The sequence below is a fragment of the Camellia sinensis genome, chromosome 4 (assembly GCF_055761805.1).
Source record: "Camellia sinensis isolate YWXY chromosome 4, ASM5576180v1, whole genome shotgun sequence".
NCBI lineage: Eukaryota > Viridiplantae > Streptophyta > Magnoliopsida > Ericales > Theaceae > Camellia > Camellia sinensis.
In genome coordinates this window covers 197,024,259-197,096,347 of record NC_138964.1, presented here as the reverse complement: position 1 = coordinate 197,096,347, position 72,089 = coordinate 197,024,259, and the positions used below count along the sequence as shown (strand labels likewise).

At 34.3% G+C, this 72,089-nt stretch overlaps 2 protein-coding genes and 2 pseudogenes across 2 annotated transcripts; 1 reads left to right on the top strand and 3 right to left on the bottom strand.

The window, feature by feature from the left end:
* Positions 1 to 12,529: 12,529 nt before the first annotated feature.
* On the top strand, positions 12,530 to 27,677 carry LOC114266006 (cytochrome P450 81Q32). The gene is given in 3 exon segments (XM_082923995.1): positions 12,530 to 13,580; positions 21,932 to 22,228; positions 27,385 to 27,677. Coding segments are annotated over 3 exon segments (1,479 nt in total). The 5' UTR covers positions 12,530 to 12,611; the 3' UTR covers positions 27,598 to 27,677.
* A 1,567-nt stretch (positions 27,678 to 29,244) lies between these two features.
* Positions 29,245 to 30,523, bottom strand: MEE59 (maternal effect embryo arrest 59). Its single transcript, XM_028206911.2, has 4 exons — positions 30,003 to 30,523; positions 29,817 to 29,909; positions 29,561 to 29,722; positions 29,245 to 29,478 (listed from the first exon to the last, which is right to left on the bottom strand). Exons 1-4 carry the CDS (start codon positions 30,243 to 30,245, stop codon positions 29,431 to 29,433), a joined length of 546 nt encoding a protein of 181 aa, XP_028062712.2. The 5' UTR covers positions 30,246 to 30,523; the 3' UTR covers positions 29,245 to 29,430.
* A 6,288-nt stretch (positions 30,524 to 36,811) lies between these two features.
* LOC145788852 (protein CHROMATIN REMODELING 35 pseudogene) lies at positions 36,812 to 37,438 on the bottom strand (annotated as a pseudogene).
* Positions 37,439 to 38,167, bottom strand: LOC114266024 (protein CHROMATIN REMODELING 35 pseudogene; annotated as a pseudogene).
* Between the last annotated feature and the right edge of the window lie 33,922 nt (positions 38,168 to 72,089).

Below are 72,089 nucleotides of genomic sequence, written 5' to 3'. Positions count from 1 at the left end.
GGGATGACTTTTTGGCTAATTACGAAAAGATGTGCAAAAAGTAGAGAGAAAAGAGAATCTTTAACTTTTTGGTATGGGTTGTTGGCTTTTTGGCTAATTTAGTAACTTTTTGGCTAATTGGCTAAAATAGCCTCTTGCCAAACGAAAATGTCAAATTTGATGAAAAGTTTGATTTGATATTGTTCACTTCAATGCTAAAACTAGAAATTTCATCAAATTTTTTCACATCTCCAGGTGTCCTGAAAGACATTGGGAGTTCGTTTGAACATAATCAAAAAAAAGTGGTCAAAGTTGTTTTTGGGTAGACATCCAGGAGGATGTCTGGTCTAACAATAACAATTTAAAATTGATGAAAAATGAAAAATTCCCTTCATTTGATGAATTTTTTTATTCATCTCTCATTTGATTTGAGTTTGATGAAAAAGTTGGAGTCAAACCTTGGCCATTTTATCAAATTTAAATTTAATGAAATATTAGATACAGTGTTAGAGGTAATAGATGGTCTTATACATCATAAACTAGGGGTGATGGATCTTTGGGAGACCATAATCTTATTTATTGGATATTTTTTTGACTACATTAGAAAGCATCAATATCATAATCTACATATAAGGGAGGGGGTATGAAGACGATAAATAGTGCAAAATTCATGATCCTAACCACTTGAGAGACCTGCCTTGCTCATCTTATCTATGGGTTACTTGGGTGACTAGTTTGGAAATCCAATAGGGTTTCCTGTGTTAAGTTGATATGATTCCAATGGAAGGCCTAAGTGGGTTGCGTGGGTTGAGTAAGTAAAATTAACTTGATTGATATTCGTAATTTTTTTTAATATTTTTTTATATTTTTATCTTTAAAAACATAAATGAGAGGAAGATTTCTTAATTTGGGATTGGGTCGAGCTCATTTGGTTGAGCTAAGTTGGGCCAAGTTGAGTTGGGCCGAGCTAAGTTCATGTATGCACTCCGACGAGTCCTTTCTAGTTGGAGTGACTTCCTTGCTCAGTCAATTAAACATTGTCCGGTCTAGCCGAAGTGACCTTAGACTGATAGCCCGGTTAAACGTATGCACTCCTACGAGTTAGACGGGTTTAGTCTTCCGCAGATCAAACCGACCGGGTAGGAGAACGGTCAGAACTAAGGAGCTCGGCTAGAGCCACGGTGAAGTTATCAAGGAAACCGGTCAAGTATAATGGTTGTATCAGTGAGTCGTGACGCCGCGCTAAAAATAGTTCGGTTGGATGTACTACGTGGCATCACGGTACTGCAGGAAGGAGGTTCTGCGGTCCATATGCATTAAATCGGTTTGACAGTTTCGTTAGGTGGTGTTTAGCTGTTTTAGTACTGACACATGGGGAAATGTGAGAGGGGAGCAGGTCTACGCCTCCCTAGAGGAATGGGAGCAAAAGCGTGCGCAAAAACTATATAGACAAGGCTGCGCCTCCATACAAGAGCATGGACTAGTGAGAGCTCAACTATCACTTTGTCTTCTCTTATCCCTCTCTAGAAGTGTGCTAACTTGATCGTCGGAGGGGTTTTCCGGCAATACATCGCTGAGTAGCTCACCGTCTTTATGATCGCAGGTTAATCGGGGCGAAGTAAAGCTTTGACACGAGGATTACGGACAGCATCGGATATTTGCTCCTCGTACAATAAATAATTTATTTTAAAAATATATTTATTATTTATTTTTTAAAAACAAATATAATAAAATAAAGATTATAATAGATGATCAAATCATCGAAATAAGTTTTATGATAATTTCATAAACTCTTCAAATTCTCTCAAATTAAAATTTGAATTGAAAAAAAGGAAAAACCTAATCTTTTTTAATAAAAAAAAACCAATCCAATTAAATAATATTATCAAATGAGAAAAGGAAGCAAAACAATGATTTGGATAACAACTATCCCTATTAAATTTTTGGAAAATGATTGAGGCCTCGGCAAATTGAGGCTCGAATGTCTTGAATTATTATTATTTTTTATTTTTATTTGTTTGGCTGTGTTGATTTGGTTGTTATTTTTTTTTTTATTTGGGTACTTCCAAAAAAGTCAAAAAGTCAAAAAGTTACTCAAAAAGTTAAAAAGTTAACATTATTCACCAAAAGTCAACAATTACGGCTGCACAACTCCCAATTCAAATTTTTCCCTACAAATCAATTTTTATAATTTTTTATTACACATTTTTCAATAAAAAGTCAAAAAGTTAACCCAAACATTCATATTTTCAACCTCAATTTTTTAGTCCAAAAAGACAAAAAGTGCACTTTTTTAGTCTTCTCAAACTTGGCCCAAGTGTGCAGTGTTGATTTGATTTTTTTTTTTTTTGTTTTGTTTTTGTTTTTGAAAGGGTGGTTATGCGTAGGGGTGTGCCAAAAAATTAGCCATCCCGTACCAACTCAGCCTGTGTGGTTTGATAAAGTGAGTGAGTTGGGTTGGACTGGTTGGGTGATAAAATTGACTGATCAGTTAGGCTATTGGTTAAAATTTGTTAATTCCATTGAAATAAAAATATAGTAGGGACTCATACAAAACTATATGGAATTAACAAATTTTAACTAGCAGCCTAACTGATTAGTCAATTTTATCATCTAACCAGTCTTGCTTTGGCAAGTTAGTAAAAAGCCAGCTTTTGGCTTTTTTAGCTAAAAAAGTTAGCTTTTTTACCCAAGTCACTACCCAAAAAGCTAGCTTTTTTGGCTAAAAAAGTCAAAAGTCAGCTTTTTACCAACTTTCTAAAATACGACACTCATCTTATCAAACTACACATGCTGAATTGATCTGGAATGGCTAGTTTTTTGGAACACTGCTACACATAACCACCTTTCTAAAAAAAAAAATTAAAAAAAAAAAAACAAACAAACAATTTGAGGCATTCGAGCCTTGATTTGTCGAGGCCGTAGCACTGCCGTAAATTTTTAAGCCCCTAAACTTTGTTATTTTAGTTGACTTTTAAATTTTTTTGCTATTTATGAGATGAAAAAAAGCTATGTTTTGGATGATTTGTGAATTATTTTTATAGTTAAATAAATTGATATGAAAAAAAAAAAATAGATTGATTGATATATAAGATGTGATATTTTGTCTTATTAACTATTTTAGTATTTTTTTTTTTTTTTATCCTTATTTTAGTCCAAACTTCCCATCCCAAACACCCCCTTTACTAATGTTGGAAAAATATTATTTATTAATGTATTTCACGGTTTATCTCACCTATTGTTTATGTTCACTTATTATATTTCATACATATGAGATTAATAATATTTTTAAAATAATGAGACATACGATTTCATATAATAAGTTACCTAAGAGAAAAAAAAGTTAGGTGAAATATTTTTGTGATAAAAAACAATTTTTGATACATAAATAGAGTGCATATTTAATTTTTTTTTCTTTGTTTCTTAAAAAAAATTCTTTACATTTAGATGTCTCCCAAATAAAATTTTAGATATGGTCTATATTTTAAATTCAAAAAATTCAAAATTCAAAATGACATAGCATCTTGTTTTGAATTTGAATGGCATGCCAAAAGGTTAATTTTCACTATTCTTTTCCGGATCTTTTTCAGTTATATACACATACTTACTGAATACATATATTCATGTCATTTTATTATATAGTTAGATTTATTAACCTAAACACAAATTCATTTTACATTAAACTATATCATCAATATTATATGATTATACCAATTGAACTGTACTTCATGTTTATTTCTTGATGGATAGTTTGTCTTTAGCCCAATATCTATCTATGTATTATTTAAGGAAAATGGAGTTTTAACTCATAAGGCCTCTAAGAGCTCCAAAATTCTCAATCCAAATCTCATTATTTTTTAAATTTTTAAAAATTTAAAAAAATATTGGTTAGCTTTTATTCAAGCAAAAAATAAAAATAAAAATTAATATCCCTTAATTTATAACTTTCAAATGGGAAGTACATCAAATCTATAAAAAAATAAAAAAATATCCTAATCTATTTCAAGTTCAAATTTGACAGTCATTAAATATGGAAAGTAATCTATTAATTTAAATTTAAAATTGGCACAATATAAATTTAAAATTATAATGATCTATCTCATGATTTATAAGTTTTAAATAAAATTTAAAATTATCATAATTCCCTCATAACATTTGCATTAAGGAGCAACTAGTGTGACGTTAAGATTATGTATATATTTTACAAAAGAATGCTTTTAAGAAGAGATATTATGAGAGTTTTAAAACCTCATACAAAATTTATATACTATTATAATTGCAAAACGTTGTCATCTTATTAAAATGAAAATTGCAATTCTTTTTATTTTTTTGTTTAATTTTTGTTAATATGAGTCACAATATGATTGGTCTATAAATTAATTTTATATTTTTAAAATTAAATTTTATAGTTAGATTATTCCTTAAATTATGTTACCAAAATAAGATCAATATGCATTTATTAATTTATGCATCTTTTATTAAATTATAAAATAAAAATTTAAATTCTTTTTTAAATTATGTTATTATAATTAGAATGAGATCAATATTCACATATGTCATAATGATGTGCCATAATATTATTGGTCTAAACATAATATGTTAATAAATACACGTATTCAAATTATTAATCACTATTAAAAGTTTATATTTTTATTTTTTGTCATTTTTGGTTTTAAATTTTATAATTTTTTTTATATCCTTCTAAACTACAAGGATTTAAACAATAATTTTTTTTAATACAAATATTTTTTTTTTACAAAAGACAAAAATATTAAGAAAATAAATGAACTTTTTAACAATTGTCAAACATAATGGATTCTATTAATTCTTTTTTTAATCTCATTTGTCAATTAAAAAAATTAAAATAAAAAAAAAAGTTTTTTTGGGCTTAAATAGTTAAGAAGGGACTTTTGCTAAAATCAAATACAAATAGACATTTTTTTTCTATTAAAATTGATAGTTAGTAAAACTTATTTTTTTATATAATAAAAAAAGAAAATGGGAGTTGTACGTGATAATTTATTATTCTAGTTAAAGATTCACACTCATAATGATGTGGCAAGGGAGTTGGGCCCCATTTCATTGAGTATATAACAATTCAAGAGTTGATACATATGATACCACATCATTGCGGATAAATTATGAATTTTTTTGGTAGGTCTCAAACATTTTTCTTATTGTTCATATAGGCTTTTTTAGTACTTGCGAAATATGGTGGATTCTGTTAATTTTTTTTTTAATCTCAATTGTCAATTAAACAAACTAAAATGAAAAAATGAAATTTTTTTGACTCAAATTGCTAAAAAGTGACTTTTGCTAAAACAAATAGAAATAAATGTTATTTTTTTTAATAAAAGTGATGGTTCGTGAAATATCTTTTTTATTTTTTTTTAAAAATGAGGGTTATAGGTAATAATTTATTGGTCGTCTAGAATTATTTTTAGATCAAATAAGAATATCATTCTAAATTTTCTTCTTACCTTTTTTTTATCCAGATACTTTTATTTTTTAAGAAATTTAATTTTATTATATTTAAATATTTTATTGTAATTTTTAAATTAAAAATAATTTTTGAAAAATAATATTTAAATTATTTTATGCCATTATAAAACGTAATTTTTTTTAATATCAACTTATTCGATGATCCCTTTCCAAAAAGTATATTTGTTTTTGTTCATTAATATTAAAGTTTTAATTAATCTTATTTATTATTAAAAAATAAATTAGCAAATAATTTTATATATTTATAAATACAATTTTGTTTTGATTGCTCAGGTTATTTGATGTCTCTGCCCGAGTCCATTCAAATTTATTCGAATTTTTGAATTTTGTATAGGTTCTTATCGAATTAAAAATTATGCTGCCCAATCTTTAAAAATTTGTAGACTCGACTCGACTCGAGTTGTTTGGGTTCAACTCACTCAAATTTACAACTTTAGCGAGGGGGTTGAAAGTTACATAATTAAAGTGGTGACAAATTAAAAATTGATATATAAATTATAATAAAATTATAGAATTTAATATGTTTTTATTTTCATAAACATATTTTATTAATTTTTTGACATCCCATGCATAGCACGGTTTTCACTAGTTATATAATTATACCAATTGAACTATATTTTTGGGATGGGAAGGAGAGCCTGTCCAGGGGTTGGATTGGCCCAACATGTTGTGGGTTTGGGCTTGGGGTCATTGATTCAGTGCCATGAGTGGGAGAGGGTGAGTAAATTGATCTCACGGAAGGGAAAGGGCTAACCATGCCCAAACTCGAGCCACTGGAACCTATGTGTAAACCACGCAACATCATGAATAAGGTTCTCTCTGCAGTTGCACATGATATTTAACCAATTTTGTAAAATATTTTCAGCAAGTTATTAAGTGCTTTAGCACCATATTAGATAGTATATTGTACTTTTCTTTTTGATTTCGTTTAATTTACTTCTGCTTTAAACTTTATGATATTGTAGTAGTCGTATGCGAAATTGAATTTTCAAATAAGTTAACAATAGGAATGCTATCCTTCTACAATTTTTCTTTTTCATAGTCCAATATTTTTCTTTATGATATTGTAGCAGCCTTATGCGAAATTGAATTTTCAAATAAGTTGACAATAGGAATGCTATACTTCTACATTTTTTCTTTTTCATAGTCCGATTTTCTTCTTTATGCCATGGTATTGTAATAGTCTTGTGCATATATACGAAATTGACTTTTCAAATAAGTTAACAACAGGAATGATATCCTTCTACATTTTCCTTTTTCGCAATCCAATTTTATTCTTTGTTCAATGAATATAAAGCACTCATGTTTTGGAGCCTAGTGCAATGGCTTTGTGTTGTACCATGCTCTATAAGAGCTTGAAATCGTGTAATGGAATGGTATAGAATATTTGAAAATATATAAATTGATTGTCGGATACAATTCTCATACATGAGTATAGGAGATCACACATGCATGTGATAAGATTAGGGGCTCATTCCCTTTAGTTTATGATCGGACTGGAAAGTACTGTTGAATTCATAAGGTCTCACTATGGGTCCCGTTTCGATAATCTCAATTATTCAATGTGTAGAACTCGTCGACTACTATACGCTTATAAAAAATCACGTTAATCGGATATCGATAGTTACATGATCAAATTAGTTTTGTATAAAAAAAATAAACGGTTGATAAAAATCTGATCCGATGAAATAACTATCGATATCCGATCAACCTAATGTTTTACAGGCATATAGTAATCGATAAGTTCTACACATTTAATGGTTTGAATTATCAAAACAAGACATATAGTGGGCCCTCCAGGCCCAACTGTACCCTCTAGTCCGATCACAAGCTAGAGAGAAGCCCAGCCCCACTATTTTTAATTTTATGATTAATTCTTCCAACTCACATGAAAGAATTATTGTCACGATCCAAACCCGCCCCTATAAGTTTAGCATCATGATCGGCCAGTAATTTAATATTACCAAATGTTTACTTAACAGTAATACAATAATAGGGGCTGTGGAAGCCAATAATTAATAAATATAACGTCAAATGAGTTGTACAGACTTAAATTGAATAAAACAAATCAATATATAAACATATATATATAAGTCCATGTCAAGCTTGGTGTACAAAACATAAACATGACTTAGGGCTTAAATCCCATTAACAAAATAAAACCAGTCATAACAAAAGTCTTAAGACTAAACTTTACACATGATCACAATTTCAAAAGGGTGAATTCTGAACTACCCAAAAAAACCTTGGCGCCTGATAGTTTGAAACCTCACGGTGAGGAGCGGTATTTGGCTTGACAAAACAGAGTTTAGGTTGACGCCACTACGTCCGCTCTTACACTTGATCACCTACATACATATATAAAACAATGAGTTAGAACCCTATGAATAACGTTAGTGTAAAGATGTTGAATGAATGAGGTCCATAACTTATAAAATCAAAACATTGTTCTTAACATGATCAAAGTATTTTTCGAATACTTGTAATCAGAAATAAAGTTCCTCAAACATTTAACTCTTTCATAGTTTAAGACCTAGCGCAATACATTTCCAAAAATTGTATTAAAACTTAGACAAAATTCCATACAGAACGCTTGCGTCAAAACGAAGCATTTATCATATATACACATTTAGAATTCATAAAGTTCATCAACCGTTTAGAGTTTCTTGCATTCCGGAATACAACAATACTAACCAGAATCTTACCAAAACGACCACAAAGGATTAGGGACATAGGCATAATGACCATTACGGATCGACATATACATAACGATCGTAATGGATCGACAAAGAAAATTATCTCCTGTAATCAATTTTTGTATAATTAAAAAAAAAAACATTTTGACCAACATAAAAGAAGTTTCAATGGGTGTAGAATAAGGTTCTAGAAGCAAAGTTAGAAGAGCCCAATCCTTGACATGCAAGAATTCAGTTTCCCATCGTACAATATAAACATTAAAGTTTGAGCATGAGATCATTATAAACTCAAGAAGCACTAAGAAGAGTTTTTTTATTATTATTATTATTTTTTTATTTTTAAATCACACTAATCGTCTTTGTAATTTAGGATTTATATAATTTTATTTTCTAACCTTTCAATTGTAATACATTTAATTTTAAATTTTGAATCTTGTTTTAAATAAGGACAATTAAAGACATTATTACTTCATTTCAAGGGTAAAATCGTTAATTTGATAAAATATAAATAGTTTGACAAAAATAAATAGGGAAAATCGGTTTAAGGTCCCTATCCAACTTTTAGTAATGGATTAGGTCCACAATGTGTTCTTTTGTAGCCTAAAGTCCCTCAATGTTATTTTAGAGTGTAAAATACCTGTCTTACCCTTATTTATAATATACGTTGTTTTGAATTTGGCAGCTAAAGATCATATTGATATTTTGTGGGAGATTACGTGAGGATGAACTTGACGATTCAGATTTTTGTGGAGATTTTCTAGGGTTTTTGTAGGTGTTGAAATCCTGTTCGTTGTTTGTAGGTGTTGAAATCCTATACGAGTTGAAATCATGTTCGTTATTTGTAGATGTTGATCGATCGTGTAGGAGTTGAAATCTGGTTCATTGTGTTTGATTTGATTTCATGTGGAGTTGAATTAGATAAGTTTTCAATTTTTGATTTGATTTGATCGTGTAGGTGTTGAATTAGGTTTTTGTTTTTAGTTTTGATCAATGTGAGAGAGACGAACTCAGTGTTATCGTTTTTTATTTTTGAAGTTAATTTTTCATTATCTGTTATTGATGAATTTTCGATGGAGTTGATTTTGATTTTTGGAGTTGCTTTTTCATTCTCTGTCAACATGGTTATGAGTTGTTTTTTGGTGCTCTGTTTTTCTACGTTTTTGTGCTCTGTTTTTTGTTCACTTTGCATTTTTTGTGTAGTGCAGAGAAAATTGCAGGTTTGTTACTATAATTGAACTCAAATCACAGAGAAAATTGTAAACTTGTAGTGCAGTGAAAATCACAGAGAAAATTGTAAGTAGGCAAAGAAATTTACAGATGTAGCAATAGAGTAGTAAGTGTTTTGTTTTGTTTTTTTTTTTAATTTTTTGAATTGAATGTTTTGTGAACATAACAGATCTTCTCTGTGATTTTTTTATGTGCTTGTGTTTGATATATTTTTGTCTCTTGATGTTAATGTGTTTTTGTTTTTGTTATATTGAAAGTGAATATGAGTTCACAAGTCCAGAGAAATTCATAAATGCCAGAGAAAATTAGAGAAGTAATTTGGCCAGAGAAAATTAGACACAAGACATAAACATATTGCAGAAACATAATAAATATGCCAGAGAAAATTAGACACAAGACATAAACATATTGTGGCCAGAGAAAATTATAAATGCTGCCAGAGAAAATTAGACACACAAGTAAGAAAAGTAATTTGGCCAGAGAAAATTATAAATGCCAGAGAAAATTAGCCACACCAATAGAGTAGTAAGCCACAGATAATTTGCTTGAGAAAATAATGCAGAAACATAAGCATGCCAGATAAAATTACACAATAGAGAAACACAAATGTAACAAGCCAGAGAAATTTACAAAAACAAGAACACAAGAAGCTTCAATAAGAAGCCCCAAATGCACAGAAAGCAGTTCAATTTTGACAGTTGGAAGGAAAGCAACCCATCATCAGTTGGAAGCAAAGAAATTCTGGACTTCCAAAGAATTTCTCTGGATTCAACCCAGAGAAAAATTTCTCTGGTCCAGAATTTCTCTGGAATGATAAAACTATGATTTGATCAATTTGTCATTGGTTTTGCTGCTGCTGATTCAATCACAATTTCCTGCACAAACAAATTAATAGTTCTTCTATGAGTTTGTGATAGATTTTCTTTAAACTTAATGGTATGAATTTCTCTGGGTTGAATCCAGAGAAAATTCAAATTTCTCTGGATCACTTTCTCTGGGTTGAATTTCTCTGGGTTGAATCCAGAGAAAATTCAAATTTCTCTGGATCACTTTCTCTGGGTTGAATCCAGAGAAAATTCAAATTTCTCTGAACCTGAAGATATTATATTCAACACTGGATATATATATATATGTGCTGACATTGTATATATATATGTGTGTATCATATATATATATATATATATATATATATATATATGTTTGCAACCATAGATAAGATAACTAAGAGTGACTGTTTGATTATGGTTGCAAATGGTCTTAATTGATTAATTATCATATATATACTAGTTAAGACAGTAAGCAACAGATTGTATATATATATATATATATGTATGTATCATATATATATATATATATATACATCTATCAACTCCACTCCACTCTGTTTGTTTACCCAGAAAATCAAATTTGCCAAACTTAGTACTTTTGTTTTGCTGAATTTGTTTTCGTACTCGCCGGAAAATACCCAACACCAGTACCAGCATGACAAAGGAGAATATCCAACAGACGTAGGGTATTTTGGTCCAAGAAATTGATAAAATGAGCTGGTATTTTGGTTAGGGACCTGAGGCAGTATTACATTTTGTAATGTCCTTTATGCAGAAAATTGTTATTATTAGGGAGCTTAAAAAAAAAAAACCCCAAATAAATATCAAAAACTTATTGTTAATTTTAAAAAATTATTTATATCCACCGAAGATAAAATTATATAAAAATGATAAATCTTTTACATTTTTATTTTTTTTATTAAATTTATTTTTATTATATGTTTGGATAATGATCATGTAATGAGTGATTGTTTTGGTTGATATTTTTAGATGATTATCATATAATAGATGATTGTATTTGTTATTAATAGATATTTTTAGATAATTATCATGTAATAAATATAAAATATTTTTATTTTTGAATTTTTTGATATGGATTAGTTTAATAATGATATCAAAATTATCGCCATATTTGACTTTTGAAAAAATATAAACCAATTTAACGAAAATAAATATAAAAACATATATATTTTAAAAAATTATTTCTACTCTTCCAAAAGGTAAAATTATATAAAAATAAAGTGTCTAATTTTTTTTACCAATCTAATTTTTAATTTCTTAAAAAAAAATTCCAAATAGATTCTAAAAACCAAACCAAACATTACTTTATAACTATGAAAGTTCCAACATTATTTATTAAAAAAAAACTATTACATTTCAAACAACATAAAAATTAACTAATACAAAATAAGTTATATGATGACTTGTACATAAAAAAAACTATTTACAAAGGAAATATTTTTTATTATTCTTATTTAAAATAAGATTCAAAATTTAAAATCAAAATTATTACATTTAAAAAATCAAAAATTAAAATAACACAAGTCTTAAATTACAGCCCTGCTAGTGCAATTCGTTATTTTTAGTGTGGATAATAACTAATAAGGTTTCTTGAATAATGGCTCGTCAACGTCACAGCATAACTCAGCATTCCTCCTAAATGTGAACAAAGCAAAGCTTTCGTCAATGAAATACAATAAATTGAAAAAGCTTTGGCCAATGAAATACAATAACGTGATCACTTTTGTAACAGTAGTGATAGAGATTTCACAAAACATAATCTCACAATCTTTCAAATGATTTGAACTATTCATGTTATTATCAGATACAATTTAAAAAAAATTCAAACACATCAATAATTAATACATTAGTGGAGGTTGTGAAAATCCTCCTTTGTGGAGATTCCAAACATTTTTCCTTTTGTAATTCGTTTATGGGCTTTTTTTAAACAAATTTGGTCGATTTAAGTTAGATTTAGAGTTTGTTTAGGAATTAAATCCAATTATTAAGATCTATTAATAATTTACCTATATATGTTTTTGTAAATAATATTTTTTATCCCCAACGATGTGTCATTTCCCCATTTTATAATTTTAACTAATAAAAAAATGTGATTCAAAGAAAAAAAAAAACTAATAAAATGCAAGGTCTGTGTATTACATACCTATCGATAATGCTGTGATGAGATTAATTATTATAAATGTTATGACTAATTATGTAAGAGTCATAATTAAAAGAAAAAAAATTAAATATTTTAAAAAAAGTATAATAAATTTTTTTTGACCATAATTAAAACAAAAAATTATAACTAATATCTCAATTAGTCACCACTAAAACTCAAATAGGTACTAATCAAATAATACAAAAATCATAACTAGGGATGCATTCGGTGGAATTTCCCTGTAGATATACCCAAACACCCAAGTTGAGAAGTACCCACCAAAATTTATACAACCAAACATGGAAGCTACCTTGCTTAACATACGCATCTCTCTCCGTTCTCACTCTCATTATTGCTTTTAAGTTCTTCTCACAATTAAGATCTCAGCGCCGCCGTAACCTCCTGCCTAGTCCACCAGCTCTTCCGGTCATAGGTCATCTCCACCTCCTCAAACCACCTCTCCACCGAACTTTCCACCGAATCTCTCAAAACCTCGGCTCCGTCTTCTCCCTCAGCTTCGGCTCTCGCCTCGTCGTGGTGGTCTCGTCGCCTTCCACCGTGGAGGAATGTTTCACAAAGAACGACGTCGTGTTAGCCAATCGTCCCCCGCTCATCGGCGACAAGTACATCGGCTACAACTACACCAGCGTCGTCGACTCCCCCTACGGCGACCACTGGCGCAACCTCCGCCGCCTCATGTCGCTCGAAATCTTCTCCACGACTCGACTCAACGCCTTCTTATCGGTCCGAAAAGACGAAATCAAGCTCCTCCTTCGAAATCTATATCGAAATTCGTCGGCTGATTTCGCAAAAGTCGAATTGAAATCGAAGTTTTCGGAGCTGAGCTTTAACATCATCATGAGAATGATCGCCGAAAAGAGATACTACGGCGAGGATTTGGAGAACCACGAGGAGGCGAAGCAGTTTCGGGATCTGGTGAGCGAGACATTCGAACACGGCGGTGCGTCGAATCCTAACGATTTCTTACTGGTTTTGAGGTGGATTGATTATGGGAATTTTGAGAAGAATTTGGGGAGAATTCATAAGAGGATGGACGTGTTGTTGCAAGGTCTGATCGATGAACACAGAAGCGATAAGAGTAGGAATTCGATGATCGATCATTTGCTCTCGTTGTAAGAATCGCAGCCTGAATATTATACGGATGCAATTATCAAAGGGCTTATCTTGGTATGTGGCCACTCCAGTATCTCCTAGAGTAATTTTTCTTTGATTGTTTTTTTAAGTGATTCAAATTTGATTTTATAAAAATTGAAGTTTAGTTAGGGGTGCAACTCGGGCGGGTTCGGTCGGGTTGGAGGTTTGTCCAAGTCCAGTCCGAATTGTATTGAGCAGTGCTCAAGCCCGCCCAAGCCCAGCCATCAACCCGAGCATAGCTGCCTAAGCTTGGACCAACCTTTATAATTTGAACTCAGGTTAGCCCGAATTGCCCGAAATTCACAAACAGCTTCTGAATGCTTCATTATATATATATATACACAAGTCCATTCACATTTGGTCTATGAAGCACGGGTACTCTAAAAATGGTGTCGTACGAGTACCGGGTACATACCAGGTACGAGTACGCGTACCGGTATGACTGCACGCGTATTGGGTACGGCCAAAGAGGGTTCGATACGTTTGGTACATTTGGGTACGGCATGGGTACGTCGTGGGTACGGAGGGGTACACCGGGCAAAAAATCAAATTGCAAAGAGATTCAAGGTACCGAAGCAATTTTTTTACGTTCTTTATTAAAAAAACAAAAAATAGATGGTTATTTTATAATATTAAAAATATATACAAACCTGGTTTATCGGGGCATCATAATCTTCAATCTCAATTCTTCCTTCGAATCCTTATCCCTGCCAGAGAGTTCCTTGAGAGCAAGACGGAGAGAGCCGACTAAGGACTTAGGGGTCTCAGAGGGTTTGGAGTGAAAGATTTCGAGGGTGAGGAGGGAGTCGTGGAAAGGGAGGGAAAGGGGGAGAACGAAGTGCTCGTTCTAGAAGGAGCAGGTGGAGCCAAAGTCGTCGGACTTGGTGGCCAGACAACGATCTGAATCCACCTAGAAGATCGCGTAGGGCTTTAGGTCGTCGGACTTGTTGCCATTTCTGCTGGTGGGTTGGGTTGATTTGGTGTAAGAGAGAGAGCGAGAGATAGAGAGATAGAGAATGAGAGAGTGAGAATGGTCCGGTGCTACAATTGTCTTCATTGGAATGGGAAACTGGTATGGGAATTGGTAAATGTCTCTTTCTTTTATTTACACCCTCCCCCCTCTCTCTTTCTGTGTAGCTATACAATATAATATAATTATACACTGACTTATCCTTTTGAATACACTAAAAAATTATAAAAAAATAATAATAATTTAGAATTTCATTTTAATGATAAATCAAAATTTTAACTTTTAATTATTTTAATTTTAATTTTTAATTTTTAAAATGATATTAGTTATGACCATTTTTGTAGTTCTCTTTTTAGTTTTGATATTAAATTTTAATTTGTAGGTTAGATCCTTAACCACAATTATAAAAATAAAAATAAAAATTATCGACGTACAGCAGCCGTACCCGTATCATATTTTTTTTGAGTTTTGACGTATCGACGTACCTGTACTCATACCCATGTCGTACTCGTACCTGCACCCGTGTTTCAAAGCATCTGGTGCATAAAAAACTGGTACATATAAAACACTGATACATATAAATGCTAGACATGCTAGAAATGGTAGGCCAGCCACAAACTTCAACAGATTTGAAAGTTTCTTCAATTGCAATTAATTAACAAACAATGGTTTATTATTCCATATAACGAACAATGCTTCATTATTCCATACATAAGGTATGATTTTCTTTTTAAATTTAATCTAATGGTCCAAATAAAAGATGCTAATTCAAAGGTGAAAGACCAGCCAAAAAATAAATAAATAATTAAGGACATCTATTTAATTTAATTTATACATATATTATATAATTTATATAATATATTAAATACAATTCGGGTTCTGATTGCTTGGGTTAGCCACTGATTCTGCACAGGCCCGACCCAAATTACAATTTGGGCATCAAAAATCTGCTCAGGCCCGTCCAAATTACAAAATATTGTTGTCCAAACCCTAAAAAAACTCAGGCTGGGCACGGGTTGCTCGGGTTGAGCGCGCCCGAGTTGCACCCCTAGGTTTAGTTTTGGATTTATAATTTGAATATAAAATTGTGATTTAAATGAAAAATTGTAAATTAAGTTTTGAAAAGAGAAAATTTATTTAATTATGAATTTTTAAAAATGTTTTGAAAAGAGTTTTAAAATTTTTTAATTTTGAAAAGAGTGTTGGTACACTAATTAGTACATGTAATACCACCGTTTGAAAATAATTTTGAGTTTTATTTTAAATTTTTAGTTTTTTGAATTTTGAGTTGTATTTTGAATTTTTTAAATTCATTTTTAGAATATTTACCAATAAATCTCATCTCACAAACAAGTATTTCAATTAGTCCCAAGTTTTTTCTATTGATCGGTTAAGTCTATTAATTGAGAGTTTCTTTTCATGTGGTCTTATTTTTTATTTTGGTAGTGTTTTGGTAAAAACTATACATTTTTATTAATGTGACAAGTATGATGTGATACTCCAATGTGATAGATATTAATGTGACACTCAAAAAAATAAAAACTCCTTAGTGTATTTTTTTTTTCCAAATGTGACAATGTGACGAGTATATGATGTGACACTTCAAAAAAATATAAATTTCTTGGTGTATTTTTTTAAAATGTGGCAACATGTCGGGTATAATGTGACACTCTAAAAAATTTAAAAACTCCTTAGTATACTTTTTCCAAATGTGATATGTGACACTTCAAAAAAAAAAAAAAAAATTTAATGTACTTTTCTTAAATGTGATAACGTGACGGGTATGATGTGACACTATAAAAAAAATTAAAAACTCTTTAATGTATTTTTCTTAAATATGACACTCTAACGTGATGGGTATGATGTGATATTAAAAAAAAATTTAATTTACTTTTTTCAAATGTGACTCCACAATGTGACAAAGCAAATGAGTCATTACACATCTAAAAAAACAAAATGAATCACATAAAAAAATATGGAACTATATTACAAGTCCAAAATATGAGATTTATTAATAAAACTCTTTTTTTTTTTCAAATATTAAAAAATATTTAAGAATTTTTTTTATTTTAAATATATATAATTTTTATTTAAATATTTTCAAATTTGTTATATTAAATATTTTATTTTATTTTGAAATTTTTTTTATTTTTTTTTATTTTAATATTTTAAACTCAAAATACAAAGCCACACTCAAATCGTAACTAAACACATAACTCAAAATTCAATTCAAAAATTATTTTCAAAACTCATAACCGATAACATAATTTGAAACGCTATATTACTCTCAAAACTCTACCCTCAAATTGTAACCAAACACATAATAAAAAAATTAAAATATTTAAAAATAAAAAATATTTTAAAAAAACAATACAACACAAAAAAAAGAAAAATTTAATAAAATTTTTTTTTTTCAATATTTAAAATATTTTTAAAAAATACAACACATAAACATATGCAATATAATACATTTGGAAATAAATAAATAAATATTTAAAATATGAAATATTTACCCTAATAAAATAAAATTAAGAATTTTTTTAAATATTTAAAAAATAAATTCAAAAAATTTCATAATACAATTTAAAATATTTTCAAAACTCATAACTAAACAAATTTTCTCTTTTCAAAACTTAATTAAACTCATAATTTAAAACACGACACCACGCTCAAATCATAATTTTAAAAAACAAAATAAAAAATATTTTTTTGAATTTTTTCTTTTAAAATAAAATTTTGAAAAGAGTTTAATTTTGAGTTTTGAATTATTTGCTTGGTTATAAGTTTTGAAAATAATTTTTAGATTAATTTTGAGTAGTTTTAAATTGTGTATTTGGTTATTAATTTTCATAAGAGTTTTGAATTTTTTTTATTAGAATTGTGATTTCAAAAGGGTACCAAACATGGCCTTATCTTTCAATTTTCAAATCTGACCTCGCAGCATATTGCTCTGAAATTATTAGAGGGTGTTTAGGGGACATTAAAAAAGTGTATTTATTCACCTTTTTAACTTTTTGAGTTATATTATTTCTTTATTTTTTTTTATAAATTTTTTCATAAAAGGTCAGAAAATAATTTTTAGATTTAGTTTTGAGTTATGTGTTTGGTTATTAATTTTCAAAACAATTTTGAAATTTTTTGACTGAAATTGTAATTCCAAAAGAGAACCAAACATGGCCTTTGGCTTTCAATTTTTGAATCTAACCTTACAAAATATTTACTTTAAAATTATTAGAGGGTGTTTTGTGATGCACTAAAAAAGTGTATTTATTTGTCTTTTTATCTTTTTGAATCATATTATCTCTCTATTTTTTTTACGAATCTTTTCATAAAAAGTAAAAAAATATACTATTTAGATCATCCAAACAATCCTTATGCTTCGTTTGGCTAAGGCTTTTGGGTCTAAAAAAACACAAAAGATAAAATACACTTAATTAGTTAATAAGATAAAATGACACATTCAAATTACAATCATTTTATTTTTTTCTCACAGAAATTAAAAAGTCAATCCAAATAAACTTTTTTGTGCCATACTAAAAAATCTTCATTCAAAAAAGCCAACTAAAAAATTTATTGCTTAAATAACAACAGTATAAAAAAAATTATTTCAAAGGATCCAGACTCGACCGGTTGCATGACGTAATAATGTTATAAATATATTTTGATTTTTAATTTTTGTAGAATTAAAATATGTTACATGTAACTTTGAATATTTTTTAATGATTCATATAAAATTTAGTAGTATTATGATTATTTCATTTCAATCACTAAACTTTTAAGAAGAATTAACAGTTAAGTCTATATTTGCATAAAAAAATACATATTAATAATAAATTTTAATAAGGGGTATTTAAACACAAGTCTTAATTTATGAACTTATATTTCATTAAGGTATCGTTTGAAAACAGATTATTTTAGTACTTTTTGATTTTTTGGCGAAAATATGAGGTAAAAAAATTAGTATGTTTGGAATGACTTTTTGATTTTTTACAAAAAGATTTGTAAAAGGTAGAGAAAAAAAAATGAAATCTTCGACTTTTTGGTATAGGTTGTTGGCTTTTTAATTTTTTTAATGATTTTTTGACTTTTAGATTAAAAAGTGATGTTGTCAAACAATGCCTAAGTGCTAACTAATTTTTTTTTAAGTCTTGAAATCCCATTAAAATTTTTTAATAGTCAGAATTGTCCTTCTAAAAAGTAAAATATTTGTGAAAAAATATTTTAAAAAATTAATAAATACACAAAAAATTTAAAAAAAAATATGTATTGAATTTTTGTATTTTTGATATTTAGGCTATGTTTGGCATCATCTTCTTGGGCTAAAATAGTCACAAAAAGACAAAATATACTTTTTAGCCCAATAAGAAAATACATCATAGCCAAACAATAATCATTTTATTTTTTCTCTCACAAAAATCAAAAAAATCCAAAAAATTTATCCTAAACGAGATTTTTTTGCCTCCGCTAAAATAGCCAAAAAGTCAAAAAGTCAACTCACATCCCAAATGAAAGCTTATTAATTTTTTTAAAGAGTATTTTATGTTAGTTGTGTTTAAAAATTTTAAAAAGTTGTTTAAAATATTAAAAAAATCGATGAAAACAAAAAAAAATACAAAAAAAAAAAAAAATCTAAAAAGTGAATTCTGGAAATCAAAGCCAAACAGAGTGAATGTTTTTTTTTTTTTTGAAAAAAATTGAAAAAGTTGAATTATTTTTTTTTTGTGCAAAACTAAAAATTTTGTATCTAAAAAGGAGCATAATGATGGAACATTGAGTTGCAAAATTGGAAAAATAATATAAAAAATAAAATAAAATAACTTTAAAAATGAAAAAAACTAATAATATTCTTAATTTTAAAATTAGAAAAAACTTATAATATTCTCGATTTTATTAGATAGTTGAATTAAATCAATAAGTAGAAGGGCAAAAACGTTTAATTTCATACTCTATTTTTTTTCTATCAGTTAATGAAATAATTATCTGAAATATTACTATGCAAAATTGACAATATTCTTAGTTTTAAAAATTAAAAAAAAATGATAATATTCTCACTTATTAGTTCAAGAAATCTTAAATAAGACATAAACTACCATAACATTTGTAAATAGAATTTTTAGATAATTATTTCTTTTAATAATTAAAATTATATATTTTTTCATGAGTTAGTAATTATTTTGAAAATGAAAACTGATGTATAAATTTCCCAACTTTTAACTCTTACATTTGTTAATGTACTTTTTTTGTAGTTGTGTATTTTTTGTCAATAAATAAGATGTTCATATTTGTAAATCTGAACAAATCTCATGACTCTCGTAATGTTAATGTACTTTTTTCTAGTTGTGTATTTTTTCTAGAGTTAATACTAGATATTGGATTGGTTTGGGGAGTGGGTTAATTTTTTTAGTTATTTTTGCCTGTGGTTAAAAAGTCTCGTTTGAGAAAGACTTTTTAGTTTTTTTTTAATTTTTTTTGTGAGAGAAAGAATGTAATGATTATGGGTTAAATGTTATGTTTTGTCTTATTAGGCTAAAAAATCTATTTTATTTTTTTGTGATTATTTTGGCAAAAAAAGTCTAAATCTCAACTTCCTAAACGGAGTTGGCAAGTTGATTTGTGGCTAAAATAGCCACAAAAGACAAAATAAGCTATTTTAGTCACAACAAATAAAACATCACATCCAACTTATAATCATTACACGCTTCTCTCACAAAAAAAGTTTAAAAAGTCAAAAAGTCAAAAAACTCTTCCCAAACTAAACTTTTTAACCCAGGCTAAAATAGCCAAAAAAAAAGTCAAAAAGTCAATTCACTTTCCAAACGGAAGCTAAAAAATTTATCAAATTTTTTATCAATTATCTCACATGAGTGCGAGACTTACATGAGACTGACATTTGATAGAAATTTTAACTCTAGAAATTTTTTCTAGTGTTAATACTTGATATTCTAAGGCTAATTAAAGTCTCGTTTGGAAATAGATTTTTTTTTAGTATAAAATTAAAAAATAATTTGATCATTCTATTCTTTTTATTTTTGTACACATTTTTTTCATGAAATATGAAAAAATTAACGAAAATATTTCATTCTTAAACCACGATGTCAGGGTGATTTTTAAAAGATCACATAATAGTTTTTTTTTTAAAAAAAAAATCATAATATTAATAATTAATTTCTTTTCAACGCCTTTTTACTTCTTTAATATGACTGTTGGTTGGATAAGTTAGGGAAAATTTCAACACGGGAGACAGATAAAAATAAATAAATAAATAAATAAATAAAAATACAAAACATATGGGGTTAAAGGTTATAAAGGTGTAAATGTGACTTGTAACTCTTCATATTTGTGTAAAAAAAAAAAAATTCTGCCCTCACTAATCGTTACAGGGTCTGCACATCATAATACACACAATACATATACAAATGGTATATATGTATATCTATGACTATAGAAGCATTATTACATTGTCGTTTGTTAACAATTTTTTTACTTTAATGTATAAAAAGATAAAATATGTTAAAGAAGTTAATAAAATAAATATATCAGATTTGAATCATAATTATTTCACTTTTTCTCTTACAATTATTATATACAAATAAAAAAAAAATCAATTTTTTTTTCAAACAAAATTAATTTAGTCAAGATAAATTAGTTATAAAGTCAAGTTAAATTAGTCTTTTCATACGAAGCCATGGATTGTGATGGAGATTTTCATTACAATTACATAATGGCATTGTTTGGTGTAAAAATTATTTATAACTTATTTATTTTATTTTATATTTTTTAGAGTCTATAGAAAGTGATGCATATTTTGTTTATAATTTATGAAATATAAATAATGTAAATGTGTTAAAAAAATTAATTATCTAAAATTTTGAGAATAATATTTTGAATTTATACTTTTTAATTTTGACCTTTATTGAGAAAAGTTGTATGTACTAAGAGGTTGTTTGACATCTGCTTAAAAAATAGTCACATTTTTTTCAATTTTTTTCTTTAATATTTTTTTTACAAATTTATTTCATTTTTTTTATTATATATTTTTTGATCAGTCTAGTGTAGAAGAATCTAAAAAGTTAGAAAAAAAAATTAAAAATGTCAATTATTATTATTAATATTATTTTTTTCCTTCCGATTTTTAGTAGACTTTTTTCAAGTTATTTATTTATTTAACTTTTTTGGTTCCTCTAATTGAGTAGAACTTAAAAGCCTAAAGTTTCTTGATAATTAAAAAAAATCACTAAAAAAAAACCCACTAAAAAAGATCAATCTCAAACACCCAATAATACGTATAAAATATGACTGTGCTATCCATGAGGGTTTTTGTCGCATTGTCAATAATATGCAAAAAAATGTCAAAATACGACAATGCATTGGCTTTTGATATTTTATTGTTGATTTGTAAATTTATAACGTTTAGGTCATTATACTTGCGGGCACAGACACATCAGCAGTGACAATGGAATGGGCAATGTCTCTTTTAATGAACCATCCAGAGGTGTTGAAGAAGGCTAGAGCTGAGTTGGACATTCAAGTGGGCCAAGAACGCCTGGTCGATGAATCTGATCTCTCAAAGTTGCATTACCTTGAAGCTATCATCACCGAAACTTTTCGATTGTTTCCTGCAGCACCACTATTGGTACCACACATGGCATCTAATGATTGTACGTGGTTTCAGCGTGGTTTGAGTGTCCCGTTCTTTACGCGATTTCAGCGTGTGTGGAACTTATCTTAGGTTGCGTAGAACGCGCTCCTGATTGATTTTCTTTGTTCTGCCTCCACTCACGAGTCCAGCGTGGTTGGAATATGTCGCCCTTTGCATCTGTTGTACTCTCTGTTGCATCGCATCTATTATCTATTGCATCACATCTATTATATCGTATCTATTTTACTGTCTGGTCTAGGAGACCTTAAATCCTCCGGTCTAAGGAGACCTTAAATCCTGCATCATCATTCGCGTTGTTTTGCGCATCGCACTTGCATTTATTCGCGCCGCCTCGTGCACTTTCCGGTCTAGGAGACCTTAAATCCTCTAAAGGTGCAATTCCTTTAGTGTTTGTCGTGCCCGAATGACTTCTGGTGGTCTGGTATAGCCACCTGCCTGTGTTTGCAGTGAGTTTCTAGGAGACCAACTGAGACGGTGGAAACTAGAGTTCGAATGGCTTATGCCTAGAACGCAAAGGTTCGGGATTTCCGAGACTAAAGTCTGGTTTAAATACCCAGGGGTATATTCTCGGCTTGAAATCTGTATGGCAGCCCCATAGATTGAGATAGCATCTGTATGCACCTCAATTCTGGATACTGATCCAACCTAGTCTGTCACCCTGTTGGAGAATAGGGAAAGCTGCGACCATAGTCAGGGAGAAAAGTAGTACCTGCAGTTCAACCAAGAAGAAGCGGGAGATCCCCAGCAGCATGAGGTAAGTCATTGCCAATTGCCCCTGTAGGTACCTTCATTTCCTAGCTATTACATTGCATTTCAGTTATTACATTACAGTGCATTGCATGAATCCTCAATTTTCAAACCGGCTTCCCGTAGCATATAAGTCCAATTTTCAAACCGGCTTCGTGTAGCGTATAAGTCCAATTATCAAACCAGCTTCGCGTAGCGTGTAAGTCCAATTTTCAAACCGGCTTCGCGTAGCGTGTAAGTCCAATTTTCAAACCGGCTTCGCGTAGCGTATAAGTCCAATTATCAAACCGGCTTCGCGTAGCGTATAAGTCCAATTACCAAAATCCTCCTGCATATCATTTTGCATCTTGCTCCCTGTCTGCGGGCATGCCTGCGGGCACATCTTTGTTATCTAGCCTGTTTGTCTAAGTCTTCGGCCTTGTCAAAAATGGGTTGTCTCTGGGCTTTGACATTCACTCCCGTCACGTGTGACTTTCGAGTTCTGTCAAAGAGGGGCAACTGTAGACACCCCATTTTTGACCGACCTTAAGACTCAGACATCACCGATTGAGTGCTCGGTGATGTTGCATATTGTGCTCGTTCAGAAGTTTCAGAGTCTCGGCTGCGAGCCTTGCCTCCGGACTTCCGGACTCTTTTGTGCTTTGCCTCAGTTTACGAACCAGGCTCCGTTTTCTTTGTTTTTCTCTTCGCGAAAGGAGGGAGAGGTCTCGTAGATCATCTCTCAGTGGCCGTAGGCTACGTTTCGTGGTCGTAGGCCATTTTGCCCGTTTGGAGTCCGGTTTTCGGTTTTTCGGAATCGTTGGTCGTGTGCCTCGGTTCGGGACCGCTTAACCATCTCTGTTTGTTCCGTTTTTTGGCATACTTCTTATTTGCTCCCTTTTGAGGGACACTGTGGTCCGAGAGACCTACTTCGTGGTCGAACACCACTTCCGGTGCCTAACAGTCAGTTTTCGGGGCCCCGAACTGCGCGTTTCGGTCCCCGAACCTTCGTTTTGCATTGGTTTTGGTTCATTTTTGACAGGGACCTCTGTTTCATTGGTAAGAAGGCCGTAAAAGGGTGGGAGGCCAGTAATTGTTCTGTCAGCCAACTTTATCCCTTCATCGCCCTCCGTCGCCCGATTTTCTTCACTTCAAAGCCAATGTTGAACACCCTTGGGCCATTTTCTTGAACCCTAAACCCCATATTTGTGATGTACACATCTGGGAGGCCACCAATATTTGGTGGCCGGCCAGTAATTGTTGTTGAACCTTTTGAACCCCTTTGAAAAGTGGGTTGTTCTCTCTCTTGGTTTACTTTTTCCAGTGCTTAACCACAGGGTTGTGTTGTACACACATCAGAGGATCTCTTTCTGTGGTGGCCGGCCACTAATCACACTTGAACCTTTTGACCCTTGGCCGGCCGGCCATGGGAATTAGCCGGCCGGCCACCTGCAACCTAGATAAGCAGCCGGCCATGCTCCTTGCATCAGCTACAGTGCAGATATGCATCTGTTTTCCCCCCAGATTGTGTATCCGGGGGGGTGCATTTTTTGGGGGGGAAACATGATTGTTTTCCCTCCATTTTTCCCCCCATTTCCCCCTCTTTTTGCCTATATAACAGGAGCTCCAGCTCTGTTATTAGGGTTACAAAACTTCTCCCCTAAGCCCTTGCCTTGTATCTCCCTTTCTCTATACTCCCAAGCTCAAAACCTCTCAAGTCCAACACCCTTCTCCACCACCACCTAGCACCATACCTCCAACCTCCATTGCAGCCATTTGAAGTTGTTTTCCAGAGCCTAGGAGTGTTGCAACTCAAGCCAAGGAGCTGCCAAAGACAAGTCTTCAAGGGTGAGCTTCCATTTTCCCTTTTCTACCATTTTCTTGATCTATTTGTAAGTCATTTTTGCTTGCTATTTTGGGCTCCGACCCTAACTAGAACTAGGCTTATTTTGAGCCATTTTTCATGTTTCATTAAGGGTCTTTCACTGTTTAAGGCACCCTTTATACACTTTGTGTTATGCCTCTCTTTTTGGCCCAATTTTGCATAGCATTTTGAGCATTCTTGCATACTGTTTTGGGTCCGGCCATCAACTGTAAAGTGCAATATTTTGGGCCCCTCTTCAACATTGTTGAAGGGCCCCTTTGTGTTTGAGGCCAGCAACCATCACCTGCTTCTTTGTCCCTCTTTTAGCCCATTTCTTGCATAAGAGCTTAGCCATACCTGTGCTGGTTTTTGTGGTTTGCCATAAAATGTAAAACATCATATTTTGGGCCCCTCTTCAACATTGTTGAAGGGTCCTCATCTGTTTGGGGCCGGCAACTGTGGCTTGCTTCTTTATCTCACATTTAGGGCCATTTTTGCATGCTAGTTTTGCCCTATTTTTGTTTGCTGTTTGACCTTACTTAAAACTGTAAACATGCTTGTTTTGGGGCTGCCTTGAATCTGTCTTCACATGTCATGATCAAATAATACATGCTTGATGTAGCTACAAGTCATTTCATGTGCTTAATCTTGCATTTCGGGACCATTTCATGCATCGGGTGCCATATTCCTATGATTCAGGGCTGTTTTGGGTCATGTTTTGCTGCTGAAACTTGCATGTTTGTATGCCATTTTCCATGCCTTGCCATGTTTTGTTAGAGTGGCATTTTGTGCCTTAGGGCCGGTCCTCGGTTTGCGTGCATGTGTGCACGTATTCTGAGTTGTCTCATTTTCATCTTATGGCTACTTATGTAAGCGTGGCTAAGGTCCACTCATGTTGGTGTAAGTCCATTGCGCATTGTGTATGCCATTTCATTTCATAGCATGTGCATGCTAGGTTGTATATTAGTTGCATTTCACGCATATCATGCATATTACATTGTGCTTGGGATAGGAGTTAGCCCGAGCACGGGAAACGAGATACGTTTCGTACTCCAAGTGACGGAACGTGTCTCAATTCCAAGTCACCGACACTCCGGATTGTCCATGATGGAGTCTAGGTTTTATTTCGTTTTCATGTGCATTCATTCCATATTGAGTCGTGCAATTCGACTCCTCGGCCATCATGCATCGAGATACGTGATTGGTGGCACGAGGATCGGGGCATGCATACATTTGTGAAAATACATTGCCATGCCCTTTTCCTGCTTTCTGTTGCAGCAAATCAAGAATCAGCAGTCTTCCGGGGCTTGGCACGCTTTCCAAGAATAAATTGCAAACAGAGGCTAATCAGGGCATCGCCATGGATTTCCATGCAAGGCAGCCCAGACATGCATCATTCATCATCCGGATCAGAGTCAAGGCAGTCCCTGACTTGCATGCCAGTTTATTATTTTTCTTAGTTAATTTGTAAATTAATTAGGAATTTGTATATATTTGGACTGTATTATTCGGACTGTATTATTTGGACTATATTATTCTTTCGGACCCTCTGCGCGAGGGCGTAACTGTAATAAGTGTGCGTGTGTGTGATGTATGTCTTCTAACCCTACGTCTTTCTCCCTTTTATTTATCCGCTTATGATGGTTAGATTAGGACATATTTCGATTAGCATACAGTATGACAGCATGTTTGCATCATTAATCTGTTTTGCATGCACCGGGCTCGGCGCATCATACTAACTGCATTGTATTTTCAATTCCAAATTGAATACATGTTAGTTGTACCATTTCATATGCCATATTTAAGATAGCCGAGCCTGCTATAGTTGCACTCTTGCATGTGTTGCATTAGGCATTTCTGTATAATTAGGATCATGCATGGATTTCTAATTAGTTTTTGTTTTGGCTTGGAGTACTCGATAAGTTTTATGCTTTAACATCCTTGCATGTGTGTGAGTGCTGCCATGAATAGCATGCTTACCATGAGGCTATTTGCTTATGTGATATAACTGCCTTGAATTCCTGTGGGTGAAGGTTGGGTTATTTGGATTGGAACAAATCATCAACTGTGAGTTTTAAGCCCACTAGATAGTGGCAAAACCATCTTTTCTAAGCCCACCCGGGGTGGCAAAATCTGCATTTTAAGCCTACTTGCGAGTAGCAAACCATCTTTCAAAAACAAACACGAAATGTTTTGTTCCAATTCAGGCGACCCGGTCTATACTTGTATGCTGTGCGCATCACATAGTAAATCTAGGCTAATAACCGGAATAAAAACACATAATGTTTTCAAAAATAGATATCATAGTTAGTAGAGGCCGATCTTTGATCGGGCGAGCGGGGGTGCTCACGAAGTGACCTTCTCCAATCGTACCCAAGTTCCCGAGCCGAGGCAACTTTGGTGATGACGGACACGTGGCCTTAGGCAAACGAGTCAGGGTTTCCTAAATTTCTCCAAAATAAAACATTTAGATGGCGACTCTGTATCTGGCAAAGCAGTCCATGTTTGGCACTTCTTTCTAAAAATTTGTTTTCTCAAAACGATTTGCCAGATTTGGACTCTTTGGTTCAGATTAAGAACCGTGACAATTTGAGAGTCCGAGCTGTAGTGAGCCCAATATCGAACGGAACGGGGGACTCGTTCCTCCCGGGGCGTTCGGGGACTTCTACAGGTGGGTTTAGGTTTGGCGTCATTGATTCAATGCTTTGAGTGGGAGAGGGTGAGTGAGAAGGCTATTGATCTCACAGAAGGCAAAGGACTAACCATGCCCAAACTTGAACCACTAGAAGCCATGTGTAAAGCACGTGACATCATGAACAAAATTCTCTGAAGCAACAATAATGTTTAGACTTAATTTTCAAACCCAACATTGTGACAATCAATTAGAATATTAAAAATAACACTCTTTCTCATATCTTCTCTAGTCACCAACCAATTATATCATTTACCTATCATCGGATCTGTAAAATGAGTCTAAACAATGGGCTTAAATATTATTTTTCATGTTTTTATATGTAGCACCATTAAGATAGAACATTGTTATTTTTTTTTTCTTCCGACTTCATCTATTTTTCTTTTGCTTTAAACTTTTTAGTACTGTAGTAGTCTTATGGGTGTATATGAGGTTGAATTTTTGAATAAGTTAGCAATGCTATCCTTTTAGATTTTTCTTTTTTGCAGTCCATTTTTCTTCTTCATGCCATGGTGTCATTTTTGGTACAAATACAACCCTCGTTTGTTCAATGGATATAAAAGCACTCATGTTTTTGGCTTTTCTGTCGTGCCATGCTCAACGAGGGGATGAAGTTGTGTCAAGTGTTACACATTAGAGATATGAAGTTGTTTTCTTAAAGTATCTCCAATATTGAATAAAAAAAATTATTAAATTTTAAATTTCATAAAAAATTTAATTTAATATTGTTTACTCAAACGTCAAAATTAAAATTTTCATTAATTTTTTTTACATTTTCGGTTGTCTTAGAGGATGTCCGGGCAATCATTCTAACGGTAACAATTAAATTTAGGATACAATTTAAATTTAATGAAAAATTAAAAATTCCTCTCATTTGATAGAAATTTTGATTTATCTCTCATTTAATGAGTTTGATGAAAAAATTAAAAGTTAAACATTTACTGTTTTTTATCAAATTTAAATCTTATGAAATATTAATGTAGTGTTAGAGATGATCTTATACATCATAAACTAGGGATGATGATGGATCTTTGGGAGACCATACTCTTTTAACTATTGAATATTTTTTTAGTACAATCAAAAACATCTATATCATAATCTACGTATGAAAGAAGGGGTATAAAGACGATAAAGGATTGTTTAGAATGATCTAAATAAGTATACTTTTTAACTTTTTATAAAATATAGTTTAGGTTTAGATTGAATTTGAAATTATGTGTTAGAGAAGTAATGTAATTTAAATAAGGTGATGTGATTTAAATAAAATAATAATTTTTTAACTTTATAATTTTTTCTAAATATGTCAAATCAACCCCAAATCTAGTCATGGGTGATACTGACCACTAGAGAGACCGGCCTTGCACATCTTATCTACGGATCACCGGGGTGAGTAGTTTGGAAATCCTAAGGGTTTCCTGTGTTGGGCTGACATGATTTCCAATGGAAGGGCTAGGTGGGTTGCGTGGGTTAAGTAAATAAAATTAACTTGATTGATATTTGTAATTTTTTATTTGATTTTATTATATTTTTATCTTTAAAAAAATAAATAATTTATTTTTAAAAATATATTTATTATTTATTTTTTTAAAATAAATATAATAAAATAAAAAGATTATAACAGATGATGTGATCATCAAAATAGAATTTATGAAAATTATATAAACCTCTAAAATTCTCTCAAATTAAAAAAAAAAAAAAAGCAGAAAAACCTAATCTTTTTTAATAGAAGAAAACCAATCCAATTAAATAATGTTATCAAATGAGAAAAGGAAGCAAAACAGTGAATTGGATAACAACAATTCCATTAAATTAATTGATAACCACTTGTAAAAAATTCTTTAATCTTTCCATCGAACTCATCCTTATCCATCATTATTATCTCCTCTCCTTCCCATAATGCATACAGTAATAATATAACACAGCATTCAAGTTTCATTCAATTACAATTGCATTCGTTCTCTCTCTTCCGATCTAACCACTCTCGCTCCGATTCGGCTTTGCAGAGGACACATAGATCGCCTGATAATACAAAATAATGGTATAAAAAAAACAGAATTTTTGTTCAAAACTTGATGATAGATCTAATGATTCAATACCACACCTGATGGTCTTCAATGCTGGGAATCCAATCATTGGTTGCAGGATTGGTTTTGAACATCATCACGTCTTCGATGCGTCCTCCATTATCATGGCCATTCTGCAACTTCAGATCATACCCATGCACACCTCCTTCTCTACCCACGTTTATAAACCCACTTCCAGTCTGCTCAACATTATTACTATGAGAAAATCAAATCAACCCTCAACATACATTTGAGTATGAAAAACGGAAGACCGAGAAAAACAGAGTATATTACCTTGTGGTGTTGTTTGTCAACTGAATCCAATTGTTTGTAGTATTGGGTCTCCACAAACTCGTCCTGGGAAGTGAACGAACCTGAAAATATGGCCTGTGTAAACATATACATACATATTAGAATATGAAACAAGTATGTTTTGTTTGGCAAGAAAGAAAAAAAAATTGGGAAAAAGCTGTGACCGACTTGAGATTGAAGAGATTGAAACTTTTGGAATTCGGGAAGTGGGATGTTTTGGCAGGGAGGAGGGGTTGGTGGTGGTGGTGGTGGTGGCGAATCGGACTCGCTTCGATTGGGTTTTGTGGGTCGCTTTGGGGCTATTGAATCGAACTGAGCTCTTACGAGATTGGCGATTCTGTTTTGTTCGACTGCGTCTAAAACTTCGTCGCTCCGGTTAGGTTTCGTCGCCGTCCACTGTCCCATGATCATGATGATGATGATTAGAGTTTGGATTAGGTTTGAGTTTGAGCTCGGACGTCCTTAATAAATAGACAGGTTGGAGTTGGGGGAATTAGGATCCGGAACCTTCTTGGAAAAAGGAAAAGTGGTATTCTGATAAAATTAGGAGACGCTTGAAACCACTAGCGCCGCCGGATTGTTGAAATAATAATAATAATAATAATAATAATAATAATAAAGACCTTTCTTAGGTGTGACATGGAAGGCACTTCTACTTTTTATATATTACACTCACATGTTTTATGTATTGAATTATAATAATTTTTTTTTAAAACTTACACAACAACGGTGACCTGTTAAGCATGTGTAAATTAATAAAATAATATATTATATAATTAACGGTATAATTTGTCAAAAAAAAAAAAAATGTAAATAATTTTATAAAAAGGTATAATTTTATAAAAGGTATAAGTTTTCATAAAAAACGTAAGTAATTTCAAGAAAACTTACACCTTTTATGAATACTTACACATTTTGTGAAAACTTACGTATTTGGTGAACATTTACACATTTTGTAAAAATTTATGTTTTTTTTGTGAAATTACTTACACATTTTTGAAAAACTTACGCTTATTTGTGAAATTATTTACACCTTTGTGAAAACTTATGCTTTTTTGTGAAATTACTTACGCCTGTTGTGGCAACTTATACTTTTTTGTGAAATGACTTACACCTTTTGTGAATGCTTACTCTTTTTGTGAAATTACTTACACCTTTTGTGAAGTTATTTACACTTTTTGTGAAAAAACATACACATTTTCTGAAAAGTTACACCTTTTGTGAAATAATTTCTTTCATAAAATTTACACATTTTGTTCAAATTTACACCTTTTCTGAAAATTAACAATTTTTTTTTTAAAAATACTTGCACCTTCTCTCAAAAGTAACACCTTTTGTCAAATACTTTTTTAATAAATTTTACACATTTTGTTGGAACTTACTCCTTTTGTGAAAATGAAACTTACACTTTTTTAGAAAAGTTACACCTTTTGTGAAAAATTTTCTTTCATAAAATTTACACATTTTCATAAAACTTACAATTTTTCTGAAAATATACACATTTTCGTGAAAATACTTACACCTTTTGTTAAAACTTACACTTTTTGTGAAAACAAAACTTACACCTTTTGTGAAATTACTTATATTTTTTGTGAAAAAATTTACACATTTTATAAAATGTTAGACCTTTTGTGAAATAATTTCTTTTGTAAAATTTTCACATTTTCTAAATACTTACACTTTTTATTAGAACTTACATTTTTTCTGAAAACGAAGCTTACACCTTTGTCAAAACTTACACCTTTTGTGAAATTTTTTTTCTTCTAAAATTTACATATTTTGTTAGAATTTACACTTTTTCTGAAAGCGAAACTAACACCTTTTGTTAAGATACTTACATCTTTTGTGAAAAAACTTACACCATTTCTAAAAAGTTACACATTTTGAGAAAAGTTTTCTTTCATAAAATTAACAATTTTTGTTAAAACTTACACCTTTGGTGAAATATTTTTTTTCTAAAATTTATATATTTTGTTAGAACTTATACTTTTTGTGAAAACGAAACTTACACATTTTGTGAAGTTACTTACATCTTTTGTAAAAAAAACTTACACCATTTTTGAAAAGTTACACCGTTTGTGAAAAATTTTCTTTCATAAAATTTACACATTTTGTTAAAATTTACACATTTTTTGAAAACTTACACATTGTCGTGAAAATACTAAATTTACACATTTTTTGAAAACTTACACATTGTCGTGAAAATACTTACACTTTTGTCAAAAGGTATAAACATGTTCACGAAAAGGTGTAAGTTTTCATAAAATGTGTAAATTTTGTAAAAAAAAAAATTATTTCACAAAAAGTGTAACTTTTCAAAAAATAAGTATGTTTGTTTACAAAAGTGTAAGTAACTTCACAAAATGTGTAAGTTTAGTTTTTACAAAAAGTGTAAGTTTCAACAAAATGTATAACTTTTATGAAAAAAAGTATTTCACAAAATGTGTAAGTTTTGACAAAATGTGTAAATCTTTTCACGAAAAGGTATAAGTTTTCACATAAGGTTCAGATTTTAACAAAAAGTATAGATTTTATGAAAGAAAATTTTTCACAAAAGGTGTAATTTTTTAGAAAAAGTGTAAGTTTTTTCACAAAAGATGTAAGTAACTTCACAAAAAGTGTAAGTTTTGTTTTCACAAAAGGTGTAAGTTCCATCAAAATGTGTAAATTTTATGGAAAAAAAATATTTCACAAAAAGTGTAATTTTGACAAAATGTGTAAATATTTTCATGAAAATGTGTAAGTTTTAACAAAAGGTGTAAGTTTTATGAAAGAAATTTTTTCAAAAGATGTAACTTTTCAGAAATGGTGTAAGTTGTTTCACAAAAGATATAAGTAATTTCACAAAAGGTGTTAGTTTCGTTTTCACAAAAAAATGTAAGTTCCAACAAAATGTGTAAATTTTAGGAAAAAAAATATTTCATAAAAGATGTAACTTTTGACAAAAGGTGTAAGTATTTTCACGAAAATGTGCAAGTTTTTAGAAAATGTATAAATTTTATGAAAGAAATTATTTCACTAAAGGTGTAGCTTTTCAGAAAAGGTATATATTTTTTTCACAAAAGGTGTAAGTAATTTCACAGAAGGTGTAAGTTTTGTTTTCACAGAAGGTGTAAGTTCTAACAAAAGATGTAAATTTTATATATAAAAAAGTATTTCATAAAAGGTGTAACTTTTGACAAAAGGTGTAAGTATTTTCATGAAAATGTGTAACTTTCACAAAAGGTGTAGGTTTTAACAAAATGTGTAAATTTTATGAAAGAATTTTTTTTACAAAAGGTGTACTTTTCAGAAAAGGTATAAGTTTTTTTTACAAAAGATGTAAGTAACTTCACAAAAGGTGTAAGTTCTAACAAAATGTATAAATTTTATGAAAAAAATATTTCACAAAAGGTGTAACTTTTGACAAAAATTAGTATTTTCATGAAAAAGTGCAAGTTTGAACAAAATATGTAAATTTTATAAAAGAAATTATTTCACAAAATGTGTAACTTTTAAGAAAATGTGTATGTTTTTTCACAAAAGGTGTAAACAAGTTCACAAAAGGTGTAAGTTTAGTTTTCACAAAACGTATAAGTGCCAACAAAATACGTAAATTTTATGAAAGAAATATTTCATAAAAGGTGTAATTTTTAACAAAAAGTATAAGTATTTTTACGAAAAGGTGTAAGTTTTCAAAAAATGTGTAAGTTTTAACAAAATGTGTAAATTTTATGAAAGAAAGTTTTTTACAAAAGGTGTAACTTTTCAGAAAAAAATGTGTAACTTTTTTTCACAAAGGATGTAAGTTACTTCACAAAGGGTGTAAGTGTCGTTTTTACAAAATGTATAAGTTCCAACAAAAGGTGTAAATTTTATTAAAGAAAATATTTTACAAAAGGTGTAACTTTTGATAAATAGTGTAAGTATTTTCACAAAAAGATGTAAGTTTTCACAAAGGGTATAAGTTTTCAGAAAATGTGTAAATTTTATGAAATTTTTTTTTTACAAAAGGAGTAACTTTTCAGAAAACGTGTAACTTTTTTCACAAAAGATGTAAATTACTTCAAAAAAGGTGTAAGGGTCGTTTTCACAAAAGGTATAAGTTTCAACAAAATGTGTAAATTTTATAAAAAAATTATTTCACAAAAGGTGTAACTTTTGAGAAAAGGTGTAAGTATTTTCAAGAAAATGTGTATGTTTAAACAAAAGGTGTAAATTTTATGAAAGAAATTATTTCACAGAATGTGTAACTTTTCAGAAAATGTGTATGTTTTTTCATGAAAGGTGTAAGTAACTTCACCAAACGTGTAACTCTTGTTTTCAGAAAAGGTGTAAGTTCCAACGAAATGTGTAAATTTTATAAAAAAGTTATTTCACAAAAGGTATAACCTTTGAGAAAATGTCTAAGGATTTTCAAAAAAAGGTGTAAGTTTTCATAAAAGGTGTATGTTTTAACAAAAGGTGTAAATTTTATGGAAGAAATTATTTCACAAAAGATGTAACTTTTCAGAAATGGTGTGTATGTTTTTTCACAAAATGTGTAAGTAACTTCACAAAACGTGTAACTCTTGTTTTTACAAAAGGTGTAAGTTCCAACAAAATGTGTAAATTTTATGAAAAAAATTATTTCACACAAGGTGTAACTTTTGACAAAAGGTGTAAATATTTTCATGAAAAGGTGTAGGTTTTCACAAACAGTGTATGTTTTAAGAAAATATGTAAATTTTATGAAAGAAATTATTTCACAAAAGGTGTATCTTTTCAGAAAAGGTGTATGTTTTTTCACAAAAGATGTAACTAACTTCACAAAACGTGTAAGTCTTGTTTTCACAAAAGGTTTAAGTTCTAACAAAAGGTGTAAATTTTATGAAACAAATTATTTCACAAAAGGAGTAACTTTTGAGAATATGTGTAAGTATTTCCACGAAAATGTGTAAGTTTTAACAAAAGGTGTAAATTTTATGAAATAAATTATTTCACAAAAGGTGTAACTTTGCAGAAAGGTGTATGTTTTTTTAGAAAAGGTGTAAGTAACTTCACAAAACGTATAAGTCTTGTTTTCATAAAAGGTGTAAGTTAAGTTCCAACAAAAGGTGTAAATTTTATAAAAAAAATTATTTCACAAAACGTGTAACTTTTGATAAAAGGTGTAAGTATTTTTCACGAAAATGTGTAAGTTTTAGGAAAAGGTGTAAGTTTTGGTAAAATATGCAAATTTTATGAAAGAAATTATTTCACAAAAGGTATAATTTTTTAGAAAAGGTGTATGTTTTTTCACAAAAGGTGTAAGTAACTTCACAAAACGTGTAAGTCTTGTTTTCACAAAAGGTGTAAATTCAAACAAAAGGTCTAAATTTTATGAAAAAAATTATTTCACAAAAGGTGTAACTTTTGAGAAAATGTGTAAGTCTTTTCAAGAAAATGTATAAATTTTCAAAAAATGTGTAAGTTTTAACAAAAAGTGTAAATTTTATAAAAGAAATTATTTCACAAAAGGTGTAACTAACTTCACAAAACCTGTAAGCCTTATTTTCATAAAAGGTGTAAGTTCCAACAAAAGGTATAAATTTCATGAAAAAAATTATTTCTCAAAAGGTGTAACTTTTGACAAAAGGTGGAAGTATTTTTACGAAAAAGTGTAGGTTTTAACAAAAAGTGTAAATTTTATAAAAGAAATTATTTCACAAAAGGTGTATGTTTTTTCACAAAAGGTATAAGTTCAAACAAAATGTGTAAATTTTTTTAAAAAAATATTTCATAAAAGGTGTAGCTTTTGACAAAAGATGTAAGTATTTTCACGAAAAGGTGTAAGTTTTAACAAAATGTGTAAATTTTATGAAAGAAATTATTTCACAAAAGGTGTAAGTTTTTCAAAGTATGTGTAAGTATTTTCACAAGAGGTGTAAGTTTTATTTTCACAAAAGGTGTAAGTCCCAACAAAAGGTGTAAATTTTTCAAAAAAGGCGTAAGTGTTCACAAAAGGTGTAAGTTCCCTCTGTCTATCTCTGTCTGTCCATTTCGAAACCTCTCTCTCTGTTTGTCTGTCTCTCTCTCTATCTATCCCTTCTTCTATTTCCCTGTAGCTCTAAGATTTTACAAAGAAAAATATTTGAGGGCAAAAATCATATTGAAAGAACAAGCTGGTTTATTTCAGTTTAGCAAACAAAAATCATTCACAAACATTGATTCATAAATTCATTTTTTAAGAAAAAATTTGTCGCTGGAGCACAACCGCACGGGTTAAACGAGCACCACTGCGAGGTTTAGCACCACCGTAGCTTTGTCTCCTCCGGTAGGTATGTCCTCTATTTCGCTCTTTCTCTTTCTCTGTCTTTGTGTCTCTCTGTCTCTCTGTTTGTCTTCTTTCATTCACATATACCTTTACACCCAAACCCAAATCGACCTAATAGGAACTATTCTCTACTCCATTTTTGTATTTTCTCCTATTCGAATAGGAACTCTTCCCTCTGCTACCCCAAATCAACCCAATAAAAATTGTTCTGTACTCGATTTTTGTATTTTCTCCCTTTCGAACAGGAACTCTTCCCTCTGCTACCAGTGCTACAACTTGAACATAAGTTTCATAGTAGTCAGCAACAAGCATCATTGTGTCTTGCATTTACATGGCCAACTATTGTTAAGTTATATATAAAAATATATATATATATATATATTTATGTAATCTTGGTACGGGAAAAACAATTCTTTTTTTTAGAGTACCCAAAAAAAAAAAAAAAACACAAAAAACAAACAATGAGTAATCTTGATTCAGCAATGGCTAGTACACTCGGTTAAATTCTGTTTTCAATTTTGTAGTACTCGACGACTTTAAATTGCCGGAACTTATGTTTAGAAACAACTGTTTCTTTCAGTGCTGAAGTTCACGCATAGTTGACAGTATTGAACTTAAAACATAGGAAACTCAATTGAAAGAGTTGAAATGATGATGATTTTCAAATTTTGTAAAGAGATATTCCTTCCCTATGCACTTTTACTTATCCAAAGAGAAGTCGACCAACTCGGGAAGTGTTAAAACAATTGATGGACCACTCTCTAATCTTAGAACTGGAATCACTGGAGATTACAAACAATTCTTTCCCAGAGTCAAACTTTTCACTTTCATGGCTAGCCTTTCCAAGAACTTAAGTGGCTGGAGATAATGGCAGAAAACCAATACCTTCTCACCACCTAATTCGCACAAGCCTAACAGATTAAGGAAGAACTTTGCCTTCAGTCCTTCTCTAATATCCAACTTCTCTAAGATGTGGTCCATCTGGGCATTGTCAAGCCCCTCTCTTTCTCTGGTTCACGTGTTTGTAGGTGAACTCTTTAGGAGAGATCTCAACTGTGGGTGCACATAAAGTGTGCTCCCATCCCAGCTGATTTTGAACTTCTTAATGAAGTTCTTCAGTTCGTCAACTTCATGCTTATGTGTAGGGCTGAGGTGAAGAAATACAGTAAAGTAAACAAGCCCAGACAATTCATGAAGAAAATCTCCTTCATAGAAATAGAGAACCTTGCTTGTCATTGCACGCAACTCTTGAATGACAGTTACCTTTCTCTTGAAATTGTCATCTTTCTGTTGAATAATAGTTACATTTCAAGAAAAAGGTAACTATCATTCAAGAATTGCGAGCTGTCTGGACTTTCTTGAGCGAGTTCAGGACATCCATATTCTCATTTCTGGAAGTATGACCTTCGTCCAGAATGAGAATCGATGGGTACGTTAGCAGTATTTGTTGGCAGACAGCGACAGTCTTCTTGGATTCATTGTCACATACAATTGAAGAAACTTGCTTGTATCCCAGGAAAAGTATTCTTTTCTGATCTGCCCACTGTTTGAGCACCTGAAGGTGCTGTGCTCAATTACCCGCTTTACAGAGTAGAAGTCATGTAGCAGAATGTCTTCAACTTGCTATGTGAAGAACTTTTTCTTTCATGTAGCCGGAATGCCTCTTGGCAACACCACCAATGGTCTAGTATGGGGATACTTGGCCAGAAAACTCTGTATAAAAGTAATTATCATGAAAGTTTTTCCAAAGCTTGGAGAATGGGCCAGGATGTAGCCAAGTTACTCAGTAGGAAATTGAAGCCCTTAACTTGATGGGGTTTCATCTGTTTTTTGTGCCTAGGATGAGCACCAATTTCAATGACAGCAAAATCCTGTCCAGATAGTTTAACCCCGTCATGAAATATTTCAGTTCCTTCCTTGTCTTTTGTAGTTCGACCTTCATAAAAGTATGTACGTGTAGTCCTTGTGCCCTAATGCAAAAACAAAATGGAGCAGCTTAGTCAAAATATAAAATAAAAGTTACAAAGAAAATTGAGAAAGTGAAGAAAATATCTGACATGAACGTTGACCTTTTTAAAGCTGTTGGAAATGGCAGTGTTGCTAGTTCAAGGCATAAGTAATTTAACAAGGAGGGATAAGGTTTGACAATAAGAGGTAAGTTTTCACAATAAGAGGTAAGGTTTCACAGAAGGTGTAAGTTTTCATAAAAGGTTCCTCTTCAATCTTGGGGAAATTATGCATTTGTTGCTTGTACAAATAATTATTTCAATTGTAAGCTATCTGAACTAAATGTAAAATTTTGATGTATGTCCTTTCTTTTGACCTTTTCAAAATCTGTATATGTGTTGGGAAATTATGTGTTTTATTGTTTGTGTTTAGGCAAAATTTTCAGGTTAATAGCCACATGTTGAAGCCGTTTCTTTGTGTTCTTGTAAATATTGATCAAAATACTTTGCAGGAATTGTTATCATTGCATCTGACGGATATTGGTCACATCGCACCAATAATGTTAGTTTTGTCCTTAAAGACTTGCTACCAGTTGGTTTCGTACATATGTTTGTTAACAAATGAAATCCATCACCAAGGAATACCCTAAATTTTTTATAAGATAAATTGTTACAGTAGCCCCTGTACTTTTGTGTTTGTGTTATTTGTTTTGCACCAATTTTGAATGGCCTTGCTTCGAATCGTCAACTGTGAACTTTTCTTTCAATGACATTCATTTGATTACAACTCTTTACCGTTTTTTATCAGAAAATATGCATATACGTGGCATGTGTCATTTTTTTTAGTGAACTTATAACTTTATTGAACTTAGTTAATCTCAATCAATCAATTGACATTAATATTTGTTCTGAAAATCACAAATGGTATTAGCAATTTGACCAAAATTGTCCACGAAATTTAAAATGAAGTGTTAGAATTGAGGGAGTTTAAAGTGTATTGAATCAAACAAGACAACGGAAAAAATGTGTACACCATCCCTGTAATTTTCCCTTCAATCTAATTTGTATGATTTGCTCTTTCTTAAAGGGGAAGGAAAAGATTGAAGACAATTGATGAACAACATATCCAAATGTCTGACACTATCGATGGTTCTTCTCGAAAGCAGCCAGCTGCACCATTCATTTGTTACAGGTACTACTTGTTCATTTTCAGAATCCAAAATTACATTTTTTATAGTCAAAGTATGCGCCATGTCGAAGTTCAGTTTGTAATGTTTGAAATTGGTTTGGTTTTGTATGTGTAAAAATGTTTAAATGGTGTCGATTTGGTCCCGGATGTACGAAAGGTGTTTTACGTAGATTTTGGGGCCAGATTGGCATAAATACTTACATATATATATATATATATATATATATGTATTCATATTTAAGATTTAGTGATGATAAACTTGACGATGCTTGCATGCAACCAGCAACAATTGAAGGAAATGCAAGGGGCAGACAACACTCGACCAAAAATGATGAGTGTGGAAATCTGTATTCTCTATAATACACTATAATGGAAACACATGACTGGGTTGCTATCCACGCGTTGTATTGAATGGTTGCACTGGGCTTCTGATTCTTTCACGTTTGTAGGATTGTATTTGCAATCTTATTTAATTACCAACAATGCATATGGATTGCGTATGGAAAAAGTTGTAGTTACAGTTATTTTGAACTTATAGTTGTTACTTGTCTTGTACATGTGTCACTTTCGTGCTTAAAGAGTAGAAAGGAGCTTGGGGAAAGGTGGAAGGCACTTCCCTCTGATAAGAAGAAGAGGTTTGCGGACATGGCTAAGGCGAGTGCCGAGGAACACGCCAAAGTAGTTCCATGTGCACTGAAATTTGAAAAGGTAATTACGTACGTCATGTTTTCATAAATGCATTTGGTTAGGTCTTACTTTGCTGACATTGTTGGTTGCATTTTTGTATTAATTCAAGCATAAAAAATGTGCAGACTAAAAGGCAACTCCGTATATCATTGAAGTCAATTGTTGAGCTAGTTAACCGGTTTAACGAAGCACAAAAGCAGGCAGTCATTGATATTAGGTTTGGTGGCCTCCTGGGGATGAAGTGTACACGTATAGATCAGGACTTTTGCGAATGGTTGGTACAGAACTTCGATCCTGACAGTAGTTCATTGAATGTTCATGGTCGTCAACTCAGGCTCACCTATAAGGCAGTTAATGTTTTATTGGGAATACGGTGTGAAAGCGACGATGTGCAGTTGGTTGGTTCATTAAACACATATCCCAATATCTACAAAGAGGTTAGAGTTGTTAAGGGAGTCATTCTTTTGAACAAGTTGAGACTTTATCTAACCGAGACTAATGGTGAGGAGGATGAGTTTCAGAGGAAATTTGCGTTGTATGTGTTGGGGGCCATGTTGTGTCTTACCGTAATGACCGCCTTGAGTCCATCATTCATTCATACCGTAAAGGACGTCAATGGTATGCGAGCTTGTAATTGGGCAAAGTTGACACTGTAATTCATTTGTTCGCAAGTATAGAACCAAAGGTCATCGCGCTGCAACTGGATGTGTTTTCCTGCTAATGGTATGCCAATAACTCGATTGTTTTTTCCATTCCCCTATTCATATGTTTCATGCATTGTTCTGTCATTGATCAACAAATTGGGCTTCATTAGGAAATATAATGTTACCTGATATGTCAGTATGATAAATAACACTCTTTCTAACTCAGTATGCTAGTCGCAGAAAGAGCTTTTCTGCAACCACCATCATGAATTTAAGAATAAAGAGTACAGGGAAAAAAAAATCACTGACCTCAATGGAGGAACCAATTTTCCTATGTTGCGAAGAGGGGAAACATAATTGATTGATCTTCATTCGTTTTGAATAATCAATCAGACACAGAACTGATACAAGAAATTTTATACACATTTGTAGGCAGAGTTGAAGAAGAATATACAGAAGAAGCCTTGATAGGACCATTACCAAAGCAAATGTATTCATTCTGGGAAAGGTCTTTAGGGTTTCAACCATTCATATACATAAACATGTACATAATTTTTTTTTTCATCAATAAAGTCCTTGTTTTGCTATACATTTTTTTTTCCCCAAAAAACATTGCATCATATGTGCCTATAAAGTTCACAGCATCATAAACAAAATCAATATTCTATGTACGTTCAACTACAAAATTGACAAGAATTAATGTCATTTTTACTGAATATAGTGATTTTTGTGGGAAGAAAAAATTAATTATGGTGTGCCCCTTACTATCCACAGCTATTGTACATCGATTATGTTTGTCTGAGCTCTACAAGTATGTCGGCTACAAAGTGGTCCATGCCTCAGCTTCATGATTGGGGTGATGCCCAAATACAGGAGACGCTGCGACGCATCAAAATGAAGCAAAATTTCCCAACAGATGTAATAAGCACTGCAACCAATATGCACATTTGACACCATTGACCCACTTGTCTTGAACATACAATGTCAGACTTCATTTATGTGTTTCTATGATTAGGTAGAGTTTGATTACACTAAAGACGAAAGTGATGCCGATAATGATGAAATGGATGCACACCACATCGATAACCAACAAAAAACACAGTATGATGAAGTTCGTATAACCAAAGTACAGTCGAACATTCATGAACTAAAGGAAATAATGAAGCAAGTTCTTCAGAACCAAACAGATTTAATGGAGATGTTGCGACATTTTCGAGGCAAGCAAGTTGTTGACAATGAGAAGGTAATCTATCTAATCATTAGGCAAATTTGACACAGTTGAGCCACATCATTTGAAGATGATTTATGAGACTAAGTTCACGTATGTGTTTGTATGATTAGTTGGAAGGCAATGATGTGTGTATCATTAACCTCTCCTCCAATGTTGCTGAACTGAAGGAAATGTTGAAGCAACTACTTCAATGCTTCAGTTTGGGCTGTAACCAACCGTTGACTGAACAAATCAATTTAGCTGAACTGAAACAAATGCTACAGCACGTCATGGAAGGTATATTCTTTGGACCACAATCGGCAAGAGTGGAAAAACAGGGTGTGGACCTTTTTATTGGAGTGGAGGCGCACGGCGATGGCATGGTTAAACCAACTGACGAAGTTAACCCAATGGAGTGTAATATTTTAGATGTACAAGGGGTGGATCACCAAGAATAGGATGTCAAGAGGTAAGGGACAAAAGTGATTTCCATGATGGACATAAGCTGAACATAGAAAAAGGTAGGGACAACCAGAAGAATAGAGGCCTTCACTTGGGGGAAAGATATGAAATTGAAGATAAATACACTCTTGAGCTTCAGTTAGTGGGCGTGAAGAAAGTGGCGTGTGATGTGCATACTTCTTCTACTAAGATTGGCCAACCATTGGGAGCAATTGGAATCATTAGAGGAAGAGGAAAGCGAAGTAGAAAAGGAAAAAGAAAAGGAAAATGCGCTTAAGAAGAGTTCAAGCCACTGAGGTCGGGGATATGTATTTGTGCATCGATAGCAAAACAAATAGTCGACTTGCAGAAGAAAAATTACGAATTCACGACATCAGTTCACCTTTGGATGTTGATGGTCTGAATAAGGCGAACAAGGTACAAGTACTGCCTTTAATACCCCACAAGTTCTGAATAACCAATTCATGCCCATATCAATAATATGAATCACTAATTTTACAATGATTTGCGTTGTATTGGACTAGTTGTCAAACAATTGCATGTTTGTACTTATGACTGCTGGCATATGTTTTTACACGTTTCTAACAAACTCCGCACCAAACTTTAGAAGTTGGAAAAACTCTGAGGTTTAGAGGTTATACATCATTTCACGTTCTTTTTTATGAGTAACAGCCTTATTGTGTAAGCTTCAATTTTTTTTTATGAAATGTGTTATGTTACTTGACTGTTTATTTTTGTAGAAATTGTTGAGGATGTTGGACAGTGAAGGGTTCTTATCGGCGGAGGAAGAAAAACTTGTCGACTATGTATTTGACGATAGAAAAAATGAAATGTATTATTTCATTTAGTACTTGCAAATTTTAAATGACAGTCCATTGTGAAATAACTATCGTTCTAAGGATCATTATTGCTTGTAGGGATATTGTTGTTTCCATGAATCTTTATGGAAGGGCATATGAAGTTGGTACCCGGCGTGACATGTGCACGCTAAAACCAGGGTCATGGCTATCCGACACTGTAAGTGTTGGCTACGCACATATGAATCTGCGTTTTTCATTTGAAGTAATTGGAAACCTTTCAAATCAACTTGCCTTGTGTCTTACATACAATGTTCCAGCCAATCAACTTGGTGGTGGTGCAATTGACTGATCGACAGAGGGATTTACACAATGACGAGAGGCATACTAATTGGTTCTTTCCCGTATATCTGTCGGTAAGTAAGTGTTTAAAGCTAGGTTGTGTTTTGTATGTGACATATTTTGACAAATGTTTGCCTCAATGACCTCTATGCAATACACATGCAGACTTTGATTCTAAATAAATATACGCAACCTCTGCACTATGAAAATATCGTCACATCATTTTTTGAACATGATAGATACACTGGTGCGATTGATGCATGTCAGAGGGTAATATCAATTGTCATCCCATTATATTAAAACGAACATATGAAAGTCAGTACATGTTTACATGCCCTCTAAACAATGTCTGCACTTGTGCTTGCGTGTAGATTTACATGTCTTTTAATTACAGATGAGTGCATTGGTTATGCGTTAAAATTGATATGGTGGATAGTGTAGCCTACTTATTTGACTCGTTCCCATCCAGTAGAGCGAACAAAAGGAAGCTAAATGCGGCAAAAATTTTGGTATGTCCTTGTGATGGATTTCTCAACACTATAACAAACTTGAACATCCTTTACATAAACCAACTTCAACCTTCTAGAATACGTTTAAACTATGCATGACTTGCTACAACTACACTTTGGAAATGAATATGTTATAGACGTGCGTAGCTTCCACCTCCACATGTTAGATGAAAGGCCATTACAACAACTGGACGAGTAATCCACAATCCCACCCTCACATTTATGTGTCTCCTGAATGACCGATTTAATGAACCTATTGACATTGATGACAAATTTAATGTTAAATTATTTTTGTAGCACATTTGACTGTGGGATGTTCGTCATCAAATACATGCAGCAACCTGATTTATGCCTCGGTCCACAAAAGGTACATTATACCGCTTCATTTCCATTTGTCAATCAAATCCTTCCTTATATTTCCTGCAATTGTAACTGATTTGTCTAATGATCTTTTTGTACAAAGTTCCATCCCTCTGTGCGTCATAAGTTGTTGGTTGACATCGTTATGGATGTCAATAATTCAAAAATCGCAGAGTATTGGGAGTGCCTTGATATCAGCAATGCGACAAACTAGGGCGGTGATGGGAATGGCCTGGTAGTACGCCACTAATTTGGGTGGCAATAGGACTTCACTAATTTTTTATTCATTGATTTCAATATGGATGTTAAATATGGCTCCCCAGTATTGTTTTTACTGAAGGATGTAAAGATGGATGAACTGAAAAGTGAAAGTCATATGTAAACATGGATCAAACATTTCAATGTGGCTGCTGTGTTATTACTATTTTGTTTACACATGTTTGTTGTATGCATAATTCAGATGAATGCGACTGAAACAAATGTAATTTACGGCTATTTTTTTTACTCATATTTTGAGGAATGTACTTGCTGGCCAATTTCTGAGCATAACTTTGATGTCGCAATTGTAATGTTAGTTATAACATATCTATGTTTCACTGGAATGAAGTACACTGTCTTCATGATGTTGTTACTCAACAAATTATGATGTCATACGTAATGCGAGATTGATTCGACATATCTCTTAAGTATTCAATATTGATTTACAGAGATGCTCTACAGTTCTCTTTTTAGAGTTGTCATTAAATCAATCTGTTGCGGTTGCTGTCCGCTGACTTGGCAGCTTTAATTACTTATCTCAATGTTGCACTGCAACAAACAAGTATAACCAAACTTCTAATTTCATTAATAACAGTTAAACATGTCACTTCATAACAATAATTATATTACAAGCTTCATACCATTACAATTGATAGGTCCAATCTTAACGATGTAACACCGAACTTATTATTACTATGCGAAAGTACAACTAGTCGTACGATAAGTTTAGCTACTCCTAATCGTTAGGAATTAAAGAAGAATGCACACCAACTGAACAAACAGATCAACCGACTCTTGACAATTTGGTTCTAATTTAGTTGAACATATGACCACTTGTTTCGAACAAATTACAAACGAGAAAAGGACTGGAGTAAACAAAGTACACACTGTAATATCATAATACAACCAATTTCATGAAGTTACGTAGCATAATTTACAGAGGAAATACTCCTAAATTACAGAACAACTCTCCAGACCAAAATCGATTAAAATGTTCAGTTGTTCATGTCTCTCCTTCCAAAATCCATGGGTTTTATTTCTTCTCCCTTGTTGTGTAGCCCACTATCACATGACTCTGAATCTGTAACTCCCCCTACCTTAAATGCTTCTATTACTGTGTCCTTACTCAAAGGATTGGGAACTCCAAATATTTTACGCTGCCTGTCGAGATACTCTCTCTTATGACGGCATGTGTCCCTCAACCCTTTTGAACGTCTGATCGACAGAGATTAGCCCTTACTTTGTACTTCATCACTTCTGCAAGAACCCACTAAGTCCATGATGAAGCGTAGTAAGTGCTCCATCACTTGGAACAGTTGCAGCATTGAATGCCATTCTTATGATGCCATCTGTCCATTTCACTAATGAAATATTCTCAATTAAGTCAAAGTGGCACATGTCACTATTTGTTTTATCCATCTGTCCACAGGAATAATCCACAATTTGGTGCAACCAATGCCCAACTTGTATAATTTTAATATAACTAATGGGTGGCACACATGATGCGTGTGCAATTCAGATAAGTAAGTATATATACAAATATTAAACAAATGAAGAGTGTTCTGAATGAAACTCAACTTCTTGGGTTCAAATCTTGCTTCCTGTGACGAATATTTTTTGCTTTGAGGATAGAAAATTTGGCACATGGTACAAGGAGAACCCACCACACTTTTCGACACCAATTTAGTGTGCACATATATAATAGTACTAGCGGTTGGCACACGCGATGCATGCATAATTCAAATAAATACAAATAAAATAAAATATTTATTACATATTAAACCAACAGTGAACTGGTAAGAGCCTTCTTCATTTCACATAAGTCCAAGGTTTAAGTCCCCTCTTGTCATCTATCAAATATGTTTTTATTTTTTAAAAAATAAAAGGTGGACACATGGTAGCATAAGAAACCAAGGGTTGAGGACACCATAATGGGTGTTCACTTTATATATAGTACAAATGGATACATAAAATTATTTTCACTTCAACAAACCCCTTTCTTTGGCCCAGCTAAACGTTTACATAATTAAAATCAAACAAGGAATGGGCCCAACAATAGCTGTAAAAGCTTCACGTCTTCAATGTCAACTTGTTTCAGATTACCCTTCTTTGCTTCATAAGCTTTGTAGCAGCTCTTACACAACTTATAACCCTAAATGGCTCCCAACAACAATATTGCCTACTAAAGAAGATGAACTCATTGAAAAACTCCTTTCATTTCCAAACGCCATTACGTAGCTGTTTGTAGCCATTTTATACGGGGTTCCCATTGATAGGTAGATCATTTGGATGGTGACAGGTGGTACGGTGAAAGTGACATTCTACACTCAATTAAGAGGATAAGTGGCCTTCAAAGATGGAACATTTGCATCGGATGGCTCCGATTATGTGGCGGTTATAAACTTAGGTCACAGACTTGATGGGTGCATTGCAATAAGACTCGTGTGTAGGGTCAAGGGTTTTCTCTATTGATATGAAGGCCAAAGTATTGAGGGGCAGGTGGCATCATGATACAGGAACAACTCGATAGATGGAAGTGCAACTTTATTGGGGTTTGAGATCCTTCAAGTGTATGAGCAGTTCAAACATCGAACCATTGGCAGTTGTAGGATTGTGTCAGCAGGGGCCACAAAAAGAGGGAGACTAAGAAGTTAACAATTGCGGGGACCAATACAGATATCAGCAACACAACATGTACGGTGTACACTTAGTAGTAGTTCTGTAATTTATGAGTCGATTCTGCAGAGAGTGTGTTACAACTCTGTCGACTTTGGTAGTGTTATTATAAAATTGCCTTCCCACATAGAATGAACATAAATAGAAAGTAGTTGGACAAAATTGTCAAACAATGTAGGAAAACATAAAGAAGTAATAAACCAAACTTTACAACATAAAGCATTGACATTCATTAAAATTATTACAACAACTTGGAGTTTGGTTAAAGTCTTTACAAGAGGTGGAACACAACCAAAATTCAGGTGTTGAGGAACAGGATGGCAAGAATACCCCAATCTGACTGGGCATCTGCAACCATAGCTTAGGCTTCGTCAAGTTCTACTTTGATGGCTTCAATGGATTAAGGACCACTTTCAATTTGTCAGAGCATGCTCCTTGTTTCTTTGCCAAGTTGGTCGTTTTGTTGTTCTAGTAAGAGCCTTCTTTGCTTGACAGCAGCTAATTCTACCTCCAGCCTTGATTGTTCATGTGCCAACACTTCGTCATGGTTAGAGATGTTAGAGGAGTTCTGTTGAATAAGCTTCAGGGAGTTCAAGATGGTTTGGGCATTAGCTAGGAAATTTTTCTTTGCTTTGATTTTCGTTGAGCACTTTTGAATCATTTCCACCATGGTTGGCCATCCATTCACAATTTTGCCCACTTGTTTGAGTTAACTAGGATTGAAAGGATTGAGAGAAAGGTGTTGGATGGCTGTGAGGCAGGCCAAGGTTTCCTGAGGTTGGTTGAGGGCAATCTCTTTAAGAGGAGTGTTGATGAGTTTCAGAAAGTTGGTCAAAAGTTGTTGGACTTCCTTTGTGAAATTATGTAGCCTTTAGGGGAGGGGTGAAATGTGTTGTAACCTCTGCTAAAATACAGCAATTTCATCCCATATGTTTTCACTTGATGTGGTTACCTGTAGACAGTTAAAAGTTAAGTAAGCGTTAGAAAGTACGAACTATACAAATACAGAATGTAAAAGGAATAAAGATATTACCTGCACATCAGTACATGTTGGAATGGGTGTACGTTCACTTGTGGGTGTTATAGTTGGGGTTCCCTCAGTTGCTGATGCCTCAGTTTGTTGAGGATTGGTTGAAGTGGGAGGTTCATGTGTGGAGGAGATAGTCAACTCTTAGGTCACTCATAGAACTACCTCTGTGTTTGCAGCTATGTGGGTTAGCTCATTCAAAGGCTTGGGGTTGGTAAATGAAGTTCTTCCAACTGTTGTCCCTGTCCTTGTTAGAAAGAGTTAGTAAATTAATCATTTTATGAAGAACATGGCAAGTTGCAGTGTGCTTGCCATGAGTGATTTCAGTGTCTGGTAGGGGAGGCTCACTTGTTTGGTCCTTGGGAGAAGTATGAGGACTAGGGAGAGATGATTGACCATTTCTGCATGGAGCAATGTCAATTGTCTCTGCTTGCATGGTAGAACACCTACTGGAGTTAGGTATTGATGGATGAGGGGGAAATACTGTTGGACAGGTGATTGGTTTAGTTTCACCAGGGCAATTATCTTTCACTGGCAAGGCTCAAAGTGTTACCTCAATTGTCTTAGGCGGGTTCACAGTGAATAGGTGGAATGGATTAGTTTGGAGTTGGTATATTCTGCTCACTTGCAATGATATGAGGAGGATATTCAGTGGTTTGTTTGGGAGATGGCATGGGGCTTTCTTCTTCGTCAGAACCAGTTGACATAAGAAGCTTCCTCCTTTTCATCTACAAGGAAAAGATATGAGATTAGAGTTCAGATATCATTGAATTTACTACATGTACAAGAATAAGTGAGATACCTTAGGTGTGTGCTCTGAAGGATGCTGAATAGTTTGGGTAGCTAGTTGGTTGAGTGGAATATCCCATTCACTGGAATCTGGAGATGGATTGAATTCTTTTTTCGTGGTTCGCATCTCTTCAGATGGTGATTGGCCAATTATTGTCTTCGTTTGTTCCTCTTTGTGGAGAGTTGTTATTGAGTCTCCTAAAAGCTTATGTACAGACAAAGGGGCTTTAGGATTTGCAGTATGGTCCATCGGTGCTTTGCCTTTGGTCTGGTCTTTGACAGGAGTTTCAGTGGGAGCAGGCTTCGCTGTAACAATGCAAAGGAGTTAATAGAAAGCAGGACATACATGTAAAAAAATGTGAAGTACAAGTGGGTTGGTAGCTAGAATAAACTTACTTGAAGTCTTGAGACTTGAAGTGGGTGGTTCCGACCCTTGATTGTCAGCAAACATATCTCTCAGACAAGTCTAAAGAGGTTTGGAGAAAATTACTGCTGCCATAAGGGTCCACCAGTGTTGAAAACCAAGCATGAGGTCAGGAACAGGCTTGAAGTAGAAGTGGCTAAAGCCTTGTAGAAGTTTTTCATTCTTCACTCCGATTAGTTTGGCCTTGGAAGAAGCTTTGATGTTGATCCTTGTCCATATTTGTTCTTCAATGGTGGAGTGGAAGTAAGGGCAAGGTGTGGCTTGCGTAAGTCCAAATTGTCTGGCCCATTGATTAGGGCAATAGTTTTCAACACTACAGCTAGACAATTTGTTGGCGGAGATAGAACATCCCACTAGGATATGTCTGGATGTCAGAATATAGTTCCATGTTTGAGTGTGACAAATCTTTTCATCATTTGTTAGGTCTGACGGATCCGTGAAGAGATGTTCTACTCCAGAAGATGGGAATCGAGATGGTTGAAATGGCATGAACAGTAGGGGGTCTCTGTGAGATTGAAGGTTGAAGAGTGTAGTAACGCATTGAGAGAACTAAGTGTGGGCTTATCAACAAAGGTTAACAAACATTCTGCATAAGAGTAATGTTTGGGGATCATAGTGTTTAGTTTGGAAGGTTGTATTTCAGGAAAATACGTATACAGCCCTGCTTGGAAAAGCCAGAATGGCCCACTACAATTGCCAGATATTTTCTTATCAACAAAGGAAAACATGCCATTGTAAAGTGTGGCAAGCAAGTAAGAAGCAAGGGCCATGGCTTGGCCATCTTGAAGGCGTAAAGCCAGAGGGAGGTATTCTTTAGTAATCTTATACCCAGGAACACATAAAAGAAATTGACATAGCCATATGAGGTAAAAGACATCCCTTTCTTGGTCAATGACAACACTACCCAGTTTGCCTTTGTATTTTTTGGTAAATTCAGTGTAACTCATGTCAGTCTGAAGGGTGAAGGGTACTTTAATGGGTTCTAGCAAGGCACTAATTTCTAGCCCTAGAATAGGAAGTCCAGTGAGGTAGGCGACATCAAGGACAATTGGGGATATCATTTCAAATGTTAAAAGCATAGAATTACAGGATGTGGACCATAAGCATGCAACAACGGCTATCAACCATTTATTCATATCGGATTTGAGGGTGGACAGACAGATAACTTGAGCGATGACAATATGTTTCCACACATCGGAGTCATGACCACCAATTCGTTGACCCAACTCTAAGGGGAGTCATGACCTCTATGCTCGAAGGGGAGTTTTGCTGCTCTCCCAACTCGTCCAGTTCGGTTTGGGTTGGTTGATAAGCAAGGTTTCACCATTGGCAAGTGGGTAGTATGGAGCCAATTCGTCAGGGAAGTGTTGTATGAAGGTAGGGCCTAGTGTTGCTTTCGCGACAATGCTGAATGAGTTTGTAAGGTCTCTTATGTGTTTGGGAAATTGAAGTTGGTCTGCATTGGTTTCATGTTCTTTGGTGGACTGCGATTTCTTTGGGGCCATGGGTTAGGGTTTTAAGATGGAAAATTTTGAGAGGGAGCAGCACAGTTCGAAAGTTTTGATAGAAGTCTTTCCGATATAACCAAATATAAAGGTTTGAGAGACGAAGAGACCAGGTGAATTAAGACGAAGTTGAAACCAAGTTCTGTCTTTTATAGATTCTGTCTGGCCCAGTCGTTGGGTGGGTTGAAATTGGAAAATATTTACGTAAGTGGGCCCAAAAAGGTGGGTTTGTCATCCTATATATGATTATGATTAAAAAAATGGAGGACTAACATGTACATCCTAATAAATGTCACTAATTCACAACTTTTAGCGACAATTTTTAAAATTTGTCACAGAAAAACGTCACTAATTGTAAGTTTTAGCGACAATTTATAAATACCATGACAAAAATAAGTCACTAATTGATCATTTTTAGCGATCTATGTAAAAAATCGTCACAAAAAAATTATTTTTTGCGATGCTTTTACCAGAACTTATTTTCAATAGGACTTGTGGGAATAAAATCCAAATATTAGGACCTATTGGTAGTTTATCCTTACAATTTTTGTTTTTTCTTTGCTCAGCTCGGTGGATTGTTTCGGATGATATAAATAAGTGCATTTTTTTATTTATTACAAAAATCTTTAACAAAAAATGGAGACATAAATATCATCCAAAAAAAGATAAAAAAACTCTATTTATATAGTGCATCCTAAACCAAACGCAAAATGCAACATCATCATGCTTTGTCCATTTATGTATAAAGTTGAATCAAAAGTCAATTTAGGTTTTAGGGCAACTTACCTACACCTCCGTTGATGTTTAGCTAAATTATCGATTCCCTCAGAAGTGACATCCGATTGTCCAAGGTGTATGTTTGGATAACAATTTAACCCGTGCCGATAAGTACACGTTAAAAATGGTTAGCTGACAAAACCAAATTATAAATTGATGGACGATATTGTCCCTCCTGAAATCCCTTTGATAAATGAACAAATTTTACAAAAGAATTAAGTTAGATGGACAAAAAAAACTTAAGTTTTTCGAACCATGTTTGATTTGTTATTTAAAAAACAATTTGAAAATTTAAAAAATAAATAAAAACTAATATAATAAAAAAATATGAAAAAATATATTTAATTTGTACAAATAATTTGTGAAGCACTCAAAAGATAAAATTATATAAAATTAATAATAAGTTGTATTTTTTATTTATTAACGAAATGAATGTTTAATTTAATTTAAAAAAAGTAAAAATTAATTTTAAAAAATGAAACCAAACTTATTAGAAGAATTTTTTTACAAGCCATTTCTTGTGTTTTCAACTTATTTAATTATTTGTTAATTTTATGAGATTTTCACCAGCTGACAGTACAACATATAAGAGTTTTGGAGACCAATTATTTTGATCTTTAAAACTGGAAATATTGTTGCAACAGACATTTAAGGACTAATTTCTATTGTCCTGATGCTAGTCGCTAAAAGGTCGTCCTGAGAAGTAAAAAATAAGGTTTTCAGCAACAAAATTGCGAAAATGGCAAATAATAAATAGACTTTGATGGACAAGATAAGTTGATCTCAAAATCGTTTATTTCTTCAGACAAAAAATAAACTACAAAAATTATAATAATTAATTAGTAATGTTCAATTTTCATTGCTAAAAATATAATAATGACACTATTCGCAACAAAAATATTTGGTCCTCTAAAAATAATTGTCTCTACATTTTGGTCTCAACAATTTTAATTTTTTTCTAGTGTCATAAGTGTTTTCCCATTTCAATTTTGCATTTCATAACTTATTTGAAAATGATAATTTAGGTAAACATTATGGGGGAATCTATAAATTAGCTAAACCTCAGCGGTGAATCTATAATTTAGCTCAACCTAAATGGGGTGTAGGTAATTTTCCCTTATTTGTCAAAAGGACAGTTTAGTTAATTAATGATATCCGTTAACGGCGTTGATTGCGATAGAGCTTTGATGTAATTTGTTAAACCTCCTTTCGTGGATTTCATTTTTGGATACATGAAGTACTACTACCAGTACCTCCTTCTTATTGTTGCTTTGGTAACAGGAAATGTCAAATCACTCGAAAACTCAGACAACTCTTCGTAAAAACTGGTTACTGTTTTACACTTGCTCCCTACTCATAATGATATTGTCTTCATTCTTCGTGTTGTTTTATGTCTGAAGTTGGCGGAAATTGTAATTCCCTATTTCCACTTATGTATTTCATATTCCAATGAAATTGTTGTCATTGTGAATTGATATAAAAATGCTATGGATCCCAAGTAAATTACCAACCCTCTCACATGGGTATGGGACCTACACACATGTGATTTATGTGGGTCTCACACCCATGTGAGAGATTTGGTAATTTGTTTGGTAATTTATTTGGGGTTCCTAACATAACTCAATTATTTATGTAGTAGTGAATTTGTTACTCGTTTTACTTTATTTATTTTACTTGATTTTTCTAAATTAGTGCTTCCAAACATTATTCAAACCGTCCAAGAATGTGGCGAAAGAGAGTGTATTTTCCTTTGATGATTTACAAACCTTGTCTCCAATATGAGGAGAAACAGACAAAGTGCATACTTCTCCTAGTAAGATTACCCAAACATTGGGAGCGGGAGGAATTGTAACAGGAAGAGGAAAAGGTAGAGGAAGAGGAAGAGGAAGAGGAGTTGAAGCCATAGATGTAGGGGATATGCATTCATGCAACAATAGCAAAATAAGTACTCGACTTACTGCAGAAAAATTCCCAAGTCGCCATATCACTTCACCTTTCGTACGTTTCATTATGAATTGATGCCGACAGCATTATTGATCATAATTGAACCATTATTTGTGTTGTATTTTAATATTTGTCATTTTAGTGCAAGTTTGCACTAACAAATGTTGTACAATTGTCTTATAGATTTCGAACAAAATCCTATCCAAACTGCATAAGTTGGACAAGCGGTTCCATTCAGAAGTTAGACATCGCTTTACTAATTTTAGATGCGTAAGGATGTGTTATGTGTTTTATAAATTTATTTTGTGAACTGTGTTCAGTTAGTTCATTGTTTATATTAATAGAAGGAGTTAATGTTAGTTGATGGTACTGGAGAGCATAGAGGTTTTATCGGCAGACGAAGATAAACTTGTTGACTATGTACTTGACGACAGAAAAAATGAAAGGTACAGTTTAGTTTACTACTTGTAATTAACCTGTTCCATAGTATTTGTCAAATAAGTTCGATTTTCTATCGATACTTCTTCCCTGTAGAGACATTGTTGTGTCTATGAATCTTTATGGAATGCCATGCGAATGTGTTACCCGACGTGACATGCACACACTTAAACCAGAGGCGTGGCTATCCGACACTGTAAGTGTTGGCTTCTGACAATGTTCTTTCCACTATATGTGCATGATGGACATTTCCCTATAGGGACATTGTTCTTTTGTATTAGATTTAAACAAATTGCAAACCTTATTTATCAAGTTGCCTCGTCTTTTACAATGTTCCAGCCAATAAACTTGGTCGTGGTTCAATAGACTAACGGACAACGGCAAGTAAACAAAGACGGGAGGCGTACTGCCTAGTTCTTTCCAGTATATCTGCCGGTAAATAAGTGTTTTAGATCGGTTGTGTATTGTAGATGACATATTTCAGAAATGTTTGGCTGAATGACCTTTACACACTAAGGGGTTGTTTGTGATGTTCTAAATAAGTGCACTTTTTGACTTTTTATGAAATATGGGTTGGATATGGGTTGGATATGGGTTGGGTTTGAAGTGGTGTGATAGAGAGGTGATGTGACTTAAATAGGATAGTGACTTTTTGACTTTTTTAGAGGATGACGAACAAGGCCTAAACATGCAGACTTTGATACTAAATAAAAATACTCAACCTCTGAACCATGAAAATATTGTCAAATCGTATTTTGGACATGACAGATATACTGGTGTGCTTGATGCATGTGAGAAGGTAATATGAATGTCAATCTCATTAAACTGAGTAGATTTAATATGAATATCGATCCCATTAATATGAATGTCAATGTAAATATGAAAGTGAGTAGATGTTCGCATGCCCTTTAAACAATGTCTTCACTTGTGTTTATGTGTAGATTTACATACCTTTCAATTATAGAGGAGTACATTGGTTGTGTGTACAAATAAATATGGTAGACCGTGTGGCGTACTTATTTGACTCATTGGCATCCGTGACACTGGACAGCAACAAGCTTAACACGGCAAAAATGTTGGTATGTCTTGCTGAATTTGACAAAACTACTTCCAAACTGTGACATCCTTTACATAAACCAACTGTCTCCTTCTGCAATAGGTTCAAACAATGCATGCCTTACTGCAACTACAGTTTGAAAATAAATATGGTGAAGATGTACGTAGCTTTGACGTCCGCATGTTAGACAAAAGGCCATTACAACAACTGGACGAGTAATCCACAAACCCTGCGTCATATTTATTTGACTCCTAAATGGCTCATTAAATGAACCTACTTATATTTATGAGAAATTTAATGTTACATTTCATTTGTAACACTTTCGATTGTGGGATGTTTGTGATCAAGTACATGCAGCGGCCTAATATACTTAGTGGTCCACACAAGGTACATTCTACTGCTTCATTTCCAATTGTGAAAGAAATCCTTTTATTTCCTACAACTGTAACTGTACCTGATTTCTGTTATTCACTTTCTCTATAAAATTTCATCCTTCTGTGCGTCGTAAGTTGTTGCATGAATTCCTTATGGATGTGAATAATTCAAAGATCGGCGAGTATCTTTCGTGCATGATTGATTGCAATTATAACAAATAGGGTAGTGATGGAGAATGGGCTGCCAGTACGACAGTAATTTGGATGGCCAACCACAGTTCACTTTTTTGTAGTAATTGTTTTGCTGATGGGTGTAAATATGAGTCCTTCTGATGTTTAGGAACAATGATGTAAAGATAGATCACTAATTTATTTGTAGTATAAGTACTATGTGAAGATGAGTGAATCAGGTTGTCGCGACAATTTTGAGGTCGTAGCTGTGATAATACTAATTTTCCACGTATATTGATTGTATAAAGAATTCGGATGTTTGGAACTGGAACAAATGAAGGGCAGTACTAATGTTTGTTCGCTTTTATCATGGCCTGTAAGTACTTACCAAATTGTGCATAAATTGGTTGTGGCAACTCTATCAATCAGTGGAATTATGGATACATGTTTGGGTGGGCTGATGTAACCCTTTGTCATGAATAAATTGAAGTAGTTACACTTGAATTTGTACAAATCCGATGTAATTGAGCGATGTCTTTCTTTGTGGCTTTGTTTTGAAATGCCATAATTTTCTCCAAAACAAAGCAAAAAAATAACCCATAGATCAAACAAATAGTAGTGACAAGAATGCACCAACAGGGGTCCACCTATCGACAGGAATTGATGTGGTCAACAAACTGTTGAAATTCTCCTGTCGAACCACCTTACTATTATGTTTCCAACTGTCCCTCCACATTTTGGGCTTCACATCGACAGGTCAAACTCTATATTCTGGTAATAACTTTTTCTGCAATCCACCCAGTTAGTCCATGCCATATCCTCGTAACTGCTGCACCATGTGGGCCCTCACATGCAATTAAACTAAACCCCTTTCATATGTGTAACTAATGAACTCTGACATTAACTTTGGCACATGCCATGTTGTGGTTAATCCACGTGTCAACAGGAACAAACAAGTACAAATTTTGTACTGCAAACAATAACATAACATCAATTCCTAATGAATCCTAACTTAAAGCACGTAAAGGAGTTTGGTATTACAACTTACAAGAAATAACATTTCATGCTCAAGTCTGACTATAAATCATGCTTATTATGAATGGACACAAAATCCACAACAATTTCAAGTAAATAATTAAACCAAAGTTACCAGGCAACTAATTCAAACTGATTGAAATGCCTGAGAAGTAGGACTTGGATACTGATTCCAATAAAGAACATGCACTTGACGACAGGACCTAAAATTCCTGCCACGAATGAACTGCGTGTACAAGCCACTGCAAGGACAATCCAAGTACGAAACAACGACACATGTTGCTTTAATAGTACAATACGTGTACATGTAAAACTATATATGTACGACTAGGAATCGATTTCAAAACAAAACAAAAAACTCGAATATGTTTCTTTGCATTTGATTGAGTGCAATATTTATATCGTCAGTTGATTATGAGTGCGAAAGTGGGCATGTGCTTAAAGCAGGTTAAACTTAATGCTGCCTATATAATCCTATGCCACGCCAATGATGGTACTCGAAAGACTCTGCTCACGATGATGGTAAGCTCAATGGTCCGATACATAAGAAGAGAACTAAGCACCTTTTACTTCCTTCAACAAGTTGGGCTTCAAAGAACAGCAAAATGATCTTGGTTGGATATGGTTTGATGCCATGAAACATTGAAGGAATGTACAAGTTGAAGATCTGCCATACAAAATAGAAGAACATCATGGGTTTGAACGATACAGTTTTTAGAAGAACCTGTTCATTTAATGATAAATCTACTCCTAAATTATGCAAGAATTATAAACTTCTTAACTTGTGTTGTTGATGATGTTGTCCTATCTTCGGCCAACATCATGGGTTTTGATATCTGTATACTCTTTTTGTGGCCCATTATTGCATGATCTCACACTTCTACCCCATAACTGCCACTGTAACTACCCCTTGACTTTGAATCTTCCAACTCTGCCACATATTAAATCTACCCTGCTGACCTTCCTTTCCACCATGCTGGTGTATGTCCCTCATCATTATGAGACAAAAATCGATAAACATTGTCCACTTAACATAAGCACGATCCTTTCTAAGTGGGCCACTGAACCACAACACTTAGCCACTCATTGTAACTGCCCACTGACATTGAATCTTCAAACTCTGTGAAATATTCAATCTTTTTTATCGACCTTCCTTTCCACCATGTTGCCACATGTCCCTCATCATTATGAGCTAAAGTTTGACAAAAAATTCTCCACTTAACACAATCAAGATCATTTCCAAGTGAGCCACTAAACCACAACACTTGGCCAGTAAGTGGTTCAGAGTTGGTTGCACCATTTTTTGCACATAATGACACAGTTCATGCCATCTGTCCCTTAGATTGCTTTGGTAATATTTCACTTTCAGTCCACTATGTGTCATTCTTTCATTGGTCCACCTGTTGACAAGTTCCTAAACACAAGTACGTCTAAACAATTACACACCAAATTTCGTAATTTAAGAAATGCCTAACCATGTTCAGCCAAAGGACAGACACTGCTCAACAAAAGATAGATGTTGAAATGCTATTTTTTTAACCCTAACATTAAGGTTATATTTAAGGAAAATCCATACCCATAACTGGAGGGGGCAACTCACCACTGAAGCGATAACAAAAGCCTACAGTTTCGGTCTGCTACAAACATTACAATTGAGTACTTACCATGTCGTTATTGAAATCTTAATATTTGGATTTCCTTCAATCCAAATCATAGTAAATTTTTCATTAACCTGAACCATTTTCACAAGCAGTAATTTAATCAACAAATTGAATGTCGGTAAACTTCTTAATATTTGAAATACCATTTTTTAATATTGTAATGACTTAAACACAATTGTTGTCATATATTTACCATAATACACAACTTATTTATATTGAAAACAAAATATACATTTCAGGTTTATAATAATAAAAATGAAAATTACTTTTTTATTATTATTATTTTTTTAAGTTGACTCATATTTGAAGCAAAATTATGATTCGTTTTTTTTTTTAATTTTAAATTTTTGTTTGTATCTACTTTTGCCAGATCTTGTCAGCAGGTGCTCCACTCAATTGAGGACACATGCCAAGTCCACAGTGGATATTTAGTATCAGCTGACAAGGGTCATCAACTACCATTGAATCTTGCATGCCACCTGACTTAGATGGTGGAACAGTTACTGGTATTGATCATAGACTTAGTAACCAATCTCCAAGAGGAAACATGAACGAAGTGGGAGTCTGTATTTGTCGAGGGAAGGCTAAAAGGACTTGGGGACACGTGGCAACTTCAAGGATATGCAGTTCGACAGGTAGAAGTAAAGGTTTTATATGGTTTCACGACTTGGAAATGACAATGCAGTTACAGAAGTTGCACAGCAGCAGTTGGGGATTCAGTACATCATGGGGTCGTGGGAAAGAAGAGCTATAAAGGCCAGAAAGTTTATAGAGAGAGAGGACATCAACAATAACACATCAACTTACATTCTACATTTAAGAGTAGTTCAAATTGTAATTTACAAGTAGTTTTTTCCCTTGTAATTTGTACTTTGTAACTAGGTGAACTTTGCTGATTTGAACCTCAAATCACCAAAGGTTTATCTTCGCTAATTTGTTACCATCAGCTCATATCAGAAAGTTCATTTCACCTGTTTAGTTTGTTACCATTAGTTCATCCAAACAAGTCATCATCCTTTTCAGGCATTCGAACCAATACTACAATTGCTTGATTGTTCTTCTTTAAATTGTCATCTTTGAATTATTGTTTGGTTGCTGTCGATATAGGCCCACCATAAATTTACTAACAATTTCCCCATCACTTTCATAGTTAACATGAAATTATTTCACAACTCTTGTTCGTAATATGTAATTCATATACCAATCGGCTTAGACGTAAAGTAAACTAGTTTGTTGGGCTAATTTGTCCAACTAATACCCAAAAATTAAATGGCACTTTGATTATATAGAAAATGCATGTGATGGGATGTAATTTTGCAAAACCACATGAACAAATTCCATATTTTAATCAGAAGACAAAATATAATACTAATTTACCGAAACAAGTCATAACAAATCAATACGAAGCCAAAACACATCATTAGTTGTCAACCACACCGCAACAACCCTTCAGTTAGATCCAACCAAATTTGGAACAGAAACAAGCAACCCCCTATAGGAATCTTGGAATACAGACATAAGCCAATTTCCAACCCAAAACAATACACAGACAACAGACACCCATATAAATCTCACCTTCATTTAGTTCTGAAAATGACAAGTCACTGTAAACAAAAATCACAAAATCACTCTAAACAATATGCAAAATAATTGTTCCTGGCCTTATACATAAGCAACATTGTGCCATTTCCTGGCCTTGTACATTAGTCAATTATTTACACGTTACGTACATTAATCCATGCAAAATCATAACTACGGACATATCTACAATGTTCTTGCCAATGATGTGTTTTCAGAAGCTAGTATTGTGTACCTAATAAATTAAGGGAATAAGCAAATCATACAATTACCTGATTCACCTCATCAATTGTGGTCAAATCATTTTTGCACACTTGTGCTTTAACACTACCGTATTGGCCCACAGGCTGTTTTGAATCAGGAGAAACATCAAAAAATAGACGGCGTTGCTTAATGTGCGATGTACTGGGATCCAACAACCCAGTTTTGCAGCAAATGGGCGATGAGTCCACATTGTACTCACGGTCACTGATGTGGGTTGTATCTGCAGCTGAGTTACTACCCATTGTTTGGCTAAACCAAACCTTAGGACACGTTCGCTTCATGTGGCCAATGCATTTGCAATTCTCACATTTTCTTGGTCTTCGATAGTTGGACAAGGCCTGTCCCAGGTTCCCTTGTATCTTCATAAGATCAGGTTCTTCTACTCCAAATTGTCGTGGGATTGAATGTTTCCCTTTGTCTCCATTCTCATCGTTACGATTTCTCTCATATAACTCCTTTATTCGGCTCGTCATCAGAAGACATGGATCTCTAGCCTCTTTGAAACCTTAAGTTGATTGCGAGGCATAGAAACACATTTCATTATAAGAAGAACTCAATATCCTATAGCGAGCAGTTTGTGTTGTAGTGCTATCAATTGAGGGTTGACGCCATAGCGGGCCATCCTTACTTGCAGCCCTTGTTCATCTATGCAACACAGAAGTTGGGGGAATTTGCGTTAAATTTTCTGCTTTCATAACACATATCATGTGACAGCAAGGTAGCCTAAATGACTCAAACTTCATGCAAGGACATATCATTGCGGCATCCACTGGATTGTGTGTTACTATCCACGATCTATCCTTCACCTTGTACTTATGAATATAGTAGCATTTCTAACCATCAGGCAAAGGGAACACGTCCTTCACATTCAACTTCCCCACTTCTAAGATTTCATCACGGAACATTTTAAATGTATTCTAGGTGAATAGATTAATTCCATGTCTCTCTATATCTCGCAATGGAGTAATCAATATCGGAAAAGTGTTATTTGTTTCGGCACATCTCCAACCTCGTTATACCTTATCCTTGTAAGAGCCCGATCATAGTGCCTAACAAATTCATATAATTTTAATTTATGTTGGAGGAAGGGATTGAAATAAGCATTCATACTCTCCGAGCGCTGAGTGCTCTTCATCCCAGCAAAGAAATGGCCACACATATATGTCTCAGCTCACATATGATGCTTCTCATATGTCTCCAACACCCAGCTGTTGTTTTCAAGTTCAAATTTTTCAACCATTCTCGTCTAACCATCCTCAAACTTTGCCTCATCCGTTTCCATCTCCATGCACTACTTGAAAGCATGTGCAAAGCCACTTTTGTGAACATTTGACGTAGCATTTTTCCCAAGTATCGATGTCTTGCATTTGGAAATACTCTTCTGATTGCCTCTCGCATCGCCTTATCCCCATCTGTCAGTATGGACATAGGTGCTTTATTATCCATCGCCTCCATAAATGTTTCCAAAACACACATGTATCTATCAATTGTCTCATTAGCTAGAAAAACACATGCAAATATCGTGGTCATGAAGTGGTTAGTCACATCAGCCAACATGACAAAAGGTTTCTTGTACGCGTTGATCGGTAAGTTGAGTCAAATATCAACACATCACCAAACTTTGCGTAGTCAACTCGCGATTTCGAATCTGCTCAGAACAGATTTTGTAACTTGTTATCCTTACACACATCATACTTGTAAAAAAAAGTGGGTCAACATCAAGTTTTGCACATAGGTAAACCAAAGCACCTTGTCCATCACTATCCTCAACTTCTGTTGTACGTTCGGTTTGAATGTGGTTATGCAGATCCATATGAATGAAACCAACATTCTCATAACACTTGGATTGATTTACCATATAGTCCATGCTTTGGCTAGTCTTCACACCGACGTTGCGCATAGCCATTGCTTGAGCTTTATCAGCACTGTTTAAAACCTGATGTGACCTCAGATACATCACACAGTGTTGTTTCGCCAATTCATGGTTGTGGTCTACGATGAAGTGAGTCACAACATACTTTCCCCCTTCACTAGCCTCTGGATCGTACCATACGTGAAATTGTGCTTTGCAACCGACTCTTGTTAGTGCTTTAAGGGCTCTTCTCTTCTCTACAACACGGTCCAAGTATTTTGGTAATCTCTGACCTTCCCTTGAACACAACCATAGCCTACTAACAACCTTTCCCTATTTATTTGTGTTAAATCAGGATGTTCTTATACTAAATCCCTCGACTTTAGCATACGCATTGTAGAAAGTTTCTCCATCTTCGACCGAATCAAATTTTTGTTCTAGAATAGCACATTCAACCTCACCAACCATGTCATCGCCATGAACATCGTCAACCATTTCTTGTTTCACATCGGCTCAGCCATCTTTAACGTTTATGTTGGTTGCTTCTTCATTGCGCAAACCAGCTTCGCAACCATGACAACATTCCATCCGACTTTCATTGATCAAACGAATGTCATCTACTTCATTTGGAATGCCATAATCAACACCTTCACTTTTAACTTTGGCTGGGGCCATACTGTACATAACATGAGTACAAACAATTACTTGATGATTGAAAAATGTTGACACAAACACAAATATGACGTTTTAACACGATTGGACTGTTTGTGCAAGCACAAACAGTCGATTAAGAAAAAGAAAGGTTACTTGGCGATGGAGGGGTTTCGGTTTGAGCGAAGCATAGAGGGATTGAAGTTAGGATGAGGGTTTAGTTGAGGAAAAATCACTGAAGTGAAGAAACCAGAGAGAGAGAGAGACGGAGAGAGAGAGAGAGACAGCTCCATACCTGATATCTAGTTGGAGAGAATGCCTTCACTTCAGCAATGGATCCTCACAAAGCCTTGTAGTTCCGTTGTTACTGGAAATCAAGGGTTATGTTGTTCCCTACAGAGCTTCGTCAATGGAACCTAATAGGGGCTTGTCGTTGTTAATGGAAATCAAGGGTTACATACTTAACCTTATAGAGATGAAGAGAGAGAGAGAGATGAAATAGAGAGAGTGAGAAAAGTGGGATACAATCATGCAAATAAGAGGATTAACCAGTTGCCCCGGCTTCACATTTTTTATGATTAAACAATTCGATGGTCTTGATCAATTATTGTAATCTAACAGCTAAAAATTGGGTTGAATATGGTGTGCAACCTTAAAGGGGTTGCACACTTAAACAGCTCCCTAATAATAATAATAATTTGTACTAGTAATTATTTTGGGAAAGTTTAATCTACATCCTCTTTAAAAATAATGTACCATATGTACAATATATTTTTAATTATATTATTTTTTTGTGAGTAAATTATTTGATTAAAATATGAATCATTTCTGTGATTCTAAAAATTACATTTCACCTCCGAGGTTTCTAATTTCATAACAAATCGCCCATTTTATTAATAAATTATCGAATCAATTAACAATTTTTAATGATGTTATAAATATGTTTCAATTAATAATTTAGGTAATTTTATTATTGTATAGGAGGTCAATTATGAATTTCATTTTTTAGTTAATTCCATTAAATAAAAATTTTTGACAATGAGATATTTGTAATTTTTCAAATTACAGGGTGCAATCTGTACTTTAAGCAAACCTCAAATGGTGTATTTGTAATTTATCCTTTTCTTTTTTAATTATAACTTATAAATTCTCTACTTATATTTCATGTTGTGTTTAGTTATGACATTTTTTTTTTTAATTATAACTCAACAATTGAAATTATGCTCTTTTTTTTTTTTTTTTTTTTTAAGTTATAAAGTGCATATGGTGCACACCCTATGAAATGTGTGCACCATAGTATTTCCCGTGGGAAAGTCTAAAATACACTCATGTAAAAAGGGTGTACCATATGTACTCCTAATTATGTAATTTTCTTCTTGGTGTTGGTTTAAAGGTTTAGAAAAGTTGTTTTAGTTTATAGGATGGGACTGGACTAATATTTTCAGCTCGATATATTACTTTGTTCGACTTAAGATTTATACTAACAATCCAGTTTGACCTGAGTTGGTGTAAACACCACATTTTTTATCATCCTCAAGATTTGGACGTCATCGTTTGAACACTCGATGATCATCCATGCTTATGTTCGTTTTGAGGCCTCGATCGCGCACCTTGCCTCAAGATCTCTCAACTTGTCTGTTTTGTGCTTGGTTGTGGACCAAACACTTGTGTTTTTGCTTCTGAGGGAAGTGGGTGGCTTGTTTGCCATCCCTTCAACCCATCGGCTAAGGCATGAAGCCATCGGCCTTGTTTTCTTGCCATTGGCCAAAAGTGTTGGCCGATCGGCCCTCTTTTTAGTCGATCGGCACTTATGTTGGTCGATTGGCCTTGTTTCTGGCCGAGCCCTATTCATCTACTTTATGCAGATATTTTATGCCAGCTGTCACAGCTGGCATGCACAATTCACCCCCTCCATACACGTGTATGGAGGGATTTGCCCCTTGGCTTAGCTTCTCCTAGAAGCTTTGAATTGGATTTCTATAAGAGGGGAGGTCCTCCTCCCCTCTTAAGGGTTCCAAAAATCTGAGATAGAAGATATATATCTATCTATCTCTCTATATATTTGTGTGTGTATTTGTGCTCAAAATGGTGTTTTTGTTCACATTATTGCACATAAACACCTAGCAATACACCATTCTTGGTTGTTGAGGTGCTAGGGAGTTGGTGTTAGGGTTCTTGAGGTGTTTTTGATCAGAGAAAGTTGCTGGAGTGGTGTTCTTGAAGTGTTCTTCAAGGGTGAGCAAACTTGCTTTTAATACCCCTTTCTTGCTTAAGCTTTTAGACCTTCTTGCCTATTGTTTTAAGCTTAGCTCTTAACTGGTAAAAGTTCTATTTTTTGGTGCTTTAAATCTTTGGTTTAGGTCTCTTTTTGGTTTGGGGTTGTTTCCCCCCTCTTAGGCCTTGTTTTAGGCCATCCCTTTTGGCCCTTGTTCTTGGCTTTGCATGACCTTCCTACCACTGAAATCTAGAGGATTTTCAGTGGTGGAAAGGTGGTTTTGGAGTCCTAAATAGAAGAGGGTCATCCCCTCTCCTTATTGTCTTGAATGCTAGTATAAATGGCTTATATTGGTAGCATGTTTGTTTATCTCGTTTTAGCTCCATTTCAACAAGTATTTGGTGTTATTTTGTCATGATATACCTCTGTTTCAAGTTGGTTTAATGGCCTCTTACATGCTCCATATACTTGTCTTGTAATCCCCTCAATTGCCTTAACATACATCATGCTTTAAGCCATCTTTCTAGCATGATTTTGGCTCAACTCCATGGAACTTTTAGCCTTGTTGTAACATGTTTAAGCTCTAATTTGAGTTGTTTTGACCATATATGCCATGCTTTATATAGCCATAAGGCATTCTAGCTTGTTAGCTTTAAGTGTCCAAGTCACTGGCATGCTTTACTTGGACCATTTCAATGATTTGGCATCATTTGTTATACTATTTCAGTCCATGTTTCATGCTTGAACACTTGCATTTATCACTCCTTTAATGCTTTAAAGAGTTGATGTTTTATGCCTCTTGAATGGATCATTGTGTATACCATCATGCTTAGGTCATTTGGATGCCATCTAAGTGGGTTTTTGATCTTGTTTTACCATGCCATAAATCTGTTTTTATTGGTTTATGTCATGCCATGTTTAGTTTTGATAGGTGTAGTGTAACACCCCTTTTGTAGCCTTGCATGCCTCATGCTTTTGGCATTGTGTTCTAGTTTGTGTTGGCCAGTTTCGAGCATGTTTTTGGTCTTGTTTGGACCTGCCTTGGGACTGTTTTAAGTCCCCTTGGCCCTTTGGGGCTTGTCTTGCATGGCCTTGGTTTGAACCCCTTGGCTAGCCTTGAGCCCTCTTGCATGATTTGCTTGTTTTGTTTGGTTGGTTTGGCACCTTTCCATGCATGATTTTAGAGCTTGTAGTATTGTCATACTTGCATGCTTTGTCCCCTTTTAAGTGTTCTTGAAAGTTGCCCTTTTATGCCTAGGTGATAGGCCATTACATGTGCATGTTTGTATGTGTTTTTGTCCATCATTTCTTAGCACTTTGGCCACTGATTTTGGGCATGGCTGAGGTCTATCCATCTTTAGTTTAAGTCCATTTTACCATGTTGTCGCATGCTTGTCTCATTTTGTATGTTGTTGCATACTTGTCCACATTTACATGCCTTGCATGTTTGCATGTTCATGTTACATCTTACCATGTTGTTCAAAGTTGTTACTTTACATCATGCTTGTATGTTTGTCGCGTTGTAGACGCGCCCGCGAAGGGCCCCGTGCTACAGTTCGGACTCGATTTGTGTCACGGTTCTTAATCTGAACCAAAGAGTCCAAATCTGGCAAATCGTTTTGAGAAACAGATTTTTGAAAAAGTAGTGCCAAACATGGACTGCTTTGCCAGATACAGAGTCGCCACCTAAATATTTTTTTATGGGAGAATTTAGGAAACCCTGACTCGGTGCCGAAGGCCACATGTCCGTCATCACCGGAGTTGTCTCGGCTCGGGAGCTTGGGTACGATCGGGGAAGGTCAGCTATGAGCACCCCCTTTCGCCCGGTCCGAAGACCGGCCTCTACTAACCGTGATATCCGTTTTTGAAAACTTTACGTGTCCTTATTCCATTTATTAGCCTAGAATTACTATGTTATGCGCACAGCAAACAAGTATAGACTAGATTGCCTAATTTGGAAATAAACATTGCATATCCGTTTGGTTTAAAAATGCTTTGGAATTTGCTACTCGCAAGTAGGCTAAAATACGGATTTCAACGAGTTTTTCCAACTCAAGCAATCCAACCTTCACCCACAGGCATTCAAAACAGTTTAACACATAAGCATCTAGCCACATGTTAAGCATGCTGTCATGGTAACATTCACACTCATGCGATATGCTAAAGCATTAAAATACTTACATAGTACTCCATGCCAAAACCAAGAACTTGTTAGCAAACATGCATGATCCAAGTCCATGTTAAGTGCCTAATGCATCGCATACAAAATGTCGCTAAGATAGGCTCGGCTAATCCTAGACATGTCATGTGAAAATGCACAATTAACACATATTCAATTTGGAATTGAAGTACTGATGCAGTTAGCGTAATGTACCGAGCCTAATGCATGTAATACAAATGCATGGATGCACACATGCATAGCATAAGGTATGCTAAATTAAACGTGCCCTAATACTAACCATTAAAGCGGGTAAGTAAAAGGGAAGAAAGAAGTGAGGTTGGAAGACATACACACCACCCACACACACTTATTACAGATTTGCCCTCGCTCGGAGGGACCGAATAATATTACAAATTAATTAACTACGCAAGCTAATTAATATTACAAATTAACTAATTTAATTAACAAATTAAATAAATTAATTAAAGCAGGAAAACGCCTCGGGAAGCGTGCCACCATGCGCAAGCTGCCTCTGTTTTCCTCCCTTTCCTCCTCTGGAGGCTGTCAAAACCTCAGGACTACATCCTTGGACAGAGGGGATCATCACCGGCTGAATGAAATTTCCACCGGCAGTGTTGTATGGCCATCGGCACAAAGTAGGGTCTGTCGGCAGAGAAAATTGTGCCGGTCGGCACATTACACTGCCGGTCGGCAGAGTATTCCTGCAGAACCTGCAACTCACAGCAACAGAGGGCAAAACAAGGCATGGCAGCACAATTCAAGGCATGTATGCACCAACCATGTCTCTTATCATTGTAATGACTCAAAGGGACATGTGCCTCGGTTCTCGGGCCACCAATCACACATTTCCATGCATGATGGCCCAAGGAACCAAGCATGCAACATTGGTTTCAAATGCAATGCAAACCAATCAAACAAAACTCCCAATCCCTATCACCCAAGTCAAGGGACAAGGAATGCATGCAAGATGCAATGCAACCTAGGCATACAAGCTAGGAATGCAACATGGCATGGCAATTAACTTATGCAAGCATACAAGCATGCACATGGCAATACAAATGGATGACAAGATGGACTTATACATGAATTAGGCAGCTCTAACAAGGCCTAAAACAGTGGCCATTGTGCTATAAAATGAAGGCTAAATGGCATGCACACAAATGCACATAAGGACCAACACTTAAGCACAAAACAAACAATATTCAAGCACACTTGAAAGGGACAAACATGAACAATTAGCATGCATTATAAGCCTTGAAATCATGCTAATACATGGTGCCAAACCAAGCAACAAATCAAGCCAAAACATGCAACGAATAGTCCAAGTGTTCAAAGCAAATCAATAAGGCATTGAACTACACTTAACATGACCAAACATGGCATGCATTAAACAACTAAAAACAGGTTTTTAGCATGTTAAAACAAGGCCAAAGGACTCCTTGGATGGCATCTAAGTGGCCCAAATACAAAGGCATGCACCATGGCCAAAACATGGAGCATTGCAACACATGCTTTCAAAGCATTAAAGAGACATGCAAGGCAATCCAACGAGCATGGAAATGGGACTGAAATAGCATGTAGGATGATTCCAAATCACCAAAACAATGCAAAGATGGCATGCTACACATGCACATACTCAAGGCCAACAAGCCCAAATACAAAGGAGCTCTATAATGCATGCAAAGATCAACCCAAACGATTATGGACAGAGCTAAAACATGGCAAAATAAGCACATAAACTTCACAAATGCAAGCCTAAAACATGCTCCAACAAAGGCTAACAACCTAGAACATGTTAAGGCACAAATAGGGCATTACATGGCAACTATGCTAAACATGCATGGAGTTCCAAAACCAACTTGAAATCATGTTATATCATGGATATATAAGCATGAAAAACAAACCAAATATGCTCAACACACACTCAAGCATAGGCTTCCTTAAGAGGCCAAAACATGCCCTTTTCAAGGACAACAAGGAGAGGGGGTGGCCCTCTCCTTCTTGGGACTTCAAAGCATCATCTTCACCACTGAAATCCCTCAAGATTTCAGTGGTGAAGAGACCTCAACACCAAAATCCCGGAGCTAGCACAAAATGGCTCAAAATGAGGCCTTTTGAGGCCTAAGGGTGGTCAACAACCCTCAAACAACAAAACACTCTTAATAAACAATAAAGAGGGCTTAAAAAAAGAACTTTTTTATGTTATACAATAATCACAAAAACAGCTCTAAGACTAGTAGAAAATCAATGCAAAAAAGGGGAAAAAAAGGACTAGTTTCTCACCCTTGATGCCTTCTTCAACAAAGATGCTCCAATGGCCTCCTTGAGCTTGAATCCAACACCAAAATCTCAAAACACACTCTTTAGAACCTCAGTTCCAAGAGGAAGGTGAAACACTAGGTGTTTGTGTGCAATAATGAGACACAAAACACCTAGTATGCAAAAATGAGAGGAAAAGAGAGATAGGTTGTGTATGTCTAACCCTAACCCTAGAAAACCAGAGCTCTCCTCTGTCTTCTCTCCTCAAAAATGTCTAAAGGCTCTCCTTTGCCTTAGAGAGAGCTTCTCTCTATATGCCTCTTGTAAAGCTTACAAGACAAGCTTTGCAAGAGGGAGATCCCTCCATACACGTGTATGGAGGGGAGCAAAAGCAATACAGCTGTCCAAAAATATCTGCAAAAGCAGATGAACAGCAATCGGCCGGCAAAAAATGCCATCTTGGCCAAACAAAATGCCGACCGGCACAAAATAGTGCTGACCGGCAACAAATAGTGCCGGCCGGCAAACTATATTGCCGGTGGCAGCAAAAACCAGCCAGTGGCATCTAGCCAATGCCGGTGGTGGGTGGGGATGGTCTACAAGCCTCACCCTGCCCTTCCAAGGCAAAACACAAGTGTTTGGTGCAAAACCAGACACTAAACGGTCGAGTTCGGGGATCCTGAGGCAAGGCGCGTGAGCCGAGACCTCCGGGAACTCCAAACGAACACAAACATGGAAGATCACCGTGTGTTCAAACAGTGACGTCCAAGTCTTGAGGACGGTCAAAAATGGGGTGTCTACAGTTGCCCCTCTTTGACAGAACTCGAAAGTCATAACAATGACGGGAGTGAATGTCAAAGCCCAGAGACGACCCATTTTTGACAAGGCCGAAGACTCAGACAAACATACAAGACAAATAAGATATGCGCCCGAAGGCAGGGGAAAAATGCAAGACAATGCACGAAGCCGAGCATAACTTATGATCGTGCAAAGAAAGCTGTAATGAAGCAAACATGCGACAATTTTAAGCTAGCATACCAAACTACACTACAATGCAGAAAGGATGTAAGAGAATTATGGAATTCTCAATACGTCTCACTCGGGAGATACAATACCTGTGCGGCTCGTCTGGTTGCACCAGCTTCAAATGAACCGTACATACAATATCGTGCCTGAAAAGAAAACAAACTTAACAGGTACAATATTGTTAGCAACATGCATGACAATGCAAAATGGATGCAAGACGACATGCAATATATACAAAACAATGTACAAACAATGCAAATGAAGATGCAATGTAATTGAAACAATGCAAGCTACATGCAAAGCATTTGGATCGTGATCCAATCACGAACGGTTCGAAACCACACCTATGTCAAATAGATTGATGGAGGTAACAAGTCTGTCTACCATAGAACGGTCAACTGAACTATGAGTATTGTAGACAGACGCAAGAACAAGCATTGGGTGGAATTGACATAAGTGGGGAAACAACCCGCTGGAGAGAGGACTACGATCCTAATGCCGGATGCAAAAATTACACTACAATGTAATGGATGGATATGGCACGCAGGCCAAATCAAATCTTGCCTAGGAAAGGCATGCATACATACGAGCCATGTGTAACACAGAAAAGGTGCCGCAACCCTCAACCAACATATCAACGTGGAATCGGCGCGATACACATACAGAACTGTGTTTTAACATGAAAAGTAAGGGCACATACCAGACCAAGCTCAACCTGGAAAGGCGCAAGCCAAAGGCGGAAGGTGATGCAACGAATGCATGCAATCTACAATGCAATATCTACAAATATGCAATGGAGTGGATATGGATACAATGGATATGGCACGCAAGCCAAACCAAATCTTGCCTAGGAAAGGCATGCACACGTACGAGCCATGTGTAACACAGAAAAGGTGCCGCAACCCTCAACCAACATATCAACGTGGAATCGGCGCGATACACATACAGAACTGTGTTTTAACATGAAAAGTAAGGACACATACCAGACCAAGCTCAACCTGGAAAGGCGCAAGCCATAGGCGGAAGGTGATGCAATGAATGCATGCAATCTACAATGCAAATGCATGACAATGCACTATGATGCAATGACTATGATTGCAACTTTCCCTATCTTACCAACAGGGTGATATACTAGGTTGGTTCAGTATCCAGAACTGAAGCGTAGACATGCCGTCTCAACCTATGGGGCTTCCATACAGATTTCAAGCCGAGGGTAAACCTCTGGGTATTTAAACCAGACTTTAGTCTCGGAACTCCCGAACCTTTGCGTTCTAGGCATAAGCCGTTCGAACTCTAGTTTCCACCGTCCCAGTTGGTCTTCTAGGAACTCATCGCAAGCACAGACTGGTGGCTTTACCAGACCACCGAGAAGTCGTTCAGGCACAACAAACACCGAAGGAATTGCACCTTCAGAGGATTTAAGGTCTCCTAGACCGGACGTGTTTAAGGTCTCGCCAGACCATGCGTGTTTAAGGTCTCGCCAGACCGCGGGGGTATTTACAAGACGCGTGACAATGCGCTGAAGGTTTCGCACCTCCAAAGGATTTAAGGTCTCCTAGACCGTGCGTGTTTAAGGTCTCGCCAGACCATGCGTTGCACGATGGTATGATGCGCAAGACAGCGCTATGCGCGAGTGCACAGGACAGTGCGATGGAATGCATGCAAAATGCAA

Excerpts from the sequence above, each read along its gene's own strand:
- MEE59 (XM_028206911.2), bottom strand. The coding sequence starts at position 30,245 with ATGATCATGGGACAGTGGACGGCGACGAAACCTAACCGGAGCGACGAA. Across the intron at positions 29,723-29,816 it reads TTGACAAACAACACCACAAG|ACTGGAAGTGGGTTTATAAA; the intron begins GTAATATACTCT and ends AATGTTGAGCAG. Across the intron at positions 29,479-29,560 it reads CCAGCATTGAAGACCATCAG|GCGATCTATGTGTCCTCTGC; the intron begins GTGTGGTATTGA and ends TTGTATTATCAG.